This window comes from Rosa chinensis, chromosome 6 (assembly GCF_002994745.2).
Source record: "Rosa chinensis cultivar Old Blush chromosome 6, RchiOBHm-V2, whole genome shotgun sequence".
Classification (NCBI taxonomy): Eukaryota; Viridiplantae; Streptophyta; class Magnoliopsida; order Rosales; family Rosaceae; genus Rosa; species Rosa chinensis.
In genome coordinates this window covers 10,474,761-10,546,849 of record NC_037093.1, presented here as the reverse complement: position 1 = coordinate 10,546,849, position 72,089 = coordinate 10,474,761, and the positions used below count along the sequence as shown (strand labels likewise).

Below are 72,089 nucleotides of genomic sequence, written 5' to 3'. Positions count from 1 at the left end.
GGCTTTTAACATGAGAACACAATCTCTCAACAAATAGTAATAACCCATATGTCCATAATTTCATAAACATACCGATACAAACATAATGCTTAAATTTTTGAGATATTCAGAAATAGTACTAAGCTAAGCAAAACTGTTGTTTAATCACCCACAATCCCCTCTCTTGAGCACCTCCATTGATGGCATCAATTAGCCCTTCTAACCCATAATAAGGATTTGAACACAAACAACTTTAACTGAACAAAAAATTGACAAGAACAGTAACCCCCCAAATCGAAATTAACAGAAAACATTAACACCCCAAATTGAGTTCTATGAAATCCCCAATCCCCAAATGCATTTTAACAAAAAATCAATCAAACCCAAAATCAATCGATGTTAAATCAAAATTCGAGGTAAGAGAAGTACCAATTAACAAAACCAAAGCACTTGAGCTTGTTTATCTTTTGAATTGGATAGCCTCATTGAACTTGTGTTGCTTCTCTTCTCGGCACATTGTTGATTGCAAAAGGTACCCAAATCACTCCATTATGTATTTTTGTTGTTTTGGGATTAATGGGTTCCCAAAAGCTCTAGTCATTCTAGCTTTTGTAAAAGAAATCGAACCGTCGAGGAGAGCGAGGATCGTCGACGGTCGAGGAGAGAGGCTGAGAGAGAGAGAGAGAGAGAGAGAGAGAGAGAGAGAGAGGAGATATAACGACTCCAGTTCAGGTTTTGTCATTTTGACGAGGGCTCCTTCTTCGTTTTGGTTTTGAAATTTGAAAAAGAAGAGAGAGAAAGATTACCTGATAGCCAAATCGGAACTAGAACTGGGCTATCTTTTGGTGGTGACGGTGTCAAAATTACATGGCCGGAAGTCGAGCTTTCCAGCGTGAAAGAGAGGTGTGTGAGAGAGAGAGAGAGAGAGAGAGAGAGAGAGAGAGCCGTGTGCAGCCCGAGAGAGAGAAGAGAAAAAAGGAAAGGCTAGGGTTTTTTTTTTTTTTTTTGATACGGAAAGACTAAAAGATTACAAATGGGAACCCTTGGTACATCTCGAGTTTACAGAATCAAACAATAAAGCTCTAGACCGCTAGTTCTTTTCTTTATATACTACTCCATGTGAAATATAAAATTTAGTCGAATTGAGGGAAGTGAAAATTGAAAATTTTGCCAAGTGTTAAAGTCAATTAACTAGGGTGGCCTATTGAACCCTAAAACTCAGACAACATCAATTTAAGTAAATTGTCTGAAAGAGAGTGGCACAACAGACAACTAAAAACTACGAAAATGTTTACCTGGTCAGTTATTGACTAAGAAAATAATGCTCAATCACCCTTCGATTACAGAGAGAATTATTATTAAGTTGAAGTGTTTTGTTTTTCACCCTTGGATGTAAATCTAAGGGTTGTTGAACATAAATTATTTGGTCAGCAATTGACCAGGTGAACACCACTGCTAAAAACTATTGTGTGAATAAAAACAACCAAACAACATCTTTTTCAACCATTGAATTAATGGTAATTGCACAACAGAGAAGTAATAAATGTTGTGTTTTGAAGGTATTTCTGGACCATGGATTATTGCTGGCCAGACCCTTGTGGTTCAGAAGTGGAGATCGGATTTTGACCCTTTTGAAGAACAGATCAAGAATATGGCTGTCTGGATACGAATCAATGGCTTACCAGTTAAGTATTTCAAACAGTACACCATGGAAAAAATTGGCAGTATGATTGGAAGAGTTATTAAGGTTGATCAACACACACTCGCACAAGCCAAGGGCAAATTCTGTCAAATCTGTGTGGAGATAAACCTCAATGACCCTTTGAAACCTTTTGTGGAGTTAGATGATAAACCTTTTGGCGTTGTGTATGAAGGTATTTCTACAATTTGCTTCAACTGTGGGGTCTATAGTCATGTCAAGGATAAATGACCTTATATAAGTGAGAATGCTACCTCTGCTGCAACTATCCCTGCGCACACCAACTCTAATGAGGAAGTGAGGTATGAGGTTTCAAAGAGTAAATATACTGATGTTGTTATGCACACTAGCTATTCTGGGGGTTCTACAGTTGAAAGGCAAACGGTCACTAATACTGAATCCTCAACCCCTGCAATTACAATGACAAAACCTAATATGGGACCTTGGATGATTATGAATTATAAGAACATGAAGAATACATCTTCTAGCCAAAACCAAACAAAGGGAAAAGGGAGCTCCGGTTCTAGGTTTGCTCCATTACAATTGGAAGAAGATGAGAGCCCTGTTGTTAAGGCAGAGAAGGAGACTATTATGACTAAGCCTATTTTTGGCTATGTGGAAACTGGAAAGCACAAATGAACCTAAAATTGTGAAAGTTTGGAAGAAGGTGTAGGAGAAAGCTGGGAAAATTACAGCAAAGGAGGCCAAACTCAAGGGAAAAAAACACGGTGGAAACTAGCTCTCATGCTAGTGCCAGGAAAAGTAACTCTAAAAGCAGAAACCCTCTGAAGGATATCTCTAATAAGGGAGTAGAGGTGGCAAATGGGCCGCTAAGCACGAGCACGGGACGGGCCCGGCACGCTTAAAAGAGGCCCGGCACGACCCGAGCACGTTAGAATAATGGGCCGGGTTGGGCCTAGGAATATTGGCCCATTGGCCCGGCCCAGCCCGAGCACGACATATTGTGGGCCGGCCCGTTATAAACACAAAATTTCATTTTGTTTTTAAAAATATTTAAAAACCACAATGATGAGATTTGAATATTAGACCTCTTTATTTAAAATCTCATGACAATTCCACCAATGCTATTTCTTTATATTGTCAAAATAGTGAAATAAAACATTATATCCTTGTTTTGACATAAAGTATTTTTTCTAATCTCATAATAATACAACTATAAAATGAAATCAAGAATAATATGATACTAAATCTTCATTATATTAATAAAGATTAATCTCACAATAATATACTACAAGCAATATATTTTGAGTTATTTTTTTTCTTTCTTTCTTTCTTTCTTGTAGTGGAATATAAAAAATATTAGAAAACTTATCTTAAAAAGCTAAGATTAAGAAAAATATTGTAGAACTTAATTTATTTTAATTTTCTAAATAGTTAAATAAAATTAATTTTTATTTATTCAAATTAATATTTTTAAATAGTGTTTTATAGTGGGTAGGCTCGTCACGGCCCGTTTATTAAACGATATGGGCTCGGGCCATGGGCCGGATCGGGCTTGATGTTTAAGTAAATGGGCCGGCACGAGCCCGACACGATAATAAATGGGTCGGCCCAAGCACGGCATGAAGCACGTCTAGGCCCGCTTAAAATGAGTCGGGCCGGCCCGTTTGCCACCTCTATAAGGGAGATGAGTCTACTGGCAAGGCCTCTTCGTCAAGATCAAAGAATATTACTAGAAGGGGTACTAAAACAACTTCACTTGAAACTACTGTGGATATTGCTTCTTTTTCATTCATGAAGGGGGTTTTCAAGGATGGCTCTATTAGTGGTAATATCTCTTCTGATAATATTCTTAATGTCATTCCCAATAATTTTAATGCTTTATGTGGTAACTCTCCTCCTGAGGAGAACATCCATTTAAATGTTTTGAAGGGAGATGATATGGGTGAGAGTGATCACCAGAACCATTTGGGTTCAAATGAAAATATGCAGGATACTGTGGATGTGAGTGATGATGTGCAGCACACTATGTCCTCTCAAAAGGGATAGAGGACATGGTGGTGTCTTGATCATGGGTTTCAACCCTTTCCCCCCTCTCTGTTTGATGGATAATATTCTATTTTGGAATGCTCGTGGGGCTGGAAGTGATAAATTTAGAACTGCTATTCAAGATCTTGTGAAAATGCATAGAGTTGATATTCTATTTATTTGTGAGCCTAGAGTATAGTTTAAAAAAAAAAACACAAAAAATTTCTCCTAAATTTGGGTTTCTCTGACTTTAAAGTTGTCGAATCTGTGGGTTTTTCTGGTGGCATTTGGCTCCTATGGAATAAAAATAAAGTTAGTATTAGCACTGTTGACTCTACATTTCAATCAATCACTGTGAAAGTTACTGATGTTGGGAATCAAAGCTGGCTTTTGTCTGGTATTTATGCTAGTCCTTGCAACACGGCTAGAAGTTCTTTGTGGCCCTATTTGGATGATTTAGCTCGACAAGTTTGCCTACCATGGACTCGTGTAGGTGATTTTAATGAACTTCTTTCTTATGCTGATAAGATTGGTGGGGCTGCTATAAGAAGGTTTGGTGGGTTCAGAGATTGGGTAGGCAGAAGTGGTGTTATTGATATGGTTATCAAGGTGCTGATTACACTTGGGCAACTAGCTGGGTTAAAGAGAGGTTAGATAGAAGCTTTTGCTCTGAGGATTGGCGTCTTCTATTTCCTGATGCTTGTGTTGTTCACCTGGCAAGAATGCAATCGGATCACTGTCCTATTCTCATTAGATTGAAGCCTGATAATAGAAACTCTAGAATTAACACTCCTTTTCGTTTCCAGGTTATGTGGATCCAACATGATGACTATTGCAAGGTTGTTTCTAACGCTAGGAATGGTATCAATGGGACTGCCATGGAGAAAATGAATGCCCTTGCTTCCTCCTTATCTTACTGGAATAAGAATATTTATGGTAACATTTTTAGGAGAAAGAGAAGACTTTTGGCAAGGATATGCGGGATTCAAAGAAATGTGGGTAGAGGATCAAATATTTTTCTACAAAACGTTGAGAAGGATCTAATATCTCAATATGAGCAAATAAGGGATGCTGAGGCGATGTTCTGGAGACAAAAGTCGAGGGATAAATGGCTTCAAGATGGAGATTGAAACACAAAATTTTTTCATCTAACAACCATGATTAGAAGGAGAAGGAACAAAATTGATGGATTATTCAATGCTGATGGCCGGAGTTTGGTCTAATGATCCCTCTACTATGAAACTAATTGCTAGGGAATTTTTTCTTAATCTTTTTGCAGCTGAAGATAGACCTGATCTGAGGTTCCGCATTCCCTATCTTTTCCCTACCGTTAGTCCTCATGACCTGCTTTCGATGGACAAATCTGTAACTATTGCTGATGTGCAGACTGCTCTATTCAAGTGTGATGCCTCGGAAATTCGTATTTATTTTCCGAGGATTTTCTGGAATTAATTTTATGTTTATTGGACGGTTTCGTGGCTCGTGGACGGAGCGGAAGTGTTTCGGATGAATTTTTATTTGAAAAGTATGGTTTTAGGGCGGTTGCAAAGGTTGACTTTTTATACGTTGGTTTTCTCTGAAAACTTCCTTCATGAAAGTTGTAGAGCGCATCTATACGAGTTCGTGGACATGTGGAACGCGAAAATCAGAGTTCGTATGAAGAAGTTATGGCCATTGGAAAAAGTTTCCATTTTGGTTAAATAGCAAAAAAATCCGAAAATATCAGAAAAATCAGAAGTTTCCAAAAAGGGAAACTTTTTCTCTCTCTTCGGTCCCGAGCTCAGTTTCGCCTTCTCACCTTCGCCGGCCGATTTCTTCCTCGTCTGGCCACCTTTTGCTTCGATTCCAAAGGGAATCCTGCTCTCCTCAGTCCCCTATACATGTCTGTGGTGGTGATTCATCGTGGGAAGCACCGTAGACGAGCTACAAGGCCGAGAAGTTGCACGGTGGAGCTGCAAATCGCCTCAAATCGCCGGCCTTGGTTCTCCCAGCTCCAGCCACTATAGCTCGAGTTCTTTGGGGGCTTTTCTAGCCCAGAGGAAGTAGAAGCTACACCCAAGAAGGCTTGCAGCGATTTGATCTGTGGTGATCGAATTTTGAAGATTGGGAATCTAGGGTTCATCGGTTTTCAAAACTTGCGAGGTAAATTCCGGCCAAATGGCTTTGATTCTGACTTTGTGCTAGTTATGAATGTTTCAATTGGAGTTGAGATGAAGAACTTTGGTGCTGGAAGTTTTGCCAAATTTCGACTTTGGGCCGGTGGCAGTGCCGCTACTGTGGTGGTGTTTTCCGGAGGTTTCCGGCCACCTCAGGGACAGTTTCTGTTCCTGATTTCGATCTACTCGTCGATACGAGCATTTCGATATATAGTTTGTAATTTTTGGAGATCGTATGAGCATGTTAGGGTTTTAGGGTTTTCGATTCGTTTCGGTTTTCGATCCGTGAGGATTCGGTCGTTCGATCGACTTGTAGTTTTGATTTATCGATTGTAGAAGTGTTCCGAGGTAGTTCGATGGTCTCGGATGACGATCCGACTGTTGGATCGTCGTATAATTGTGTTTTGTGAATTGTGTGATTTGTGTTGTATTGAATGTGACCTTGATGTGATTAGGTGATTGACGAAATTGTGTGAGCGGAGTATGGATGATTTTGTGCTTGTCTTGGTTTGTGTGAAGACGCAGCAGGATTTGGAGGTGAGTAAATCTCACGGTGTTTCGATCGATAGTTTAGTTATGTTTAATTTAGTAGATTTAATTGTTAATATGCAAAATCGTATTTATCAAAATAAATTATTTGGTTTAAAATATATGAACTTGATCGACAACGGTTCATGGGTAGGTTAAAACAATGTTTTGATATAAAATGATTTTTGAGAAGTATAATTTATAAAACTATAGTTGGTATTAGTGGTTATCCCTGCGTGAATGACTACGTATATATATTTACGTGGAATATATATATTGGATGGTGTGACATTGGTGAAGTAATGATTGAGAGTTGATTGAATTGTTATTACGAGCATACAATTATCATGATGTGTTGATTATTGTGTAAAATTGTGTTTTCCTTGAGGAAGGTATTTGAGAAATGGGGGATTTGTTTTAAGTGTTTTCTGATCTTCGGATCTGGTGTCACGGTGGTGACAGTTTCTGATCTTCGGATCTAGTGTCACAGTGGTGACAGTTTTCTGATCTTCGGATCTGGTGTTTATTGGGAGTTGATGGGTGATCATCTACTCTAGTCGAAGTTGATGGGTGATCATCGACTATCGACTTTAATTTGGAGTTTATGGGTGATGATTGACTTTAGTGTGAGTTGTTTGACTTCTTCATTTATTTTCCTTTTCTTTCTAGTTGTTGAATTTTAAGTAATCTCCTGAACTAAGTTATATGCAGGGATTACTGCCTTTTGTATTATTTGTTTTAATGTAATCTCCTGAACTAAGTTATATGCAGGGATTACTGCCTTTTGTATTGTTTGTTTTAATGTAATCTCCTGAACTAAGTTATATGCAGGGATTACTGCCTTTTGTATTGTTTGTTTTAATGTGATCTCCTGAACTAAGTTTCTATGCAGGGATTACTGATTTTACTTAATTCTTATTGTGGGTACAGTTGTGGGTTGTGATCTATAGTGATTGGAAAATGAATTGAGAGACGGAGCATGTGGGTTTTTAGTTGGGTTAAAAAGTATCGAGCATGTTATTGTTTAATTTGAACTTGACGTTTTTGTTGTGATAATTGCATGTTGTTTTGTTAAGCTAAGATGGTGAAAGCATGTATTTTGTGGAATTAAATGTTGTTGCTTTAATTATCTCACGAGCTGAGAAATTATAAGCATGAGTGACGTGAGTCACTTTAATTGAGTTTACTCATACGGGCTGAAAAGCTTACCGGGATTGTTTTGTTCAACCCGATGCACTATTCTATGGTGTAGGGTTTCTTGTGCAGGTTAGAATATCAATTAATCGTTGTCGATGCTGAGGGGTACATTCGGTAGCGTGGATGTCGAAGAGTAATCTTAGTTTTAAGTCTTCCGCTGTGTAGTGAGTTGTGGTGGGTGTGTTTACTTATTGAATTGTCATTCAATTTAATTTGTAACTATCTGTAATGTAATATGTGACTCTAAAGAACGAGTCGGTATTGACATTGTGAGCTCAGTTTTTTTAGTTGCTTAATTTTTTTTTTTTGGTGCTTGTTAAGTTATCGCGTTTTGGATTTGAATTTAACTATTTAAAAATTCGGGGCGTGACATCAAGATTGGTGGATTGAAAGCTCCAGATCTGATGGTTTTCATGCTCTTTTCTTCCAGAAACACTGGGATCTGTGTGCCAGTGATATCTTCAATGTGGTTAGCAATGCTTTCATTACTGGTGAGATCCCTAATGGCTTGAATCATACTCTTATTACGCTTGTACCAAAAACTCAAGGGCCCCAACATATGCATCTTTTTAGACCAATTAGCCTTTGTCGCACCTGTTTGAACCCAAAATGAATATTTTTCCCGACGAATGGGACTCGAAGAGAACCGGGCCAATATCTGTGGCCCAAGCCATATATTTTCTATAAGTTCGGAATATATATTTAGAGGCTAAATAGGGCCTACTTGAAGACCAAGCAATTTCGAGGCAAATTATTAATTATCAAATATTTGATAATTAAATATGAGGATTTGCTTGATTACCAAGTATTGTGCAAGAGAGGAAAGATGGCAGCTACATATATGGAGTAGGTTACATTTCCTAGCCATGCAAGGGATTACCATGCAATTAATGTGCAATGGCATATATGGAAGCATGCAATCATGTTTGATTGTGGTCAACAAAGAAAATAAATATAAATATAAATATAAATATAAATATATATATATATATATATATATATATATAGACACACACACACGGTGGCTCATGCATGGTTCAATTAAGGAAATTTCCCATGCAATTAAACATGGCAACGTGCTGTCATTCTCCACCTATATTCAAGAGTACTCATGCAATTAAATAGCATGGTGGGTCATCATTCGCTACCAATTATGTGCAAGCAATCAAGTCTCCCATGCAATTAATGATTGTTGGACAGATGAGTCCCTGCAAAGAGTCCTCGCGAAGATATATATGAACATATATATGTGCATATCTTACTGTTTGCATCCGAGAAGATTACGTCTAGGACTCCAAAAAGTAATTAACATTGCCTAGAAAATTGCTACGATAGAGTTAATCTCTTATTGCATACGATAGTTATCAAAACTATTAAGAGTTTTGATTCGATTCAAGGCCAATAACTGTGGCCTAAAATATAACATTGCATTCATATTAGGAAGGAGAATCTACAGCAAGTAGCCTATATATAGAGGCTAAAGACGCAACAACAAAAAACAACTCTTCAATCAACTAATCTCTACGATTATCCAAGTCTCCCCGGAGCAACCTCTCTTACCGGTGACCACACTTCAGTCCCAGTCTCCTTAAGAGCCGACTGTCAGTGCCACCAAACCAACCCAGAGACCGTACTTCCAGCCCCAGTCTCCCCAGGAGCCGACTGCCAGTACCACTGCCACTGATACTATCTCAACCAGCGAAGCAAGGGTAACGCCCTACCAACCCAGCGAACCTAAAGTCACGCTTTAGCAAACCCGTGCTTTCTCCTACTTCCCAGTGATTGCTTTGCTTAACCTACAACATTAAGTATCGATTCGGTGAACGCAAGAGACCACACCAAAGCCCTTGCTTGTAAGGCAAGAAGTCCTTTTCCGAAAGGCATAGAAAAGAGCCTTGTGACGAGGTTGGTGCTCTCCTCGTCCACAATGCTTGATTCAGAAGTCAGGTCAAGGGATTCCCCGACGACTGCACCCCAAGGTGTTGGCACGCCCGCGTAATTACAGCAGCAAAAGAGACTGTTTGCATCCGGACTGGTTTTTGGAGCCAAACAGCACCATTTATAAAATTATTTCTAAAATTATTGTGCATAGAATCAGACCTTTGATGCACAAATGGATAAGTCCTAACCAGGTGAGCTTTGTGCCGGGTAGGCAAATTGCTGATAATATTGTGATTGCACAAGAATTAATTCATAAATGCAGGAATACTAGGAGAAAGAAAGGTTTTCTGGCTTGGAAAATCGATTTATCCAAAGCATATGATAAGCTGAATTGGCAATTTATTGAACAAGTTTTGCATGAAGTACAAATTCCTCAGAAGCTAATTAAGTTGATCATGAATTGTATTACTTCTGCCAGCTATCAAATCATTGTCAACGGAGAGTTAACTGATCCTTTTGTGGGTGGAAGAGGTATTAGGCAAGGAGATCCGTTATCCCCTTACATTTTTGTATTATGCATGGAGAAGCTGTCACATCTCATCAACTATGCTATTGAAGTAAATCAATGGAAACCTTTTCCTTCTTCTACAACTGGGCCTTGTGTTTCCCACCTTTTTTTTGCTGATGATCTTATCTTATTCTCTGAGGCTAGTTTTCAGCAAGCTCATGTTCTAAAGCAATGTGTGGATCTGTTCTGCAGTTTATCTGGCCAAACAGTCAATTTTGAAAAGTCTATGGTCTATTGTTCTCCTAATGTTGCGAATGATTTTGCCAAGGATATTAGCACTATTTGTGGCTCCCCTCTGACCAAGGATTTGGGGAAGTACCTTGGAATGCCTTTGATTCACTCTAGAATAACAAAGAACACCTATGCTTCAGTTCTTGATAAAGTCCAAGCTAGATTGGCTAGCTAGAAAAGTAAAACCCTCACTATGGTTGGCAGATTAACTCTTATCCAAGCTGTCATTGCTGCTATACCACTTTATGCGATGCAAACAGCAAAACTCCCCGCTCACATTCTAAATAGTTTGGATAAACTCAATAGGGATTTCCTTTGGGGAGACACTGCCCAGAATAGAAAAGTTCATTTCACTAACTAGGATGTTGTGTGCAAGTCAAAAGATTGTGGTGGACTAGGAATCAAGAAGGCTGCATATATGAATAAGGCTTTACTTGCTAAGGCAAGCTAGAGATTGACTCAAGGTGATAATGGCCTCTGATGTAGATTATTAAGAGAAAAATATATTGGAGCTAACTCTATTCTGAAGCAAGACTACCAAAAACCAAAGAATTGCTCTAGCACTTGGTCTGGAATTTGTCATGGTGCTGATCTCCTAAGACATGGGCTATATTTGAGAATTGGGAATGGTGCTACTGCAAAATTTTGGCATGATGATTGGTCTCAGTGTGGCATTATTAGTCAATATGTTAATATCCCCACTCATATGGATGACAATGTTGTTGTCCAAGACTTCTGGAGTAACGGTGAATGGAATTTGAGTTTGCTTCAAAGTTGTCTTCCTGCTGATCTTATTAATAAAATCACTTGTATGCCCATCTCTCTTTCTAATGCTCCTGACAAACTCATTGGGGAGGAACATCATCGGGCAATTTCTCAATCAAGTCAGCCCACCAATTACTATGTGATGATCATGATCATATTGCTAGGGGGTGGAAAGCAATCTGGAAGTTCAATGTGCCTCCTAAAATTATAATCTTTCTTTGGTTGGTTTTGCAGGGAAGAATCTTAATTAATGAGCAACGATACAAAAGATACATTGCAGGAAATCCCTTCAGTCATTATTGTGCTAACCAAGAAGAAACTCTTGTGCATATGTTTAGAGATTGTGTGATAGCTAAACAAGTTTGGAATTCTATCGATATCCCTATGTCAATAAGACATACTTTTTCCCTGGACTGGAATGGATGGCTTTATGCGAACTTATTTCAAAAGAATGCAAGATTGCAAGATTTTCAATGGAATTTATCTTCATTTTCTGCTGCTGGTACATTTGGAAATGGAGATGTAAAGGTATATTCGAGCAAGATTTTTGTGTTCCTCACAATATTTCTGAAGTAATTGTTGATTATGCTTCTGAGTATTATAAAGCTACTTGTAAACCGAGGCCGCAAAGACCTCTGCAGGTTGAGATGTTATCATGGTGCAGGCCTATGGATAATATCTTCAAACTAAATGTGGATGGTTCTAAATCTAGTGCTGGTAGTATTGGCTCAGGAGGTCTCATTAGGGACTCTTGTGGGAATTGGATAAGTGGTTTTATGTGCGACATTAGCTTTGGAGAAGTGCTGCAGGCAGAGGCTTGGGACTTATTTTATGGTCTGAAATTTGCACTTAATGCTTCTGTTACTCATCTTGAAGTGGAATCTGACTCTTCTGTGCTTGTACAACTCGTCAAACATGATGACATTAATCTTCACCCCTTGGGAACTCTACTGAGAAATTTTCAACAATTGTTGCAGTTGTCACGCTCCTGATTTTTAACACAATAAAAATCGATATATAATCTCATACTTATATATGCGCGATCGTTTAGCCATCAATACAAAAATACATGGAAACTTTTTCCTTTTAACTAAAGTATACATTGATGCCCTGAACCCACAATAATAACATATACTCGCCTTCCACAGAGTTATGTAATACAACAGCTTACAAATTAAATTGCCACAACAAAATAAAACGTAAATGCTCCTCAGAGCTCACTACAAGCGAAAGTCTTAATAACGGTAAAGTCACATAAATGGCTTCGTACCGTTAAGCTGCAAGCACGCTACCTCAGCATCAGCCACGATTATCCTGACCTGCAGAAATAACCCCTACACCATTTGAATGGTGCACTGGGTTGCCACACAACAAACTCGGTAAGCTTTTGCAAGCCCGTATGAGTAACTCAAAACACCCACGAACAACTCACCCAACGAGGAAACCCATCAACTCATAAAAAGGGACACACACCCTGTTTTCCCAAAACAACACATTCTTTTCCCAAAAGAAACAAATACAAGTCACCCCGTGACAGAATCATATTAATTGAAACTCTGACAATTTAAATATGATACACAAGTTCTCCCCAGACATTTAAAAGAAAGCATCCCCGAAACTCCCTTTTAAAAACACGTACTCATGAGCATCAGATAGCTCCCCGCTACCCCCATGATGTACCAACAACAAATCAGTCCAATCTAGACACACAACACATCAACACACTAATAAGCTATTTCTATCCACCTAAATAGATGCACAAAAATGCCTATAACTTAACCCTACAAGAATGTCGAAAATAGTATAGGTAAGTAGGGATCGTTCCCGCAAGAGATTGTGGTCTAATCACTAATCTAAAGACTCAAAACAAAATAAACCTAAACTGTCCAGTTATAAAGATCTGACTGGCAGACGACTCTAAACTATTCTAAATGTCACGAAAATTTACAAACAGACTTTAGACATGATAAACTGACTACTGACAAAGTTTGATAATTTTTGGGGAAAATTTTGCAAACAATACACAAAGTAAAGGCCACTAATAATTTTCATACACAAAGTTCCAAACCGAGCATTTTGGTACATGAACTCTCGATCCCGACCCACTATGTAGACACGACGTTAATGACACCGTTAATTTGAGGGGTAATATAGTCATTTCAATTTGCTCAGACCCAGCTCTCTCTCTAGGCACCCAGCGTGTTCTCTCTCTCTCTCTCTCTCTCTCTCATACTATGGCCATGGGCACCCATCTCTCTTCCCCTCTCCCAATCCCAATCACCTCTGCAATTCCAACCATTACCATCAATCCACAGCATGTCACCTCTGCTGAATCAACACCCATTACCATAATCCCAAACCCTAAGAGAGAGAGAGAGCAACAACCATGGCGGCTCCCCCGATCAAATCGATCCAGTGCTTTGGCCGCAAGAAGACGGCGGTGGCCATCACCTACTGCAAGGAAGGCCACGGCTTGATCAAGATCAACGACTACCCAATCAAGCTCGTGGAGCCGGAGATCCTCCGCTTCAAGGCCTACGAGACCATCCTTCTGCTCGGACGACACTGTTTCGCCAGCGTCGACATGATGATCCGTGTCAAGGGAGGAGGTCACACTTCTCAGATCTACTCCATCCGTCATAGCATCGCCAAGGCCTTGGTCGTTTATTACCATAAGTTCGTGGATGAGCAGAGCAAGAAGGAAATCAAGGACATTCTCGTCATGTATGACCGTACTCTTCTAGTCGCTGATCCAAGGCGCTGTGAGCCAGAGCTAGGTTTCGAGTGGCTGGTGTTGTCAGTTTTGAATCACGCCTTTCGGAGACAGACTGATTCAGACCAGATTTGTATGAGGAGGTGGAGGGTGCGGTTGGGCATGAAGTCCCCAGATGAGGTGGTGGAGGGTGCGATGAATGATAAGGAACATAATGATGGGGATGGGGTTGGGATTAGAATAGGGTTTCGTTGGGATTAGAAGTGGGGTTGAGTTTGATGGGTATGGATTTGGAAGGTGGAGGAGATGGGGTGGTCGCTCGGTTGAGGTTTCTGGGTGTGGAGAGAGTCAGAGGAGATACATTTTTTTTTACCAAAAAAATGAGCCAGAGTGTGAAAGTACTAAATTATCCTTCGACAAATGAATAATGACATTAAAGTTAACAGCGTCATTGACGTCGTGTCTACATAGTGGGTCGGGCTTGAGAGTCCGTGTACCAAAATGCTAGGTTTGGAACTTTATGTATGAAAATTATTAGTGGCCTTTACTTGGTGTACTGTTTGTGAAATTTTCCCTAATTTTTGAAGGTGTTTTGGTTGACGAACTAATTAAATAAAGACGAAACACTAAATGACTCCGAAAATAAAAAGAATTGATTCAGGGTTTTGAAAATTAAAGATAAAACAAGTTAGAGTAATTGCATCCACCACCAATCAATCAAGTAAACGAATCATGTTCAACCTAATTTCATTATCTATGGATGAAGATGCTCAAGTTAACCCAACGCCTGAATTAACCTATTTTTCTTCCTTACTTGTATGCTAGGTGAGAGACGCTCTACACCTAACCTATTTCCTAAAATGCAACCTAGGTTGACGCAACTCTAGATTTAACACATGGAAATCATTAAGATTAAGAAAAACAAGACATCACAAGACATCATGAGTACGACGCGTCTCAATTAATCTAGGAACCTAATCACTCGCCTTATAGACGATTTACTACTCTAGAACTCTCAACGAAACCCTCGAAGCAAGGCACAGGCAATGATTATTCATAGCAATAGAATCCTAAACATGCAATTTAAGTTGCACACCAAAGAAAACATGCAAAGCAATCATCAATGTAAAGATAGAAATTAGGTTCTCATCCAATAGATAAACAAAACTAATTGAAAGTCATAACAAGTTTACAATCATGATTTGGGGCTTCAACAACCCCTAACTAAAGAGTTAGTTAAACATAGAAGAAAACAAAACAAAAAAGGGGAACCAGAGAGAGAGCTACTGCAGATTGATCTTCTTTTATATGCTTAGAGGTTGCCTTCGTCTTTCTTGTTGTGTAGGAAATCCAAAACCTAAAAGAATTAGGGTTCACGTGCTTAGGTGGAGTTTTCCTATTGGCCCTTGAACTTGATGGCTTATTCCAAACATTCACATCATGCCAATTGTCCATCATAAGTCGGAATATGAAGCAAAAAATCGTCCTTGGGCTTCTCAGTGTGATTTGGGCTTCGAAACATAAATTCCCGTCAAACCTCAGATTCACGGGCAGCCTGACCTTCTTGTACAAAATTGGCCATAACTTCCTCTAGAAAATTGATATTGATGAGCCGTAAAAAGATCTGGAAACTAGACATCCAAGGCTTTCCATCAATATAAAGATCATCCTCTGAATCGTTCTGAGATGGTCTCAGTGATCTGTCGAACTTGACTGATTTGCACAGGCAGATTTGCCGATTTTGCCTTTCAATCCCTCTTTTACTTCTTTTCTCCTTCTTTGCTCAAAATACCTATAAAATAAGTAAACAACGTAAATAATGAGAAAATACACTAAACTAACAAAGAAAGTATGGAGATTAACGTTATTAATATCGCATAATTATGCTCCTATCAAATACCCCCACACTTAAACTTTGCTAGTCCCTAGCAAACAAAGAACAACTTGAACAAAGACACAGACCTAATATCTTCCAAGCATCTTAGAGAACTTTTAAGCCTACACATATGGTCAACAAGATTCAAGCTTGAATGAAATGAAATCCATAATCAGACTTAAGAGCTAATTTACTTTGATAACCATCATGCTAGGAATCTGATGCAAAGATAATCAAAACCAATGCAACAAAAGAAAACTCAACATCTTCATGTTTCAAACAAGCTTCAACTTAATTTCTCACAAGGATGCTCTCAATTTCTTTTCTCTCATGATTTTCTAACTCGATGCCTAAGCATAAATATTCACTCAAGTTATATGTGAGAGGAATGATGTAATAAGGCAAACAAATAGCTCACCTATGATAACAAGAAAGAAAAGCTTTTTCTGATATTTTTTTTTATTATGATCCCATGATTGGAATGCCAAAACTCGGATAAAGGCCAGTGACACCATATGCTCACCCCTCTGCACAAGTCTCCACAAATCGAATGCACAACTTCAAAGATCAGAAGGTCTTTATTCAAGGTTGTAATGGGGCCAAGGGTTGAGGTTTAATGAAAGAAAGGATAGGAAATAACAAAGATTCTAAAAACCTAGTGGAACGAGTAATGAAGTAAGAGATGAAAAATCTTTAAAGTTCTCAAGGTATAACGTCTACAACATTCGTGAAGTAGGACAAAGGCCAAATTTTTCATGTTGGGCCTTCACTTCTAATCAATCTCCTTTTTCACACAGAGAATCAGATCCAAACTTTGTATTATTTTTTTCTTTCAATGCCGAATAATTTTTTTCTTTTTTTTCACGGCAATAAATAATTTTTCTTTGGATCATGAATGTGATTCCCCCACACTTGTTTTGTACAACAATCACCTTGAACGGAAATATCTCATGAATATAGCTCCACTAAATCTTAAGAATAAGGGTGAAGGAAAAACTACACTAGGCTCAAGGTTTAAGGATTATGTGGGTGATGAAAGAAAAAGCTAAATGTAGGCTCAAAGGGGTTAACTAGGGGGTTGCACATCTTGTGTGCATAAAGGGACACCGGTTAGTTTGGCTTTGGTGGTAATCGTAGTGCCTTCATCCCTTCCCATCCATCTTGCAATTCAACCATACGCTTCAAGAGGCTTTGGAGCAAGTTCTAGCATTTGTCCTTATATAAATATGCATGTCGAATCCGATTCTCAACCAAGGTGAATAAAAATGAGATCAAGCAAAATCCTCGTCAAGAAAATAAGATGATCTATACTAAGCACTCAGAAAAGAAATAGCACATATAAAGGCTCAATAACTCACAAGGGACTAAATCAAGTTTAACTTGTTCTAACCTGCTTCCATCAAGTTTTAGTCATCACATAAGCCCTAACCATCTATTGCACCATAAATCAAGCATAATAATCATAAAAGTCTATTAGCAATTACTTAAGATTATGAATCCAAAATCATGCTTGCAATCATCTTGTAACCATATAATTCAAATCGATAGTTCATGCTCATCATAGTGTTGGAAGACTCCTAAAGACTCAACAAAAACAAAAACAAAACCTAAAAATATTTTTTTCTTGGTTGATTTTTCAGTTTTTTTTTCTTTTTTTTTTCCTGACGACCGGTCGGCAGATTTCGCCGACTGGTCGGTGAGCTTCTGACCTTGAAATAGACAAACAACGACCGGTCGGCGAAGTTCGCTGTCGGTGGATTTCGAAAAAAATATGAAATTAAAGCCAAAACTCCTAAAACAAAGACTCTAAGCAAAACAACAAATTGTTTAACCTCCCCCCCACACTTGATCTAAACATTGCCCTCAATGTTTGACTATAAAGCACAACAATGAACAAATCAAGCATATAAAAAAAAAGATCAAACACAACCAAAAACACACAATGGAGCAAATAAAATCAAAGGACATAAATAAAAGAGAAGAGATAGAGAGATCAAATCTGTGTGGCGAGCAATCCGTGCTGCTTCCAACTCCTCCATCATTGGGTTGCCTCCCAAGTAGCGCTTGGTTTAACGTCCTCAGCCTGACACACCTACTCTCCATCAAGAGTAATCAGGAGGTTTTGGTCTTGGATCCCTCAAATGCTTAACCCTTTTAAGTGAAGTTTCATGATCTCTTGATAACAACTTGGGTAGCTTGGGAGTAATGGAAACATGGGATTGGATGATCCTCTTTTTCTTTCTCTTCTTCCATTGTCTCCATCTCCTATGAGATCCACCAAGCATGGATAGAAGGATCTCCTTATCAGATGTCAGATGCTTGCAAATTACCATATCCACATGATCGACAAAATCAATGATTTCTTGGATGGAAGAAACATGTGTAGAGCTCGAATATGGCAAGGAAGAATCAGGTGGTGTATCGTGTGCTAGAGATAGAGGCCCGATGATATGTGATTTGATGGTATCCTCTTCTACAAAATCACCCATATCATCATTGAAACACTCTTGATCTTCATGGGGTATTGTGATTGCTTCCGGCACATTGAACTCATTGTCATAAAGCTCCTCCTTACTTTCTTCATTATAAAACCCCTCATCATCAAAATGATCTTCCTCCTCCAATGCTTCAAGCTCGGTCATGTAGTGAACGGTATAGTCTTCATCCTCATCTAAGAATGAGTCATGTGATGTATCATGAGATTGAAGCAACACAGTGGCTGTAGGGGGCTCCCATAGAGTTGTCATAGGTGTAAGAGAGTTCTCTTGAGGTAATGCGCTCTCCCAAATCTCATTAACTGCCGGCCAATCATCCTCCTCAATTGTTGAAAGCTCTTGAATTGGTTCTGGCTCTCTTGACTCTTGATTCAAGCAGGCCAAAATTATCTCCACATATTGCCCAATCTTCTCAACAGATTCTTCAATATTTTGTGTATAAGATTTCAAGCTCTGTATGCAAGAAGAAGCAGTATTAGTCATAGAAGCAACCAAATCTTCAAGAGAGTTACCTTCAGGTGTTGGCGACTGATGATCATGGTATGAAGACGAAGAAGCATCAAACGCATTGAAGGATCCTTGTTGGGAGTTTAGATAGCCATTCCAAGCAAAATAGGGATGATTATCCCATGCCGGATTGTACGCAGGCACATATTGATCATTCCAATGCCCTTGGTTTGCTTGATATCCTCCAAACATGTTATTTTGATCGAAGTAAGCTTGATATTGCATGTTTGGACATGTCTCCATTGAATGACCAACCAAGGAGCATATGGAACACATCTCGTATGAAGGATGCCACATTGCAAAACAAAAATAAAAAGAAAAGAAAGTTAGAATAGATACAGATCAAGAACAAAAACAAACCAAAAAAAAAATAGACTAGCAATTAAAAACAACAATCCCCGGGGACTGGCGCCAAAAATTGATAAGCTATTTCTATTCACCTAAATAGATGCACAAAAATGCCTATAACATAACCCTACAAGAATGTCGAAAATAGTATAGGTAAGTAGGGATCGTTCCTGCAAGAGATTGTGGTCTAATCACTAATCTAAAGACTCAAAACAAAATAAACCTAAACTGTCCAGTTATAAAGATCTGACTGGCAGACGACTCTAAACTATTCTAAATGTCACGAAAATTTACAAACAGACTTTAGACATGATAAACTAATTACTGACAAAGTTTGATAACTTTTGAAGGTGTTTTGGTTGACGAACTAATTAAATAAAGACGAAACACTAAATGACTCCGAAAATAAAAAGAATTGATTCAGGGTTTTGAAAATCAAAGATAAAACAAGTTAGAGGAATTGCATCCACCACCAATCAATCAAGTAAACGAATCATGTTCAACCTAATTTCATTTATCTATGGATGAAGATGCTCAAGTTAACTCAACGCCTGAATTAACCTATTGTTCTTCCTTACTTGTATGCTAGGTCAGAGACGCTCTACACCTAACCTATTTCCTCAAATGCAACCTAGGTTGATGCAACTCTAGATTTAACACATAGAAATCATTAAGATTAAGAAAAACGAGACATCACAAGACATCATGAGTACGACGCGTCTCAATTAATCTAGGAACCTAATCACTCGCCTTATAGACGATTTACTACTCTAGAACTCTTAACAGAACCCTCGAAGCAAGGCACAGGCAATGATCATTCATAGCAATAGAATCCTAAACATACAATCTAAGTTGCGCACCAAAGAAAACATGCAAAGCAATCATCAATGTAAAGATAGAAATTAGGTTCTTATCCAATAGATAAATAAAACTAATTGAAAGTCATATCAAGTTTACAATCATGATTTGGGGCTTCAACAACCCCTAACTAAAGAGTTAGTTCAACATAGAAGAAAACAAAACAAAAAAGGGAACCAGAGAGAGAGCTGCTGCAGATTGATCTCATTTTATATGCTTAGAGGTTGCCTTCGTCTTTCTTGTTGTGTAGGAAATCCAAAACCTAAAAGAATTAGGGTTCACATGCTTAGGTGGAGTTTTCCTATTGGCCCTTGAACTTGATGACTTATTCCAACCATTCACATCATGCCAATTGTCCATCATAAGTCGGAATATGAAGCACAAAATCGTCCTTGGGCTTCTCAGTGTGATTTGGGCTTCGAAACATAAATTCCAGTCAAACCTCAGATTCACGGGCAGCCTGACCTTCTTGTACAAAGTTAGCCATAACTTCCTCTAGAAAATTGATATTGATGAGCCGTAAAAAGATCTGGAAACTAGACATCCAAGGCTTTCCATCAATATAAAGATCATCCTCTGAATCGTTCTGAGATGGTCTCAGTGATCTGTCGAACTTGACTGATCTGCACAGGTAGATTTGCCGATTTTGCCTTTCAATCCCTCTTTTACTTCTTTTCTCCTTCTTTGCTCAAAATACCTATAAAACAAGTAAACAACTTAAATAACGAGAAAATACACTAAACTAACAAAGAAAGTATGGAGATTAACGTTATTAATATCGCATAATTATGCTACTATCACACACCCTCAATCATAGCTACAGTTAACCTAACAAATAGAATATGATTCACAAGTCCTCCCAGGACATTTAAAAGAAAGAATCCCCAAAACTCTCTTTTAAAAACACGTACTCATGAGCATCAGATAGCTCCCCGCCACCCTCCATGATGTACCAACAACGGACTAGAGCTCTAACTGATCGTATCCACTCACCCGGCCAAAGGCGTGAACTCCAGATCGTCAGACAGATCACCACACAGATCATCACATATCATCACACAGATCATCACACGGATCACTCCCAGCAACCCCGAATCCTCAGACCTCCCCAAGTCGTCAGATCAAAACATTAAACAACCCACACAAATCTTGACACTTCCCAAACAATAGGAATTCCCAATTCCTAACACATTGTCTCCCGAGAAGTCAAGCCTCAAGCAATAGAATGAAACCCATCAATCCCTATTACATAAATCACCCATCAACCCACAAGAATATACATATTTCACGTAAATATATATACACACACGTGGTCATTCACTCAGGAATGCCACTAATACCAATAATAATTTGCAGTTAACTAAATAACTCTCAAAACAATAAGAGTATTCCGTTCATTAATGAACCTTGTGAGATTACTCACCTTGAAACTCTCACTGCATCTTCAATACAGAACAAGGCAGCCACACCACAAAACAACCGTCCAAAGATACCTCGTCAAGTACCTAATCACATATGGTTTCAACTTAGCAACAATCCACAAACGATTTAAGTCCGAAACCCCTGTTTTGAACTAAAATCCCCAAAATGATGCCAATCGAGGCCAAACCACATCCGAGACCACCCAATGTCTCCGGAATACTTCTACGATCGATATGCCAGAACCACAAGTCGATCGGAAGCTTGAATCCTCACGGATCGAATAAATCGACCGGTATGAAACTGTAAAAATCATAACAAATCCATACGAACTCCAAAATTTGCATACGATATATCAAAACGCTTGTATCAACGAGTAGAACATATATAATACCAAAAACAGTTCCCTACAAGGTCGGAAAGCCACCAGAACGCCGCCACAGGAGATGGCGCACCGCCGCCGGTCAAAACTCAATATTTCACAAAACTCCCAACATCAAAGATGTTCATCTAAGCATGCTTGTGAATTTTCATAACTAACTCGAAGTCAGAAAACAAGCATAAATAGTCGAAAACTACCTCACAAGCTTTGGAATTTTGCTCAATCCGAGTTGAACCGATTTCCACGTAAATCGATCCAAACAAACACCATAGATCGATCAGGGGGCCTTCTCTGAACTCAACCAAGGAAGCATGAAGCCACGAAGTCGCCGGAGCTGCATTTTCCGGTCGGGTCCGAAAACACCAACTGCGCCGCCTTGCTGCGCCGTACACGGTGGATATCGCCGCTAGAGGATGCCACAGAGACTACTAGACGGAGGAGACGAACCAGCTGACCAAGTTTCACTGCCAGAAATCGCTGAAAAAGTAGGGTCGGGTCGGGTCAGGCGGAAAACTTTGATTCTGAAGGTGTCGACCGAGAGAGAAGATATTTCCAGAAATGGAAATATGAAATTATGAATGAATTTTCTGATTTTCTCTATTTATACTAATAGTCATAACTTCCTCATACAAACTCCGATTTCTGCGTTCCACATATCCACGAACTCGTATCGATGCGCTCTACAACTTTCATGAAGGAAGTTTTTGGAGAATCCCAATGAATAAAAAGTCAACCCTTGCACCCCTCCTAAAATGACGCTTCCTGAATAATTATTCGCCCGAAACACTTCCGCTCCATCCACGAGCCACGAAACCGTCCGATACTCACAATTTAAATTCTGAAAAATCCTCGGAAAATAAATATGAATTTCCGGGGCATCACAGCAGCTCTTCTCTTATGTCCAGGCCAATCACGTTCATAGAGAGAGGAATATGGCAGCTGATGCTATGGCCAAAGCTAGTGTCTCAAACTCACCCGGGATTTGCATCGTTCAAAGTCCCCCAGCCTGTGTGCTTAATATTCTCCTTGATGATATTGCTGGTGTTGCTCGCTCTAGAGTGACCACTAGCACTATGTGCTAGTTTCTTCTTTGTCTCTTTGCTTGGGCCTCTGGCCCCCATTGTACCAAAAAAAAAAATGTTGTGTGATTAAAAACAATCAGACAACATCTTTTCTCAACCATTATGTTAATCAACCTTGGACAACACCCATGTAATAACTGTTGTCTGAATTGATTGACTCAGACAACATAAAAAAAAACAACCGTTGTCTGAATTACAATTACACAACAGCAATATAACAACTGTTGTCTGATTTGAAAATTAGAACGACATAAAAATTCTTGCCGTCGTCTGATGATTTGGGACGACAGTAAAAATGTTTGCTGTCGTCTGACATGTGTTGTCTGATTGAATTATTGGCCTAGTGAATCCAAAAAACACAACTTGTTCTCCTTAGCTTGATTTCCAAATTTGTTCCTTGGTTTGATATACATACTAATAATTGAGTTAATACTATACTAAATTGATTCTGCTCAAATATTTGTATACTCTGATGCTATATGAAAGTTTGGTACTTTAATCTCATGGAATTGGTTTCTAATAGTTTGATACTTTAATTTCATGGACTATGGTATTGGTTTCATAGTAGTCTAAGTTCACAGAGATATATTTGAATAATTTTATTCATATAAGAAATTTTTTTGTCTTTGATGCTATGTGGAAGTGTAATACTTTAATTTCATTGATTGTGACTATGTTGGTAGAAGTACTCTAGTAATCAGTATATGTGATAAATGAATAATTATGTGTTTGTGCATAATTGAAACAATAATTGAGTTTTGTTGTAGAGAATTGGATAATTGTATTTTATTCATCTCACCATGAGGTTTATATAGGGTTACATCATGTATACAAAAGGCAATACATAATAGCTATACTAATCAATCGCACATTACGAGTCTGTCAATCGCATACATTAAGCAATACCTATTGCATGAATAGTCATTATCATTTACAACACTCCCCCTTGGATATTCCATGTCAATACTGTTGCCTCTGCTATGCGCTTCTAAGTTGCCTCGTCAAAAACCTTGCCAAGTAATAAAAACCTTGTGGGGAAAAAACAACCTTGGTCGAAGGAGAAAAAGAGCACAACGCGCGTGAATGTGGAGTAGTCGACATCCTTCCACACTCCCCCTTGTATTGCTCAAACTCAGTGAAGACGCTTTGATCGTTGCCTCACTAAAAACCTTTCCAGGTAACAAAAACCCTGTGAAATAAAAATAACCTTGGTCGAAGGGCAAAAAGAGCACAACACGTCCTTCACTCTTCGAGATCGAACATGTAGACATCATACCTCCCCCTGATGTCAAGGTCTCCCCCTGATTTCTACAATTATGGGAGTTCGGATAACTTTCTTAATCCGATGCTCTTCACATGTTTCTCGAAGGTGGATTTAGGTAATGACTTGGTAAACAAATCCGCTACATTATCCTCTGAACGGATTTGATTCACTTCAATATTTAGAAGCGTTTGTTGTTCCTGATTGTAAAAGAACTTAGGCGATGTATGCTTGGTGTTGTCGCCCTTGATGAAACCTAACTTCATTTGCTTAATACAAGCTGCATTATCTTCATAAATGCATGTAGGTTCATCTGTGGTAGACTTCAAACCACAAGTTTCTCGAATGTGTCTAACAACAGACCTTAGCCATATGCATTCTCGCACGGCTTCATGTAGAGCGATAATCTCTGCATGATTTGAGGAAGTAGCGACAAGGGTCTGCTTTGTAGACCTCCAAGATATCGCAGTGCTTCCTATGGTAAAGACATAACCCGTTTGGGAACGACCTTTGTGAGGGTCAGAGAGATACCCTGCATCAGCAAAACCCATCAAGACATCGTTGTCATTTTGATGGAAGGGAGGAGGAGCACGGAAGGTGGTGTTTTGCCTTGTGGAGTCCGATCCCACACTTCCATTATTTCTTTTCTCTCTGTAGGGATAGAACAAACCCATATCAATCGTACCTCTCAAGTATCGAAAGATTGTCTTTATGCCAATCCAATGGTGGCGTGTTGGCACAGAACTGTGTCGAGCTAACAAGTTCACTGTGAATGAGATGTCCGGTCTTGTGAATTGAGCTAAGTACAATAATGCGCCTATTGCACTTAGATAGGGCACTTCAGGGTCTAATAAGTCTTCGTCCTCATCCCTTGGACGAAACGGATCTTTTTCAGGCTCAAGACTACGACCGATCATGGGAGTACTCACAGGCTTTGCTTTATCTTCATTAAAGCACCTTAATAATTTTTGAGAATATGCTGATTGATGGATCATAATCCCATCACTACGGTGCTCGAGTTCTAGTCCGAGGCAAAATTGTGTTTTCCCAAGATCTTTCATCTCAAATTGGAATTTCAAGTACTTAGCTCTTTCCTTTAACTCATCTAGAGTTCCAATTAGGTTCATGTCATCTACGTAAATTGCTACAATTGCAAATCCGGAACTTGTCCTCTTTATAAATACGCATGGGCATATTTCATTGTTGACATATCCCTTACCAATCAAGTAGTCACTTAGACGGTTATACCACATCCGTCCTGATTGTTTCAATCCATATAGTGAGCGTCTCAATCTTATTGAAAACGCGCTCCGTGGTTTAAAGCCACTTGACTTGGGTAATTGAAGTCCATCTGGAACCTTCATATATATATATATATATATATATATATATATATATATATATGAATCTAAATCCCCATAGAGATATGCTGTAACCACATCCATAAGCTGCATGTCAAATTTTTCGGAAACTACCAAACTGACAAGGTAGCGAAACGTTATAACGTCCATTACGGGAGAATATGTCTCCTCGTAGTCGATTCCAGGGCGTTGTGAGAAACCTTGAGCCATAAGGAGGGCTTTGTATCTAACAACCTTATTTTTCTCATTAAGCTTTCTAACAAAGACCCATTTATGGCCAACAGGCTTTATACTTGGGGTTGTTAGATACAAAGCCACATTGCCATCACTATTAGTGGTGGCGGTGCCATGTCCAATACCCCTAGGGGTGGCACCATGTCCATGATTTTTAGGGACATCAATCCTTGTAGGCACGTTTGCAGCAGGTATATGTGATCTTGTCACTTTAGCGATATCAGAAAATGCATCAGGCATAGAGTCTGCTACGTTCTGAAGATCTAGAATTCTCTGCACTTCAATTTCGGACTGTGAGGTTTGGGGATCAAGATGAGACAAAGTGGGGACAGACCACGACAATTCATGTCGTTCCTGTTGAACATTATTTTTCCTATCTCTCCCTAACGACGGGAAAACTGTCTCATCAAAGTGATAATCCGCAAATCTAGCTGTAAATAGATCGCCTGTCAAGGGTTCTAAGTAGCGGATAATGGTTGGAGAGTCATATCCAACATAAATGCCTAATCGTCTTTGAGGACCCATTTTGGTGCGCTGTGGCAGCGCAATAGGCACATAAACTGTACACCCAAATATGCTTAAATGTGAGACATCAGGCTCATATCCAGTAACCATCTTGGACGCAGAAAAGGGTTGAGTGGCAGTAGGCCTCAGACGAATGAGCACAGTTGCATGCAATATTGCATAGCCCCAAGCAGAAACAGAGAGATTGGTGCGCATAACCAATGCTCTAGCGACCATTTGAAGTCTTTTAATGGCAGCTTCTGCTAGACTATTTTGGCTGTGAACATGAGGAACAGGGTGTTCAACCTCAATCCCAATGGACATGCAATAGTCATCAAATGTTTTTGATGTAAACTCTCCAGCATTTTCAAGACGAATTGACTTAATGCGATGATCAGGGTGGTGAGCCCTTAATTTAATGATTTGTGCTAGGAGTTTAGCAAATGCAGCATTTCTTGTGGACAATAGCATGACATGTGACCATCATGTCGATGCATCAACCAACACCATAAAATATCTAAATGGTCCGCAAGTTGGTTGAATAGGTCCACAAATATCACCTTGGATTCTTTGTAAGAATGGAATATTTTCTTTAGTGTCCTTTGCATAGGATGGTCTCGATCCTAATTTTGCTAAAGAGCAGGCTTTGTAAAACGAAAGATGGGCTTTAGAAGCAACCGGGGAAGTATCCAGTTGAGCCACGAAGTCACAATTAACTTTAGAAGTAGAAAAATGAACTAAGGTATTGGTGGCGTTAATACCACTTTTGGGTCGCAGGGGTTAGGCGGCGCCAGCCCTACCTTGGATCGAATTTTGGTTCTGACTTCTTTTCGTTTTGAAAAATGGATGTCCGTGTAAAGCCTTTAATATACGGATCATCATATCACGACCTGGGTGTCACAAACGGTCATGCCAAAGCCTATATGTGTCATAATCCCATAAGTCATTTCTCATGACATGGTTGGATTCAATAATTCGAATAGTGGTTGCATACAACCCACTAGATCGACACATAAGTTTCTATAATACTCATTTATGTCTGCAGTCATTATAGGTGATGCAAAGGAACTCTTTCCCATTCTCACAATGTGTTTCCACATGAAAACTATTGGCTTTTATATCTTTAAAACTCAATAGGGTCCTTCCAGCCCTAGGAGCATATAGAGCTTCGGTGACATTAATACTTGTGCTATTTGGCAACATAAATTGAGCTAGTCCTCGACCATGAATCAATTGTGATGGTCCAACCATCGTAGTCACAGAAGATCGAGTAGACGTCATCCATAGAAATAGTTGCCTATGTCGCAATATAGTATGTGTGGTGTCACTATCAACAAGGCATTCCAACTCTCCAGGAAACATACTGAAAAATAATAAAGTTCGGAATTAAAATATGTCCATGACATCGAATAATAATACGATACTTTATTAATAAAGATAGACAATGATTACATCAAAGGTCCCAAAAAGTCTAATCCAAAATAAAATCAAACTAAGACACATTGTAGTCACTCTATCCGTTTGGTAACTTCAATCAAATATGACCAGGAAAGTAGAGAGAGATGTTGGTGGAGCGAGGCTCTCTTAAGTACCATTAATCTCAATGACTTTCCTAGACATCATATTTCATTGGGTGCACCACATAAGAAAGAGTTTAATACAATTGTCATTTATTGACTAAGGCATATTGCCATTACAAAAATTCTTGAAAAATAAAAGGACTAAGCTAATCAAAGTCTGCGGCATCCTTGTGCACTTCATCGTCAGCTTTGAAGTCCTCTATGGTGAGATGGACGTCTCCACCATTTTCTTCTTCTTCTGCAAGGTACACTTCTTGCTCCCTCAGGTCCCTGTATGCCCTGTATCTTGAAGCTAGTTGCTCGCTTGATCCACATCGATGACACATGTCATTGTGGTTGCCTCCCTTTAATTGAGGTGCACGTTGTGGGCGTTCCCTAGGAGGGTTGGTGCCACCACCACGAGCCATGGCGCCTCCACCACTAGCCATGGCCCCACCACCACAACCAGGGATACCACGACCACCTCTCTCACGTGTGGCATTGCCACCACGTGTATCCGCACCAAACCTGCGGTTTCCTTCCTTGTTAGGGCGGTTATATGGACCCATACGTCCCTCATATCCCTTATTCTTAGGGTTCCGATCCTTGCGCCCTCTTTTGGGTGCATTATAATTCGCCTCATGAACGCTTTTAGTTCCAATAGGCCTTGAATTATAATTCCTCACGAGTATGTTATCATGTTTCTCAACTACAGATATGAGATTAATAAGCTGATGAAACCTCGTGATCCGCCCAACATTGACTTCAGTGCGGTATTGCTTTGATACCACAATGGTTGAAACGGGGAAGGTGGAGAGAGTTTTCTCAATTAGCTCTTGCTCTGTGACAGGTTGTCCACAAAACCTCAACATGGACTGTAGGCGAAGAGATTCTGAATTATATTCAGCAATAGACTTGAAATCAGCAAAGCGCAGATTGTTCTATTGAACCTTCAAGTCAGGGAGGAGGGAATTTTGGACATTGCCAAAGCGCTCTTCTAGCACTACCCATAGCTCTCTTGCATCCTTGATCGACATATACTCCAATATGAGTGCCTTGTCCATATGGCGTCGCATCAAGATAACTACTTGGGCATGCTTTGTAGGTGTTGGCACGAACAGACGATCCGGGTTAGGTGCCTGGATTATGGGTAATATTCCCTTTTAAGTGAGGTGGTTCTCAACATCGGTTACCCAACTGTGGTAATCCGAGCCTGTTGAGTCAAGCATGGGAAAGTCGAGTCTAGGTTCATTCGACATCCTGAAAATAAGAAGAGAAGATATATTAGTTTCGGAGCTAAACTTCCACGAAAACTAAAATAATAAGATTTCCGAGCTATGCTACCAAGAAAACAATTTCCAAGAATCTCTTTTGGATTAGACCAAACAATAATGTTTTAATATGGTCACAATTTGATGCTTACGGACGCTCTTAGTCCGAGCATTATGAACACTCTTAGTTCGTTAAGCGTGAATCCCCACAATTCCACTTTATTAAATAATCGAACCCATGTTCGTATATTGAAAATCCAGAAGAAAATAAAGGAATTTAAAAGACAAGAATGCAAGAACTTTAATCTTTAAAACTGTACTTACATAGGCATTTGCAAGCATAATTAGCTATAATGAGCCACGCTCATGCTACCCCCAGCGGTACCGACTCCCGCCAAAGGAGTGACCTACGGGAACACAGCCAAGCAGGTTACCGCCTGAGCCCCGGCTCCCCCCCAGATCACCGCTGACGCGCCGCGCCAAGACAGCATCAGAAGCTCTAGAAGCTGGGGACTGAAGCACATCAGTCCCACATCGAAAACATGGAGAAGATCAGTTCCCTCCTCACCTATAAAAGGTTCTCTCCTCTCTCTTCATTAATTATGCATTCCAATACTTACCTACTGTTACTTTGTTAACATAAATACATTGACTAACTTAGGCATCGGAGAAGAGAAGACCGCCTAACGCGGTCTCCCTTCGACGCCCTTTGTATTTCATTTGACAGGTAGCGGAAGCTCTGAGAATATCATAGGTAACGGTCCACTCATCAGACCAGCATTAACAAGGGTTTAGCTACCGCTGGACTTTAAATATTAACATTGGCGCCGTTTGTGGGAATCCTTGAACAAAGGCCATCCCACCACATCCACCATGACTAACAGTAGCGGGGGAAACGCTGAGGAGCAGGCGGATCAGTCTGCCAGCCCCCATCCCACCAACCAAATGATCAACGTCAATCCAGCAGTTAACGTTAACCGTGCACTATTCAGCACGTCGATCAACCCCAGCGGGGAACCCCTGGCTAGTTCCCAGATCCCACCAACCCAAACTACAGCGGAGGCTCAACCTAGCGGCAGCCGCCCTCTGGTGCAGGACCTCACCGCTATGTATGAGCTAGCACTAGCGGACCTTCACAAAGCAAATAGAGAACGCGAGCAGGAGCGCAGAGAAAACGCTGAGGCCCAAAAGCAGGTGGCCACACTGATGTCAAGATTTGACGAGCTTAAGAGGGGGCTGGAGGTAAGAGTCAACCCAGCACAAAGCGAACAATCACGGAGCACCAGGCGCAGTCAGCCCAACACCGGCGGGTTGGTACCCGGACCAATCATATAGATGCAAGTACCGCTGAACCCACCAGAGCTACGGGGAATGGGACTACCACCTCCGCCCCGACTAATGTTGGAACAGGAGGCGGAGTCACAACTGCTCGATAAGCAGGGCTAGAACCGAGGGTAATATACCTGCCCCAAGGCTAGAGCTGGTTCAGCAGAACACCCAGGCGGGACCCTATGGAGACACAACCGCCCTAATACTAGAGCGGATGCAACAACTAGAGCAAAGGCTAATCCGAGCTGAGGCAGGCGCCCCAGCGCCAATACCAAATCCACTCTTTGCGTCCAGACCAGGACCGTTCACCGCCAGGATCCTGTATGCCATCCGCCCAGCGCAAGCAAAGACACCAAAGATGTCACAATACAGCGGTATGGCTGACCCCTTTGTCCATATGGACATCTTCAAAAAAGTCACCAATAACAAAGGGTTCAATGACGCCACCCTCTGCCACTTGTTCAGCGAAACGCTGGATAGTGAGGCAATGAGTTGGTTTTTTGAGTGTCCGCCAGGGTCCATTGACTCATTCCATGCACTATCAAATGCTTTCCTTTCTTGGTTCATCCTGTTGGCGGTTGGACACCGCAGTACAACTCAGCTATTCAACCTCAAGCAGGGGGGGGAGGAAACATTGATGGCGTTCGTCACCAGGTGGCGAGTGGCAAAGTCCCAATGCCGCGATCTTGATAAGACAATGGCGCTGGCAGCTTTCAAGCAGGGACTCCTCAAGGGGCCATTCCTCTATCACCTCAATTATAATCATCCAAACGCCGCTTACGACCATGTCATGAGCGAGGCTGTCATCCACGCATAGGCAGAATTCATCACATATGGAGAACCCCCCCCCCCACCACCACCAACGCTTGCAAAGTCCACCCAACCCTCCGCCAGCCATCAGGAAACCTCTAGTAAAACCTCTGCTGCACCACCAACTGATAAAAAGAGATAATGGCAACAGGGAAACCACTAGAGCAAGCAGCAGAAGGACCAACATTACAATTAGGGCAGCCGCTCATTTCATGGGGATAACTGTAATAAACAGACGGAGTCATCCCAGCGGTACGCAGTGTTTACAGTCCTCACTGCCTCATACGAGGAAATATACGATCAGTGCAAGGACCAGGTCCCGCCACCACCCCCAAGAAAATACCCAAGGGTGGGAAAACCCAGAAACACTGGCAAGTGGTGCAAATATCATGAGGACAGCAGCCACAACACCAACAATTGCAACGCCCTCAAAACAACCATTGAGACTTTATACCGAGACGGTAAGATGGAACAATTCAAGGTACACCAACACCACCCGTGATCGCCAACATTGAGCCCTTGGGCTGCATCAACACCATCGACGGTGGTGCTCCAATCACCAATATGTCTCACAGAGCAAAAAAGCGCTATGCGCGTGCTAACCACCCCAAGGAGGTGTGCAATATCCGCTATGAGAGGTCTGCTAAACTCCCAAAATCTGGTTTGGAGCCCATTACCTTCTCAGAAGAGGAGGAACGCGATGTACATCTGCCCCACGACGATCCATTCTTGATCAACGTTGTACTCGATAAATGGTCAGTGGGAAGGATCCTTGTCGACAGCAGATCCGCTGTAAATGTCATCTTCAACAGGTGCTACGACAAACTTCGGCGGAACAGAAAACTACTGCAGGATCACAGCCATTGGGTTCCAGCTACATGCGACTAATTATCGGTGCCAGTCCACATACGGTGGAAATCCATACAGAGTTCATCATTGTGGACTGCTTTAGTTCATATAATGCCATCATTGGTCAACCGGAACTTAACAAACTCAAGTGCATCATCGCTGGGTACATGCTCCTCATGAAGTTCCCCACTCCCAATAGAACAGGCTGTGTAAAGGGAAGTCAACAACTGGCATGAGAGTGCTATTCCACAATTGTGGCATGAACAGCGCGCCGCCATGAAATCCTAACAGTGGGAAATTATGCAGCGACACCAGATATCTTTGAGGACCCTAGGGATGACGAGAAGAAGTATGTCAAAAAAGAGCCTGTCAACCCAGAAACATCCTTAAGGATTATCAGCATATCCGACGAAAACCCTGAGTGGACAGTCCGCATCGGCACTCAGCTAGACCCAGAGGTAGCGGCTGAACTCACCCAGTTTCTACGTGACAACGCCGCCATCTTTGCATGGTCCTACGCTGACATGCCAGGCATCTCCCTCGAGATCATCACACACAAATTGAGTATCAAACCATCCGCCTACCCTATCAAGCAGCGACGAAAGGCCTTTGATAAGGAGAGATACCGTGCAATAGGGGAAGAGGTTACCAAGCTCCATAGCGTTGGATTCATCCGCCAAGTAAATTACCCTCAGTGGATTTCCAACTTGGTCATGGTCAAAAAACCCAGTGGAAAGTGGCGAATATGTGTCGATTTCAAGGGCCTCAACAAGGCATGCCCCAAGGACAGTTTCCCGCTACCTCGCATAGACCAACTGGTCAATGCAACCGCTGGCCACGAGCTACTCAACATGATGGATGCCTTCTCCGGCTACAATCAGATCAAGATGCACCCTGGTGGCCAAGAGTGCACCTCCTTCACCACCGACAAGGGCCTATACTGCTACAATGTCATGCCTTTCGGTTTGAAGAACGCCGGTGCAACTTACCAGCGGCTGATGAATGCAATGTTCGCTGAGCATCTGGGAAAAATCATCGAGGTCTACGTGGACGATATGTTGGTAAAAAGCATAAAGGCCAGCGGACACGTGGCAAACCTCATAATTATATTCGCCATTCTCTTGGCCTACGGTATGCGCCTTAACCCAGAAAAATGCTTCTTCGGCATCACCGCTAGCAAATTTCTAGGTTACATAGTCAGTGAGTGGGGCATAGAGGCCAACCCTGACAAGGTACAAGCCATCCCCAACATGAAAGCTCCAGAGTGGAAGAAGCACGTTCAAAGCCTCCAGGGAAAACTAACCGCCCTTTCTCGGTTTATCTCAAGACTCACTGACAGATGTCTCCCATTTTTCAAAGTCCTGAAGACAACCCACAAGAAGTTCATCGACTGGAACCTAGACTGTGAGGCAGCGTTCTAAAGCTTGAAGGAGTACTTGGCAGCAGTTCTGCTCCTCTCTATCCCTGTGTAGGGAGAAACATTGTACATATACCTAGCGGTATCCCAGTCAGCGGTAAGCTGCGCCATTGTCCTGCGGGATGGCCAGGATGAGCTCCCTGTTTTGTACGCCGGCAGAGGCATGATCGGGGCTGAAACAAGATATCCCCCCTGGAGCAGCTAGCTCTCGCACTCATCGTCGCCGCTAGACGCCTCCGCCAGTATTTTCAGGCCCACACAATTCATGTCTTAACAAATCAACCGTTGAGGCAGGTAATGCAAAACCATGAGCACTCGGGATGCCTCAGCAAGTGGGCCATCAAGCTCAGCGAGTTTGACATTGATTACAAACCAAGAACCGCCATGAAAGGCCAGGCGGTGGCAGACTTCATTGCTGAGCTCACCGAGCGACATAATGAACCCAGCACAGAAATTGTAACCGCTGAAAAACCAGCTCCCCAACAGTCAGACTAGAACCAACACATGGACGGCTCCGCTTACGCCAAGGCCAGCGGCGCCAGAGTAATCCTAATAGGGCCAGGGGGACTAAACGTGGAATACGCATTAAAATTCAACTTCAAGGCCTCAAACAACATGGATGAGTACGAAGCACTCATCGTCGGCCTACTCCTTGCCATCGACTCAGGAGCTGATAGTGTCAACATATTCAGCGACTCCCAGTTAGTTGTCAACCAGGTCAACGACAGTTTCCAGGCCAAGGATCAACAGTTGGCGGCATACTTAGGTTACATCTAGACGCTCCTAAAAAAATTCAAATTTCACACCATCACGCAGATCCCCAGGGAAAAGAACGCCAAAGCCGATTCACTGGCCAGACTAGCAACTACTCAGCCACACCAAAGTCCGACGGACACAAGGGTGGAGTGTCTTGATCAACCAAGCATCACAAAAATCCTAGCGGAGATCTTCAACATTGAGGTAAATCCCAGTTGGAAGGATGAGATCATCGAATACAATCGCAATTGGACATTACCAGAGGACAAGGTCGGAGCACGACAGCTCAAGAGAAGAGCAACCAGTTACAACATCCAGAATGGCAAGCTTTACCGCTAGGGGTTCACCCACCCCAACCTCCGGTGTCTAACCCTAGAGGAGGGGAAGGTCGTCCTGGCAGCGACACACGGCGGGGAATGTAGAAACCACTCGGGCGCTAGATCCTTGGCCAATCGCACAATGCAACAAGGCTACTTCTGGCCTACGCTCGGCGACGACACTAGGAGGATATCAAGAACTTGCCACAAATGTCAACAATATGCTTATCTCCCACACGCCCCGGCAGAACCATTGTCAATCATCATTGGTCCATGGATTCACTTTACGTGGGGCCTGGACTTGATAGGAAAATTCCAAACCGCCAAAGGCCAGTTCAAGTACATCATTGTCGCCAGTGACTACAACAGCAAGTGGATAGAGGCAGAGCCACTGACGGCAATAACTACCGTCAATGTAACTCACTTCCTCTAGAAGAACATTTATTACCGCTATGGTGTCCCCCACACAATCATCACAGTTCAACAATAAGGAACTTATATCTTTCACTGCTAACCTAGGCACCAAGATGAGTTTTGCATCTGTCGCTCACCCCCAAACCAACGGCCAGGTCGAAGCAGCAAACAAGATAATCAAGAAGCTGCTAAAAAAGAAGCTCGACGACACCAAGGGTTTGTGGGCGGAGAAGCTTCCGGAAGTTCTGTGGGCCATCAGGACTACCCCAACCTCCGCCACTGGTGAAACGCCATTTTGTATGATGTTCGGAATTGAAGCCGTCCTACCTATGGAGATAACTCAACCTACCGCTAGGGTCGAGGGCTACTGCCCCGAGACCAACGGCGATGGCGTCAATCTCGACATGGACCTCCTAGAGGAGAAACGACACAAGGCCCATCTGCACAATTTGCAAAATAAGCAACGGGTATCGCGTTTCTACATCGCCAGGGTCAAAGCCCGAAACCTCCAAATGGGGGACTGGGTAATGAAGGAAGTCATTCCACCGCCAACGGCACTCCGCCCAACATGGGAAGGTCCATACAAAATTGTGGAAGTCGCTAGCCCCGGCACCTTCTACTTAATGGACAAGGATGGCGCCACCACGACCCACCCTTGGAATACCGAACACCTTCGGTATTACTACAAATAGTCAGGCTGCTACCCTAGAGCATCTTGGCTTAGTTAAATTTTTGACTCAATATTTAGCTAAGAGAAGCTACCCAACGGGTACAACCCCGCTTTTTGTAAACACCGAAATATCAGTTATCAATGAAACGAGGAATTATTCAAACCATTGTTGCCAAGTTCAAGCACAAGAATTAAAGGGCAACGCCAACAAAGTTCGGCGGACTACGTCCGCTACATCGTGCACTTGGAACAATTTTAGTCCCTTTAATGTTTCATTGAGTCACAAACCAGCAGTCAACTCTAGCGGTAAAAGCAACATTCAGACAACAAATAATCAAAAGGCATACGACACTGAAAATACACTTCCATCCATACTGGGGCGGGACTACCCGCCCAAAAATAGTCAATTACAAAAAAAAAAAAAAGACCAAAGGTACAAATGTAGGCCTCAGCGGCATTACAATACAGATATTGAGGACAGCATCTTCAACGATTTTCAGCTCCGCCCTGCTCATCCTCGACTGGCGGTTGCTCCTCACCCTCGGCCAGCGGCTGCCACTCGACCATGCGACTGGTTTGGTCGGAACCATGCGCAATCGGGCTAGGGGTTATGATGGTCCCATTCGGCCGGGTACGATCCGCCACAACATTGGCCCTGGACACCTCGGACTGGGTAGGCACCGGGGTCCGCTGGGAGGCTTCCGCCTAGTCATCATCACTCTCCCCACTGCCGGAGCGCAGGCCTGGATGAATCGCCAAGGACCCGCCCCCTGGGGCTGACGGCTTGCTGGGTGTGCTGGCGGACCCAGACGCCTTCGACCAGTCAATGGTGCCCCTTTTTGTCAAAAGCTCCACCTTGGCAGCAGCACCGGCCTTCGCCGCATCCATCAAGGCTTGCTTGTACGCTGCAGACTGCTTGAAGGCATCCACAGCGACGGCCTCAGCACCGCTCCTCTCCGCCTCCAGCCGGGCAGCCACACCCTCTAATCATTTCACCTCGGCGGATTTGGCGGCAAAGTCTTTGTGAAGAATGTCAATCCTATTCACCTTTGCCACCATCTGCTCTTTCAGCTGAACTATGTCCTGCTGAAGCCGGTTGATGTGATCGTTCCACTCAAGATTTTGCTCGATGGCAATCTTCAGCTTTCCTCGAGCATCCGAGGCATCGCTTTCCGCCTTGGTCAACTGCTGTTCCTTATTGGCCAGTCTGGCCTGAGAATCCTCCAGCTCCCCCCGCAGGACTTCGAGCTCCTCCTGCAATTGCCGCTCGATCTTGGGCTGCTTCGAGACCGCCAGGAAAAATTCATGCAACCCGATAGACAAGTGGCCAAAGGCCGAGCTGAACTGACACCGCTGCAGCACCGTTGGACGGACGATCCCCTCCAATCAGCCGAACCCCAACCTCTCGCAGAGATGGAACAAAAACTCCCGCTCAGGGTCAGTCAGGAACTCAGCATACACGGCAAACAAGTCTAGACCGCTCGTCTGCGCCACCCCACTGGCCGCCACTGTCACCGTGGGCGGAGCATGCCTCGTTTTTTTTCTGATGGCGGGCCCCGATGGTCTCCGCGTCGGCAGCATCATCCTCCTCATCAATATCATTGTACTGCCGCTTCTTTTGCAGTCCGACCCGGGTGACACCAGCGGCAGCAGATTGCGATCTTGTCTGCTGCTCCAGCCCCGCAATGGTTACCTTCTCTATTGAGGACACCACCTTCTCCCGCTTGGGCCCACGTCTGATGGCGGGCACCCTCTTCTTCAGCTGCACAGGCGCAACAAGTACTTTGCTTCCGCTAGCTGCTCCCTAATTAGCACCAGTCCCCGGCTAAACCACAGGCGAACCATCGGTGCCAAGATGGGAGTGGTGTGGCATCGGCAACATCACCGGCACATCAGATGGGCTCACCGCTAGGGTCCCAGGATCAACGGTGGTTTGCTGGGCCTCCAGTCCAACGGCGTACATAGTCTCCAAGAAATTGTCGATCTCTGCACAATCCATAGCCTTCTCGAACGCCTCGCGACTAGCCATGTTTCCCTGCGGTGATTCTGCAACCATAGCGCAAGTCAAAAAAAAAAAAACGGCGGTGACAAGTAACAGGTCGGCGAGAACTGCTTACCAACAGTGCGTGTCAGTTTCAAATCAAACAACAATTCCCACCCAAAAAGCAAGCGGAGGTCGAGCAGGTTACGATTCTGCCAACAGCCTCTTATCCTCGCTAGGCGATATTGCTTCTCACGCGTCAAGTTGTAGCGAAGACCCGCTACAGCAGAAGTGAAGCAAGGGTTAGAAAAAAAAAATAACACAACATTGTACAAGCACATCGTATGAACGGTATCCGCCAAAATGTAATCACAAGTGACCGTCGACAACCTCGAAGGGGGTGGAACTCTGACTTAATCGGGGCCCCTTCATTTGCACCGGCATCGTACTCCCACCCCGAGACCGCCACGCAATAGGTTGCCCGCCAGGGAGACATTGAATCTTTCAGATTCTCTATCAACTTGGGTGCCCCCTGGCAGCGGGTAAGGTTCACCTGCCTGTTACACCCTTGCCGCCGCACATAGGTAAGCTCGTAAAAGTGAAGTACCTCCACGACGGTCGGCCCTTCACACCCTGATAGGCGCCACAATGAGTTCAACGCCAGTAGTAACCGCCACATGTTGGGGCAGATCTGCCCAAAGGCGAGACCAAACTTGCATACCAAGATTTGAAGATTGGGAAGTAGCGGGAAGGTCACACCTTGACGAAAGATGGCCTCGTGAATGGTGGCATGTCCTATTGGCAAGATGAAGACCATATTATCGGCGTTCGGCGGCCGCAACTTCACCACGCAAGGGAGACGAAAGACTCGCTTCACGCGGTTTATGACAGCCACCGACATCGGTCCTCCCGCCTCGTCAATAGCGGTGCCGTCAGGTAGAACCCAAGCTGATTCAACCTCCTCCCCGCCAGTCTCTCTCACCACGCCAGTGGAACCGCTAGCGGCGCTATTGCTCGCTAACCGCTCCTCCCGCCTCTTGCTAGCGGAAACTTCCTCTCTTGCCCTAGAACTCGAAGGACGACCAGCACGACCCATGGCAACCTCTCAGGGTATGGTCTGTAGCTGCACAATGTCTAGTGGTTGGGACGGTGAGGTTCCTGCAGGGGCAGACGGACGCAACGAGTCAATAAACACCCTATCCGCCACGTTGAGCGACTCGTCAGACCCGGAATCCTCACTGCTCGAGATATATACGACGCTAGCTATCCCACAACCCTAAAACCCAAACCAGTCAGTTTGCACAAGATCTAAGATATCCCTTTATCAGCTACATCCAAGAACATCAAGAACAATTACCCAGAAAATGCCAAAACAAGAACAAAGAGCACCCGTGTACTCAACCCAGATTCGACCATCTAACAAATCCCTAGACCCCAACTTTATCCAACACCAAAACCCATCCCCAAAAATCGCTTTACACCCTCAGCAATCACCGGGGAAGCACAAATCACCCCAAATCGAAAACCCAGAAACCGACAGAAACAAACACATAGAAATCCAATATAACAGGGATGAGATTCAGAGTACCAACCTCAAAGGTGAAAACTTTGGTGCAATCAAAGGCGCTTCTCTTCACTGTAGAAGATCTTCGCGCTTCAAAAGTCGATACCTTCATGAAATAGTAGAAATCTTCTTCTCGGAACGCAGGGCGAAGCTTGAAGACGACGACACTAGGTAAAAAGTACGAAGTGTCAAACATCCAAGTTTCCCTCTCTTTTATGTCAACATCAAACTAATCTAGGCCGTTCGCCGAAAAACGACATCGCACCATAACCGTACACGTGCCCCACAAACGCACTTACTCTCCGGAGTAACCGAGGTGACGCCTCGGTTACAAAATCAACAATTACTCGCATTAATGGAGAAGAGACGAGCGTGCTGAAAAAAAATTATCACACACACTAACCCAATCTGTGACGGCCACGTGTCGAGCATTGTCAAACGAAGCGTATATCCGAAGTAACCACTGATGAGGAAGACTACGAATCGACGGAGTCTCCGCTAAGCGCAACTCCGCTAGCGGCACTTCTCCCTTTCCATTTGCAAGCGAGATAGTCTCCGCTAAGCGCAACTCTGCTAGCAGAACTTCTCTCTTTCCATCTTGCAAGCGAGATAGTGCCCGCTAAGCGCAACTCCGCTAGCGGAACTTCTCTCTTTCCATCTTGCAAGCGAGATAGTGACAGGACCCGCCCCGGATTTCACCCTGAAATCCGAAGAGGCCCTGCGGGCCCACCTTAGAAGAAATTCTACCAAAAATTTGACAGAACTTCCCCTAAAAATGGACAACCCAAAACCTGTAGAAAAACAATTACACTTCTAAATCATCCATCCTTATTCTCCTGGAGCCACCCTGCTCCCTATATCACAACATCTCACATCTCTCATTTCATAAACCATTCTGAATTTAAGAATATTAATCTCATAGGTTATCAGAGCAATCTAATGTACAAGCGAACAAGAGAATAGAAAGCAAGATAAATGACCGATGCTTTTATAATGCGGAAGCTATGACAGCTATGCCTCAACCCCAAGTACGCTCGACCTCAAGCTAAACTGACCTGCAAACTGGGCATTTAAAACCGAATGGCCCAGGGGAAAACATTTAAAATCCGTTAGAGTGAGTGGACGAAAAATAAGTACTTTCAAATGTATAAGTAAAACTTAATGCTTTCCCAAGTTATTCTCTAAAATATCGCATGCAGTAACAATCTTGAAAACACTCTTAATCATCCTCTTTACTGAAATCTCAAACACGTAACAAGAACATCTTGAAACCTCTTAAAATCTCATCCTCAATCCTTATAAAAACATCATTTTCATGAGGCTCGTTTGATGACTAGAAAGGACTGCTGTCTAGTCATCTCATGCCATCTAGGAGGGACTGCCACCCAGATGACGCATCGGAAGGGACTGCCAACCGAAATAGGAGGCGGTGGATAGAAGGGACTGCCAACTAGCCACAAGTAGTAGACGGGACTGCCGACTAACCACAGGTAGTAGACGGGACTGCCGACTAACTACCTCATGTCATCTGGAAGGGACTGCCAACCAGGTGACGCATCGGATGGGACTGCCAACCGAGCTGTAGTCTGGAAGGGACTGCCAACCAGACTATTACCTAGAAGGGACTGCCAACTAGGTAAGATACGCATGCGCCAAAACTGGCCTCCTTAATAAACTGAATAGCCTCCTCAAGAAACTGAAAATAACCTCTTTCAATCACTTGCTTTCGGAAAGAAACTCGATATTACCTCAATAAATCAATAATAATTCACCGAAAGCATAACTCAGTAATAACTCGCTAACTCAAACCTCGATATCTCAATAAATCCTTGAAAGCATAATCACATACTCTATAATTCAATAATTGCTTTCGGAAAGAAAGCTCCATCTAACCCAAGTCTGATAAGTGCGGAATTCAAAACCCAATAAATCTCGATAAATCAATCATGCTCAAATATTTGCTAAATCCCTCGCACTCGTATATCTTCATAAAAACTGATATTCAAAAACAATAATTCTCATAATATTTTTCCGAATCAGTTACTTCCCGAAAATCATTTCCCAACTCAATAACTCATGAATGACTATCTCAAAAATCTACTAAAAGCCCTCGGGAAGGAATTTCAATACTAATCTCGTAATCCATAAATAAATCTCGATAAACTAAATCTCAAATATTCAAAACATAATTAAATCTCATTTGGAAGAAAATAATAATAATACTGCATGCGGAATTAATTTAAAAACAAAAGTCCACTCACAGTACTATTTAGGCGACCACGCTACCGGTTTCCTACGTCGAGCAGTGGCTCGGCACGTCGCCCTGTACACAATTATAATTCGCGAATAACAATCCGGAAATTAAATACAATTCCCACATCAAATCCTCATAAATCAACATTTTCATTTCTTCTCCAATTTAACCCAAACTTCACCATTAGTACCAATTCATTAATTGAAGGTTTCTAGGGCAAAACTGAGAGATATCCGATAGTGGAATTTCTCATAAACCAATAACCAAACTATTGAACTTCGGAAATTCTGATTAATATCCAAACCTCCTCCAATTTCCACCAAACACATATCCATAAATTCATAACAATATGTACTAGTCAATAGACCAAAACAACTCACCAGGATCGGCCGGACGCGCCCTCACGCGCCACCACAGGCAGCTGTGCCTGGCCCACGCGCCGCCGGTCAACCACCATATCTGGCTACCAAATTTTACCAGCATCAACAACTCAATATTCTAAGAATCTTTCATAACTGTGGCCAAGTCAGAAAATACCTCTAAGTGGCCGAACAATTAAGCAAACCGAAGTAGAGTAAAATTTTCTAATTATGCTTTCTTCCTCCACGCTGCAAATCGCTTCAAGATATTTGGGGAGCTTCAAGTACGCCTCAAGACGCTTCTAAAAAGCCTGTCTTTGTCGCCGGAGGTGGCCGGAATTCGGGTCAACGGTCACCTGCTACAGTAAACTTCAAGGACCCGATACGTCGTTTTCCGGCCAAGCCGCCGTGAGCCACCACCGTAGGGGCCAAGAGGAGGTCAAGACGAGTCCGTAGCCACCGATTTGACGCTTTTTGGTGGTCGGAAAGAGAAAGCAACCGGAGTTGCAGAGGAGAGAGAGAAAATGCGCAGAGGAGAAAGAGAGAGCGTGCGGGAGGAGAGAGAAGGAGAAAAGAAAGTTACCTGCCCCAACAGTAAAAATTTCAAATATATACTACTTACTGTGAACAGTAACTTTCACATTTTCGCGTATAATTTTCGCATATGAGCTCCGATTTTTACGTACCACATATGCACGTGCTCGGTTTAACATCCACTACAACTTTCATGAAGGAAATTTTCTCAAATTTTGACCCGAACAAAAAGTCAACTTTTAGGGCCCCCTAAAATGTCGAAACGGAGCCAAAAAGTAAATGTAAATGTCGTTTACCCATCGAAAGACTTGTAAACTGGTAAATTCGGGTTCGGGACGTCACAGATAGTCCCCGCTAAGCGCAACTCCGCTAGTGGAACTTCTCTCTTTCCATCTTACAAGCAATAGTCTCCGCTAGCGGAACTTCTCTCTTTCCATCTTACAAGCGATTATCTCTGCTAAGCGCAACTCCGCTAGTGGAACTTATCTCTTTCCATCTTCCAAGAGAGCTAGTCTCCGCTAAGCGCAATGCCGCTAGCGAGACTTCTCCCTCGGCACCTTGGAAGAAACACCACTGACTGTAACGCTATTCACCAGGCCGCCGCCAGTTAGGTCCTCGCAACATTGCCGGCCACTTATGGTCAGCGGAGGGACTCCCTCCAACGGCGATTCCAGAGGCAATACCTCACTTTCACAAAGACCGCAACGCGGCATTGCAGTCAAAACATGGTCCTCCGGGACAGGCAAGGAAACGTCTCAACAGAGTCTTCGACAGCCTTGATCAGGCATGTTGACCCCCACCACTTGGGTATCAAAGAGTGGGTTCGCTACCTAACACCCTCTGCTCAGCGCAGCTCCCCTCAACAAACAATACACCGGCCAAACGGAGGTCTATCTTAGCCTGGTATTGGGGGACTCCCTAGGGGGCCTAGCAGGGGCCCACCCGAAAGGGTATAAAGCATTTGTTCAGTAAGTCGATGGTTGACAACGCACTGACGCTAATTATGCTTTTGCAAGACTGGCGGAAGCAACGCTTCGAACCGCTAGGCAACTCCCCAACCAAGATTGCCCTCTTTGACTGGGGACTTGGGGGACTTGTACTTACATAGGCATTTGCAAGCATAATTAGCTATAATGAGCCACGCATATGCTACCCAGAGCGGTACCGACTCCCGCCAAATGAGTGACCTATGGGAACACAGCCAAGCAGGCTACCGCCTGAGCCCCTGCTCGCCCCCAGATCACCGCTGATGCGCCGCGCCAAGACAGCATCAGAAGCTCCAGAAGCTGGGGATTGAAGCACATCAGTCCCACATCCAAAACATGGAGAAGATCAGTTCCCTCCTCACCTATAAAAGGTTCTCTCCTCTCTCTTCATTAATTACGCATTCCAATACTTACCTACTGTTACTTGTCAACATAAATACATTGACTAACTTAGGCATCGGAGAAGAGAAGACCGCCCAACGCGGTCTCCCTCTGACGCCCTTTGTATTTCATTTGACAGGTAGCGGAAGCTCTGAGAATATCATAGGTAACGGTCTGCTCATCGGACCAGCGTTAACAAGGGTTTAGCTACCACTGAACTTTAAACATTAACAAAAACTTGTTGAAATTCGGAGCAGATTCGCTTCTGAACAGCTCCCACTTCGAATGGTGTACGAATCTGAAAATGATTCCAATAGGGCTGAAATTTGGAGGTCAAATAGAAGAGGCAGAGAAAAATAACTTTGATGGAGGAAGGATTTTTGGATTTTGCAGAACAACATTGTGGAGACAGACTATGAACTCTATGAAGTCTTTGAGTGTCTGAACACAACATCGTAAGTAGCTCAAACCACACTTTTTGACATTGTAAATGTGAAACATGATGATATGGACTTGATTTCTAAATGCCGCAAGACAATCTATCTGTTTATTGCCCCCCAATAACATTAACATAAATTCATTACTAATTTTGCAGTGTTGATTGCGGACCATTTATGCTCCATTTCATGGAATGCATAGTAAATGGCGAAGATCCTACCAAGGAAGGCGGGGACAACATAAGGAAAAGAATGCTTGAGAGGTTCATGCACCTTTTATTGGGCAGAAAGTGAGGAGCGACATTAGAGATAACATATGTAGAAATTTGGTTTCAGTATTTGAAGATTAGGGATTGTAAAGTTCTCGTACTATCCTTAATTTCAAACTATGGTGAAATGGGCTGCAATATTGAATGATATAATGTACTCTTGCTGACTTCAATTAATAGCAGGTCCTTTACAAAAATTAGGGTGACATTACATGCAGTATTTGATTCAGGCTCCATAATAGACATGTTTATTGCCCCCCAATAATATTCGTTATTTTGGTCATAATAGTCTTCGGGCTCACTAACAATATGGCCAGAAGTATCTCAGTTGGTAATGAAAAGATTAAAATTGTTGGCAACATTTGAGATGGGTTTCAAATCACAAGAAGGACTATAGACCTTGAATGGATGACATTATTGGGAGGCAATAGACAATTTATTGCCTCCCCAGAAACCACCTGTAAGCAATAAAAGCAACTGAAACCTGTTCGAAATTTAACTTCAGCTATCTAAAAGCAATTTCAATCAAACCAAAAGTAAAAATCTGCCATCTGAAAAGAATAATGATTGTTTGAGCCTGAATATAAACAATTACTGGCCCCCAATAAACCCATTACTGCCCCCCAATAGAAAAAAGTAAAACCTATCAACTCTTTACTAAAACATATACTATTGCTGAACGAGAGGTTCAGTGCAGCTCAACTTGTTATGAGTGCCCATTTTGCCACAACGGCCACAACGAATAAGTTTCTTTTCAACCTCTCCAACTGACTTGAACCGCTTCACTCTAGGCCTCCCGGGTGGCCTCTTCGCAAGGGGAGGTAATATACATTCAGTAGCAGAATCAAAAGAAGACATATCAACATTGGTTATCGGCCAGATAGGAAAACTGTAGCTCTTCTTGAACATATCAACACGAAAGTACTTATCAATATAATCATAGACATTTTCAGAGGCAGCTTGTATTGCAGCAAGGCCGTGAGGACAAGGAAAACAATTGATCTGCCATTTCACACATGAACATGAATGATTAGAAATGTTGACTACATAGGAAAAGTCAGATCGAACCTCGTAAACTCCAGGGCTAGAATAATGGACACTGAAATGACGAGATTTCTCCATCTGCACCTTCAACCTTTCCTCCATTTTGGGAGTTAGTTTTGTGGTCCAACGTTGTGCCTCTTCCCTCCTCTCCCCCATCTGCTCCATTTGTTTTATTCTTGTCTGGTCCAGCATACAATAGACCGGCATCAAACGCTCAATTGCAATCCAAGAGTTAAATGATTTAGCAATCCCATTAGCCATAATTCCATATCAGCAGCTAGTATAAAATGCACGGCACCAATTTTCCACAGGGATTTCAGCAAGAAAAGGGTCAATAATATCGGCACCACCAACTGCTCTAAGCAACCGCAAATTGAAACGGTATTCCTTCTCAGAGGAGGAATATGCAACCTTAAAAAACTTCTGCTTAACATCTTCTATCAAGACAGAATTACCTTTACCCCTATATTTACCGGCAAGGTTCGCCACCAAATGCTTGTAACAAAATAGATGAGGATTACCAGCTAATACCTTATCGAAAGCACTCAACAAACCAGTACCCCGATCACTAATAAATGTGATGACTCTTCCTTGAGGTTCAAGCAAAATCTTCAAATGCTTGAAAAAGAATGTCCAATTTGCATCTGTCTCAGAATCACAAAAACATATGGCTAGAGGGTAGAAACCTGCATAAACCAGATCACAGAAAAATCAGTCTATTGGGGGCCAATAATGTTTTTATTGCGGAGCAATAAACTATCGCAGTGTGGCATTGCACAGAAAAAATGATATCAAAAGCAATGAAAGAAACTAAAACAAGAAATATTAATCACACAGATGAAGAAACTATAACAAAAGCCAATATTACTGGGGGCCAATAATAAAATTGGGGGGGGGGGGGGGGGGGGGGGGGGGGGGCAATAAACTATACCGCTACCTTGATTTCCATTCCTTCCAGTTGCAGAAAGAATCTGACCCTTGTAAATGCTTTTACCAAACGTTCCATCAACATACAACACAGGCAAACAGAATTGGAAGCCTTCAACACAACCTCAGTAAGCTACGAAAAGCCTCTGAAAACGATTAGTAGATGGGTCAACTTCCAACACAAAAGAAGAGCTCGGGTTACTCTGCAAAACAGCTTCCTTATACCAAGATAACTTTTAGAACGAGTCTGCATCGGAACCATAAATCACTTCCTTAGCCCTATGCTTTGCTTTCAAGGCAACCTTGTAGGAAATATCAAACCCATATGTTGATTTGAACTTGCTCATAATCTCCCTTGGCTTCAATGAAAGATTATAGCTAACATCAGCAGCAATGCAAGTCTTGACAACCTTGGATCCCAAAAGCTTGTGCTTTTGAGTCCTAACTACACCCTTGCAAATGTGAATATTATTCAACTCTGTTATATAAAGGCAACCATTGGCAGATGATGAAAGAGCGCGAAGATGCCAATCACAACCTTCGGTTCCAACATTTGCACAGACTGCAAGAATACAAACTCGAAACCAACTGCAACTGCATACTTCCTGAGCTTCTCACGGAGCTCGGCAGCACCATGAAACTTATCCCCAACATGATGAATATAAGAACTCCGCTCATCAGACAAATACGTCTTGTGAGCTTCAGTCCTAAATGCATCACCTAAATAATCATCTTCATCAGTAACTTCTGAACAACTATCCACTGACCAAGTTCTGCTGCAACTTCCCCCAATCTTTACAACCGAAATATCTACACACTCCAACCTATGAATTCTAACAGAGCAAAACAGCATCTGGAAATCACGATCGTTACAAAGAAAACAAACTTCACAACCAGGAACTGAATACTGAAGCTCAATAACATCACTCAGCAAAAACTAGAATGTACGGAAAATGTCTTCATACAACTCAGAGTGGCTCATACGTTGATTCAAAGGAACCATATAACCTTTACTAGAGTAAAGGCACCTAGCAACCAAAGGATCAACCATAATCCTGCGAAAAAAACACAGGAGAACGAATCTATTATTAACCCTAAAACACATATTACTGCACCCCAATAAACCGATTAGTGCCCCCCAATGATTTAATCAAAACTATCAAAACACATTAGAAGTAGTACCAAATTACTTTTAATATAATGAAAAGGATAACTAGACAACAATTACAGCGACTTAATAACACATAAAAAACATTACTGCCCCCCAATACACAGACTATTGGTCCCCAACAATATAGTCAAAACTACAAAAACACTTCGGAAAATGTAATAAATTGCTATGCACCCAAATAAAAAGATCAGTAAACAACAATTATAGAGACTACATATCATTTAACACACATTATTGGCCCCCAATAGAAATATTATTGCCTCCCAATAATATAATCAGAACTACAACACTTCGGAAACTGCTCAAACCCAAATCCAAGCATGAATTCACCAAAAAAACACGAAGTTAATACAGAAATTCAAAACTAACACAATGCACTCAAAAACACCTGGAAATTCAAACCAAAACTGCAAAAACAATTCAAAACCAAAACAAACATAACACAAAGCTCTGATTCAGAAAAATCGGTTTGAAAATAACACAACAATTCGTACACAAAAAAACCTAAAATCAAACATATTAAATCGAGCTAAAGTCAAACAGATTAGATAGAGCTAAAGAAAAAAAAGCAAACCGCAATGGAGGAACACAAAGAGCATCTCGATCTCGCTCCATGTGAAAATCGCAGCAGATCTTCTCTCTCTAGGAATCGCAAGTCTTCTACCACCAGCTCTAAATACAAATCGCAGAGCTTCACACACTGGAACCAGGGAGCTTCTCTCTCTCTCTAAAATGGTAGAGCTCCACTCTCAAAAACCAGGGAGCTTCTCTCTCTACAATTCCAGCTGATCCTCTCTCTCTCTAAAATCGGAGAGCTTCGCTCCCTAAATCACGTTTCTGTTATAATTTGAAAGCGTTTCAGTTATAGAGGGGCAAAAGGGTCAGAAATAATGGATAAAACAGGCACGTGTTGAAAAGGTTGGGTAATTGGGTTTTGAAAATGAAAACTGTTGATTAAGTGGGCAATCTCTTAGAGTGTTTGAGTAAGTGGGGTTAAATAACCCAAAAATTGGGTAAATGATTATTTCCCCTTTCAAAATTATGCAAAGATGTCATTATGAGCTACAAGGACCATATTGGATCAAGGGAGATGTTCGGGTCAAAGGTCAACTAACTTATTGGCTAGGTTCACTAGCATACCCGTCTGTTGGGTGTCCAGAGTAAATTTTGGACTCTAACCTTATGCTATTCTTAGGCCCAAGGCCTAAGCCCAAACTATTTCCAAAAGTCTTTGGCCAAACAAAGGTCACGAAAAATTATCCCGTCAAAAAGTGATGTTCGGAATTTCACGGAGTCTACATATCATACATTTAAGGAACATTAATTTTTCTATATACATGTGATATTTATAATGTTACTAAATATTAAAATTATATCCTTGTAAAGATCTTGTTGAGATCTTCAATATGAGATTATGAGTCCAATATTTGATATGTTTATAATTTTTAAAATAAACGTGTAATCATTAATTTTTATGATATACTTTTTTCTCTTAAAGTAAATCGACTAGTTTTATTGATAGTCTCATCAAAATCATACTCAGAAATATAATCCGAGCTGGAAAAAAGATATATTTCAAATTATAGCCGTGTGATATGATGATATTTGATTTTTAGCTTATGCAATTTGGCCTAAGGTGGCAACATTGTTTTTTGTTGACAGGCTAAATAGACATATTTAAGAGAATATTCTATTTTTGGTAGGCTAAAAATATTTGGCTTTTGGCCATCCACGGGAGATGCTCTAAACAATTAGTCATATATTTAAATCTGAAGACTAATTCCTTTCTTTCTTTTTTTGCATAATTGTTATTTAGAGATTTATACTCGAGCCTTCTTTGTAGGTTATTTGTACTCTCACTTCTCTGTATATTTCAAATTTGATTATTATATAATTATGGGTGGTTTATGAATTATTATAATATGCCCCGAATTGAATTGGGAATCTAGGGTACCGAAATTTCATTAAAACATAACATAATATACACATCCAAAAGGCAATATATAAGATATAGTAAACTGGTTGGATGTGAACATAATAGAGGCTGGATGGCCATCCAATTACTACTTAACTACCTAGTCAGTTAACTCCATACCAAAATAGTAAGCCTCGGTGTAACACTTGCAAGGAGAGCTTCCACGGTAGACGCCAGAAGATAACGACGGCGAAAAAAGTCAACACAACAATTGTTACAAAAGCATGATTCCAGCTCGGGGGGGGGGGGGGCCAAGGTTTACCACCCCTGAATCCATCATTTTAAAAACTCGCTCCCTTAGGGACCGTAGATTTATATACTCTAGATGTGATGCCTGTGAAATTCTTATAACCATCCATCGTACAACATAACTTTGAACATCCAGCAAATGAGAGGAAGAACACAACATAAACATTGAATTCATGTACATAGACTCCGGATGCCCATGAAAATACGCATTCCAAAAACAATAACTTGCAGCATTCACATTAAAATGATGAGAGAGATGTTCCACACCGATCCTAAATTGAGTCTCTGACCAACCAGCATGCCTGCAAGCTTCCATAAAACTGCATTCAGCATCCAGCATGACGTTCGCAGATATTCACATTACACAAATTTTGGGGTCCTTGGAAAGGTTTGCCAAATTCCTACATGTTGCACCTGCATGCACAAAATTGATTGCAAAATCCTTCCCTACTTTAGATGTAATCTCATCCAACAGGATCTCAGGTAGTTGAGAAAAATCTGATTGAGCCATTTGAGGAATGTTTGGTTGCTGGAAGATGAGGAGCAAACAAAGGTGTATGGTTGTTTATGAAGATGAAGTGGTTTTATATAATTTCATAGGTAAATTATGTTTAGTGGCGTGGTTGTTTATAGTTATCAGGTCTTTCAATAAGCAAGCCAAACTTCTTCTTTTTTTGGTCAGAAACAGGAGCTAATCTGTCAGTCTATACTTCACATATAACCTTGCTGGTTTTCAAATCCCAATTTTGAGCCAAAGTTTCTGGTTGAATGCTAGCTGAAATTAAAAGAAATTATATACAGTTTAATGACAAGATTCAGGGGTGGTAAACCTTTTAAATTAAAAGGTTTACCACCCCTGAATCCATCATTTTAAAAACTCGCTCCCTCAGGGACCGTAGATTTATATACTCTAGATGTGATGCCTATGAAATTAAAAGAAATTATATATAGTTTAATGACAAGATTTTAAATTTCGCTTTCGGTTTCGATTTCGATACTTCAAATTTAAGGAAATTTCGGAGAAAATTTGGACTTCGGTGGAAATTTTCGGTACTTCAAATGGGAGGATCACTGTTCAATGAATAGTGAGATACCCATTTTGTCCTCAATTTTCTTCACTTTTGAAGCTTTTGTCCCTAATTGCAACTTTTTGAATTTTTTTTTTTTTTAATTCTGAGCTCATCGCACCCTTATATATGACAGTGAGAATCGAACTCATGAAACAAATTTGGTTGCAATACTTTTTTATGCTTTTATCCCTGATTGCAATATTTTTAAAACTGTAAAAAAATAAAGACACTTGGTTAAAATAGTCACTCCTGCTCAAAACTTCTATTTAATGAAATGTGTCTATATGCCAGAATCCACTATTCAACTATGTATCAGAATGAAAATGGAAATTGCGTATGGACGAACGAAATATGATGGTTTGAGTTTTCATGAATAACGTTTTTTTGTCACAATTCTACAAAATGTAATATGTAAAACAATAACATTTTTTTTCACAAAAAAAAAAAATAGCATCTTTGGTTAACATTTACTACATATAAAAACTCATTCCCGCAGCATCGTGCGGATTTATTACCTAGTATTATTAAGATCCTTTGCTCCTTATTTTTCATGTGTCGATTTTTCTATTTGATTAAGCATTTATTATAGTGTATGTCTAAGAAGCACCGATACAGGTACGAGTATCCGGATACGATGCGATCGGATACGTGGATACGGCAAATCTTAAATGTAATTGGATACGGATACGCGAAGGATACGTCAATTAAATATATATATATATATTTAAAATATAAATAAAATATGTATAATATAGAATTATAGAGAAAGAAATTAACCACGGTCGCTAATAGTAATCCCTCATAACTAGACTAACAGTATGCCATATATAGAGGTCAGTTTTCCTCATCATCAGTTAATAGTTTAATACTTTAATACACACCAAGCTAGCCACCAAGAATACATATCTCTTTGGTTTTCCTCCATATAAAAAATAAATAAAAAAATACATTTAAAAGTCCAGATATAGGTGGAGCATCTAACTAAACGTCATTAAATGGATAAGGTCAATTGATATTCAATTTAGGGATGAGATGATGGCCTCTGAGAAAGGAGATTTGGCCTTCCTCCCGTTCTATTTTGCAAGCTGCAATCATGGATTCCTCAAGGTCAATTGATATTCAATACTGCAAGTCTGCAATCATGGATTCCTCAAGGTCTTTGACGACCAGGCTCTTTCTCTCCCTCTCCAAGAAGAGGAACAGAAGCTCCAAACGAAGGAGGAGAAGAAGAGAAGAGAGGAGAAGAGAAGGGGAGAGAAGAGAAGAGAAGCACGTACTTGAAGAGAAGAGAAGCGGCTGCTGCAGATAGTTTGGGTAGGTCTTTATCTTCTGTTTTTTTTTTTTTTTTTTTTTTAAGGAAAATGTCAGTTGTACCCCCGCGTATCCAATTTAATTACAAAAATCCGTATCCTATTCAGATACGACGTATCCAGACAGTATCCAAATCAGGATCCGCGTATCCATGCGTATCCGAGCGTATCCAAGCCGTATCGTATCCGTATCCCGGATCGGTACGGGATACGAGGCCAAAATGCCGTATCCGTGCTTCATAGGTGTATGTCTTTTCATGCAGCACTAGGCAACTCGATGGTTAAATTAGGTCCTGTTGGGTTTACATACCACTATGTCTAACTCAAGTTCACATACTAGACCGAGTCAGGTTCACATAGACGAATCAGGGGCAACCCAAATTGTGGATGCTTCAAGTACTTACTGGGCTAATACTGAAACTAGCATAAAATTACTAGAGGAGTTGTAGCTAGGTTTTGATGCGCTGTTACCGTAACACACCGTTACTACTTGATTATTTAATTGTTTAAAAGCACGTAAGGTGTTGATGACAATGGACTAGTAGATTGTCTTTGGTCGTAGGTAAAGTAATCATATATCTAAATAGTGAAAGGGTCATGTTGTTCAAAATGATTTATCATTTCATTCGCCGCAAGAAAGCATGAGTTTGAAAAAGACATTTTCATTGCAATTCCTGTGATGATATGATTAATTTCATCAGTATTGCAATTCTTTATAAATCAGTGAATCATATATTTTGTCTATGAGTTGTAAATAGAGATGGCTAGAAAAGAACAATTAAGTTATATTAGCAATTGATAGTAGTTTACATGGATACCACACATATACCAAACTATATAGCAGTTTTCTCCACCAGACCCAACAATGGGTTAAACTTGGTAGGGAGACTGAAATTGAATGTGTTTTCTGAAATTAGCAATTAGAAACTTTTCTATTTTCACCAATATTGGGATGCGGAGGCTTGTAGGGCTGGAGTTCTGTTGGCAATTCACCAATATTGGGATGCTTTTGACCTTGAGAGTGATTGCTCACTCGTGGTGGCTGCATTACAACAAAATGTGGCAGACCGATCTGAAATAGGGCGTATTATCGATGATTGTAAGTCATATTTGACATATTTTCACTCTATTCAGATTAGGCATATTTTCCGTGAAGCAAATGGTGTAGCCCATAGATTGGCTCATCTTGTTAGTCTTAATTATCTAGGTGATATTTGGTTAGAGGAGGCTCCTGTGATTATCCAGGATGTACTCTATGAGGATTTCTGTACAAGTGCTAGAGGTCAAGGTGTTATATCCCCCTCTTTGCACAATTCTACTTTTAATATAATAAGTCAGGCGTGGGGATGAGCCTCCCAGCTTGGCTGGGTTCCAAACCCCTTTAAAAAATAATAATAATAAATAAAGATACTATTATAATATAAATATAAATATAAATGTCAGGTATCAACACAATTCAAACTAAAAGAAAATAACATAATATGAAAATTTGTAATTTACTTTCTACCCATTTTGCTAAAGATCTTTTTGTTATCTTCCACTGAAAAGTATAGAAAGAGAGATGAATGGAGCAATACTTTTGGAAATATATTAATAATTTATTATATTTTTATAGGAACAGGCACGACACCTTTAGATCATAGAGAGCGTGCACGTGCTAGCCATCAAAAATGGCGACAATCGATAAGTTCTACACAACATCAAGCCTATTTGGCACGGCAGCAAGCACATGCTTAGGGAAAGCAACTAACCATGGAAAATGTAAAGTGACCATGGACAAGAGGCGGGCCCAAGTAATAGGAATAGGCTAGCTCCAGGTACTTTTATATTGCTTAACTATGCCACTGTTACGAGTTTTTTTTTTTTCGTCTTTCTCTTTCTCTCTCAACACTTACTCTGCTACTGTTACAAGTTTTTTTTTTTTTCTTTCCTCTCTCTCTCTTAACACTTACAAGCTAAATCGCTAAAATGTACACTTTTTTTTTTTTTTTGAATAGAGGGTGGTGCATCTCAAGCCTTGATTAATGAAACTGTCGAATACAAGGGGGGGGATATTAAGCCAAAACCCCTGATTACAATACGCACTTAGAGAACATCCTGAAATACTATCATGAGTCTCAACTAAACAACTGCATTCAACTAAGCACCAACTAGCAAAGAGCACTGTACTAGCGACTCTATCTGCTTTAACACAGGTCACACAGTGGTGACTCAACAAAAAGATAACTCGGTCTGCAACTCGATTACAGCAAAGCATAATTTTCATACACACAGCTTTCCCATCATGTTGCCACTAGAAAATACATCCAGTGACACTAAGTTTCACCCTGCCACTAGGAAGCAGCGACCATTTGACCAAGTAAGGAACTCGCCGCCTACCAAGAGCAGATACGTTACTGCCACTTGGAGGTTGCGACCATTTGCTAATTGATACGCTAAAAACAAGCGCTCAACTTAACCCTGCAAGATGTAGTCGTTAGCAATATAGAGTAAGCAAGGATCGTTCGATGCCAAGGATTGAGGGTAACCAATTAATCACAAAGAAAAATAAACTAAGCTAAACTAACAAAGAACACAAAACAAAGAAACTAACTAAAAGAAAGGAAAACAAACGTAGAATAGGGAAAAGGAGAGAGGAAGCAACGAAATAAAAGAAGAAAGGAAAAAAGTAAATGTTTTGGGGGTTTTTAAGTTTTACGAAAATTAAAGGAAAACAAAGAAAGCAATTTCGAATTTTAAGTTGAAAAACAATATGGAGAAGACGTTAGAGACTCGGAAATCCACCACCAATTACTTTCGAACAATGTTAAGTTAACCTAGTTTCAATTACTAAGGTGTGAACAGAAATCAACCAAGAAACAAGTCGGAGCAGATCATGTCCCTTATTAATGTTTCCCTAATTACTTAGTCTACGTGAACGCACAATAGCTAAGCCTATCAAACATGCAATCAAGGTATAGAACGCTATCCTATCAACAACACATATAGTGTCAACATATTTGAAGCATTAAGATCTCATGGAAACGATTGATTATAGAGTTGCAGTCTAGTGTGGAACGCCTACCTAGCATGCTCTTCTAGTTGTTTAAAACATCAACTTTTGTTCAAAGCCTTGCATACTTGTGGATTAGAAAACAAAACGATTAGGTGAATTATTTTCTAAACCTAGCTCCAATTACATGCATAAATCCTATGTTCGCGACCATAAAACATACACATGCAAAAGTTTTCAATCAATCAGAGATAAACAACCAACCCACACCATAGATCAAGAAACTAAGTTTAATCAAACATATGTTCTGCATAATTGGGGCTTCAAACCTCGCCCCTAACAAAAATAACTAGCCACACATGGTCTTAAATTCAACAATTAAAAGCATGAGTATTCGATTACAAGAGGATAAAAACCGTAAAGAGCAGAGTATGAGAGCCACGAATTCACTTTTAGGCAGCCTTAGATGCAGGCAATCCTTCAAGATGGGGCACGGCAGGAGCTTGATGGAGATGGATGGTGATGTGCACGGTTTTTCCTTCTTGAAGACTTGGGAATTTTTGAGACTTTGTGTGCTAGGGTTAGGAGCTTAAGAGGCGCTGTAGGATGGTGTGTCTCAACGTGTTATACTGCTCTATATATATAGAATACACAGCCCTAGTTTCCTTTCCCAATTCTGCTTTGAAAGCCTCTCCTAATTGCTTGAGGATCACTCTACTTGGTGCATAATTAAATGATTTTCAAGCCTTAGTAATCTTCCCAAAATCTTGAGGAATCATTCTAGGACTCTCCTTCATGTTTGCAGCAGCAATAACCTTCCAAAAATGCCCCCAAAATTCGTCCACAAAAGATTTCTGCCAAACAGTCCTGTTTCGACTAGGTTTCGATTTCTTACTCTGAAGCTTCCTTCTTGGACAAGGAACGACTTCGTCTTGACAAGTTTCTGGATGGTTCTTGACTCCCACGTGTTCTATGACATCATATCATCTAGAATGATCGATAACCTTCTGGAAAAACTCCAAGAAAATCGCCGGAAAAGATCTCTCAAAAAGCTTCGTGAAAAGCTGACAGTTTCTGCCTTATCGGGAAGCATACTTCGACTTTGATTTCCTACTGCCTCGTTGATGATTTTGACCTGTTCTTTGGCTGTAGTTGAAGTATAACATCATGTCTTCAAGGATCGCTGGTCCTTTCTTCAAATGTGAAGCTGTAATGATGCAATAATTTCTCCTCAAAACCGTTCCCAGAAAGCTGATTCTGAAACTGCAGTTTTCTGCTTTGCAGCAACTGTTTTGCACAATGAATTCCGTGGACTTTCCTTGTAATTTCTGGCCAAATGGTTGATCAAACTTGGTCCTCTGCATCAGTACTTCATGTTTCATGGCTTCGTTGCTCCCTTTCAGCTCTTATTTCTCTTGAATCACTTCACGAACTACCTAAAAAGAAAACAAAGTTAAAACTGACTTTTTAAAGGAAATAGCTAAGAAAAGTGTAAGGGATTTCACACTATATTCGTCGCATTTATGCTCCTATCAAATTCCCCCACACTTAGCTTTTGCTAGTCCCTTAGTAAAATCAAAACAAAGAAAATAAAACAAGGACTCAAAACACAAAACAAACTATGCCTTCAACATTGTTGTCTCAGTAATCTCTTACTTTCATAGCATCAAGATTAGCATGCAACCAAGAATCAATCATAAGTAATTCAAGAGTTAATTAAAACATATATTCCACATATAAGCATGTAAGACACGGATGTGACAATGGTGATGGGTGGAGCTTAGCATGTATCCAACAAGTATGATTCAAACCTCACAGGATTCACCACTCTTTCTTCTCTCAGATCAAGGCTAATGCTTAAAAGCTTTTTCACTCAAATATATGTGAGAGATAATAATATTTTCGACAAACAAAAAGCTCACATATAAAGGAAGAAAGGCTATGTCGAAATATATGCATTTTTTTTTTTTTCTTTTACGATCTCATGAAGGATACCAACTACTTGCCGGACGGACCGAACCATATGCTCAACTCTTGTAACCAATCTCCACAGATCAAAGGCTGCCCATCTTAAGGATCAAAGAGGTCTTACTTCAAGGTTGTAATGGGGCCAAGGTTTAGGGGTTTAAAGAAACGAAAGGGTAAGGAAAAACCACAAAGTGTTCTAAAAACCTAGCGGAGCTTTCATTGAAGCATTGAGACGTCTTCTTCTAGTCACCAAGGCATCTTGCAACGTTGAAGCTTCTTGTGTGTCATTATTGAGAGCCGGATGTCATTGTGTTGGACCCTTGCTTCATTCTAACATTCCTTCAAACACTTGTGAAATAGGACAAAGACCAAATTCATCGAACTTAGGCCTTCACTTCAAAACAAACTCCTTATCCACAATGGGGGGACTAAAATCCACACATACTTGCACTCTTTTTTTCTTTTCTTTTTTTCTTTCGTTGCCATACATACTTTTTTTTTTTTTTTTTTTTCGGCATACATATATTTTTCTTCTTCTTTCTCATGGACAAGTCTTTCCCCCACACTTATTCTTTCTCATCATCTCTTTTGTAGTGCCTTCAAAATCATGTCTGTCTCATGAATTAGCTCCACTAAATCTTTAGAACAAGGGTGGGGATATAACTATACTAAGGTTTAAAGGTTATGATTTTGAGGGTGACGAAAGAAAATGGTTTAAATGTAGGCTCAAAGGGGTTAAACTATGGGAGTCCCACGACGGGCACAAATATGGACACAGGCTATTTTTGGCTTTGGTGGAATTTCCTAGGTGCCTTTATCCTTTCCAGAATCAGAGACATGTATTGATAAAAGTTTCGACCAGTACAAGAGCAAGTTCTAGTAATCTCTAGAGTCCGTCAAACTTAATCTGTGGCAAGCAGTCAATCAAGGAGAAAGATAATGAGATCACTAAGCATCGTCAAAAAAAATAAGAGTATAATTTTTCAATAAACACTCACAAAGAATGGAAAATAGGCTCAAGTTCTCACAAGGGTTATTATGAATCACACTCATCATCAACATGCTCATAATTCTGTACCAAGGTCAACAAAAACCACATCTACTACACATTCATATGCTTTGTATATATCATAATTAACCAAAGAATTATTTTAACATCATCTCAATATTGTGATCCTCTTTTATCCATAATTTCAGAGATTAAGTTCATCCTAGACAGTTGAAAGCAACCTAAGACTCGAAAAACAAAACAAAAACAAGAACTAAAAATACTAAAAGAAGGAACATAACTAACGAAATTTTTTTTTTTTTTTTTTTTTTCAAGTAAGACTCAAATTCCCTTCCCCCACACTTGAATCATACATTGCCCTCAATGTATGGAAAACTAAATCAAACAATGCATAATAGAAGTGTAAAGAAGGGAAATCAAAAAGAAGAAAGGTGAGAAGGTTGATAGAAAAGCTCCCCCTTGTAGACCTCCCAATGCTCACGACCTTTGGAGAGGACAACAAAAGACCCCAACCTCAAGACCATAAGGTCTTGACTTCCTAACGTAAGCTCCGTGCGAAGTCTTGTTGCATCTTAGGAAACCAGAAGTTTGTGCCGGCAGCCCATGGTCCAGGTTCCATAATGTTTTTATGCAGCTTCAGATGACGATTATACCACTTGGGGGTGAAAGTGGACATTGCGAGCTTTCTGTGCATATGTGGAACACTTCCTAACTCCAAGCGGTTTGAAAGTTATAGCCCTATAAAGTTAGAGAAAAAACAGAAATTGGAACAGAAATCCGGGCAAAGTGACCTTTACCCACTCAAACCTTTATTCCGGGAGCATCACTGGGTCAATGGACGAGATTTTTGGTCTGAAGGTAGTATACATATAGAGCTTTGAGTCCATGTAAAGAACTCCTCATTTCATCCACGGAAATATGCCCAGTTTTTCTTTTTCTGTGACACAACTGCGCAGTTTTCTGTTTTCCTGGGCTGACCTTGCTGCATTCAAACTGGAACTGGGAACACATATAAACTCCGAATCCAGTTCTGTAAAAACTTACAGAAACTAGACTCAAATATCTTTCGATTCATATATGGCACGTCGTCTGGTCCCTTCTGAGCTAAAAACGGTAGTTGTCTAAAGTAGACGGACTGTACGGTCAGTACTCTGTTTTACAGAAGGAACACTTTTCACACCTCTCTACAACTCTATGACCTGCACACAAACGAAAAACATAAAAAGGAACTAAATAGAAAACAAAGAAAGCAAAGAAAACATCCCTTGGGTTGCCTCCCAAGAAGCGCTTGGTTTAAAGTCTTCAGCCAGACGTAGTGAATGCTTTTAATCTATGAGAGGAGGTGTGTCATGAAGGTCTTCTTCCTCTACGTTGCTCTCCTTAAAGGCTGCGTAGTATGGCTTCAATCGATGGCCATTCACCTTGAACTCATGGCCTGTTTGCTCACTTCGAATTTGCACAGCTCCGTGGGGAAAAACGTAAGTAACAACAAAAGGACCAACCCATCGTGAGCGAAGCTTACCGGGAAAGAGTTTGAGACGAGAGTGAAACAATAAAACTTTTTGGCCTGCTATGAATGTTTTCCCACGAATCATCTTGTCATGAAAGGCCTTAGTTTTCTCTTTATAAATCCGGGAACTCTCGTACGCATCATTACGTAGTTCTTCCAACTCATTCACTTGAAGCTTTCTATGAATCCCAGCGTCATCTAAATCCATATTAAAGCTCTTCACAGCCCACCAAGCTCGATGTTCCAATTCCACGGGTAGATGGCAAGCTTTTCCATACACCAACCTAAAGGGACTCATTCCTATTGGCGTCTTATACGCTGTCCGGTACGCCCACAAGGCATCATCTAGCCTTTGACTCCAATCCTTGCGACTGGGGCTAACTGTTTTCTCCAAAATCTTCTTGATTTCACGATTTGACACTTCTGCTTGTCCACTAGTTTGTGGATGATATGGCGTTGACACCTTGTGCGTCACATTATACTTTCTAAGCAAGGCTTCAATTGATCTATTGCAGAAGTGCGATCCTCCATCACTTATGATTGCTCGAGGCATTCCAAACCTAGAGAAAATATTAGATCGAAGAAAATCTGCAACAACTTTGGAATCATTAGTCCGGGTGGCTTGTGCTTCCACCCATTTTGAGACATAATCCACAGCGAGAAGAATATAAAGAAAACCTTGAGATGAAGGAAAAGGTCCCATAAAATCGATACCCCAAACATCAAAAATTTCAACAACCAAAACATTAGTTAAAGGCATTTGATTTTTAGGTCCTATGTTTCCGGTTCTTTGGCATCTATCACATGTCATACGAAAAGCATAAGCATCCTTAAATAAACTAGGCCAATAAAAACCAGATTCCAACACCTTAAGAGCAGTTTTCTTAGAACCAAAATGACCCCCACAATTTTCAGAATGGCAAAATGTCAAGATATGAGTAAACTCCCTTTCAGGCACGCAACGTCGAATTATACCATCCGCACAAAATTTCCAAAGATAAGGATCATCCCAAACATATTGCCTAGCATTCTTTTTAAGTTTTGCATGCATAGAGCTTGACAGCGTGTTTGGAATTTTTTTAGTGACTAAGAAATTGACTATGTCTGCATACCAAGGTTCACTTACCTCAATTCCGAAGAGTTGTTCATCCGGAAAAGTTTCCATAAGAGGTATGGCGTCCTCACCATGTACAAGGCGGCTCAAATGATCTGCAACAACATTTTCACTCCCCTTTTTGTCCTTAATTTCGACATCAAATTCTTGTAGAAGAAGAATCCATCGAATTAGCCTCGGTTTCGCTTCCTTCTTTGAGAGTAAATACTTCAAAGCTGCATGATCAGTATAAATAACAACTTTAGTTTGAAGTAAATAAGATCTAAATTTATCCAAAGCAAAAACAACAGCTAATAATTCTTTTTCTGTAGTCGAATAATTCAATTGAGCATCATTCAAAGTCCGAGAGGCGTAGTAGATGGCATAAGGCTTTTTCTCTTTTCTTTGGCCAAGCACTGCGCCTACTGCATAATCAGAAGCATCACACATGAGCTCAAATGGTAAGGACCAATCCGGAGGAAGCATGATAGGAGCAGAGGTCAAAAGCTCCTTTAATTGTTCAAACGCAACTTGGCAGTCCGCATTCCATTCAAACGTCACCTCCTTTTGCAAAAGTCGACATAGGGGTCTTGCAATTTTGGAGAAGTCCTTGATAAAGCGTCTGTAAAATCCTGCATGTCCAAGAAAAGAACGAACCTCTCTCACAGAAGTGGGGGAGGGTAAGTAGCGAACAAGATCAACTTTAGCTTTATCTACTTCTATTCCCCTAGAAGAAACAATATGCCCTAGAACAATACCTTGAGCAACCATGAAGTGACATTTTTCCCAATTTAAAACAAGGTTAGTTTCAATGCAACGTTTCAAGATTAATTCTAGGTTTCCTAAGCAATTTTCGAAGCTATCACCAAAAACACTAAAATCATCCATGAAAACTTCAATTATTTTCTCAATATAATCAGAAAAAATACTGAGCATGCATCTTTGAAACGTACCTGGGGCATTGCAAAGTCCAAATGGCATTCGACGGTAAGCAAAAGTGCCAAAAGGACAAGTGAAAGTTGTTTTCTCTTGATCCTCTTGAGCTATGCATATTTGATTATAACCAGAATAACCATCAAGGAAACAATAAAAAGAATGACCAGCTAACCTTTCAAGCATTTGATCGATGAAGGGTAAAGGGAAGTGGTCTTTCCTGGTGGTGGCGTTAAGCTTCCTATAATCGATGCAGACTCTATGGCCAGTCACGGTTCTTTGGGGCACAAGTTCATTCTCTTCATTCTTCACGACCGTAATTCCGGATTTCTTTGGCACAACTTGGACTGGTGAGACCCATTTACTGTCTGAAATAGGGTATATGACGCCACAATCGAGCAATTTGATGACTTCCTTTTTCACAACTTCCATCATTGGAGGGTTAAGACGACGTTGAGCCTCTCTAGTTGGTTTGGCACCCTCCTCAAGAAGAATTCGATGCACACAAGTGGTGGGGCTTATTCCCTTGATGTCAGCTAATGTCCATCCAATTGCAGTCTTGTGTTTCTTTAGCACTTTAACAAGTTCTTCTTCTTGAGATGGCGTCAACTTGGATGAGACTATGACAGGCAATGTTTTGTCATCTCCCAAATAAACATACTTCAAATGATCCGGTAATGGTTTGAGTTCAAGTGTAGGGGCCTGAATCACTGAAGGAAGAGGTTTATTAGTAGATAACTGAATTGACAAAGGGGAAGGAGGTTTACCTTCATAACGTAGATGAGTTTCAACGGAAGAAACGTCCTCAAATATTTGAGGGTCCAACGTTTCCTGAAGTTTCTTCATGGGAATTATGACGCCATCATGGGTGTAACCAACGCCTTGCTCAATGGTTGTGATCAACGTATCTTCTCTTATTGCTTCCAAAACCTTCTGTGCAAGAGTATCAAGTATGTCAATAGAAAAACATGAATCAAATTCAATTGGATACCTCATAGCCTCAAAGATGTTGAATCCTATCACATCTCCATCAAATTCCATGGTTAGAGAGCCAGCATAGACGTCAATTTTTGTCCTAACAGTCCGCATGAAAGGTCTACCCAACAAAAGTGGCGTTGGGTTTATGGTGGATTCCTCCATGTCCAAGATATAAAAATCCGCGGGAAAGATCAAGTGATTAACCTGCACAAGCACATCTTCCAACAATCCTTTCGGAAAGGCCTTAGATCTATCCGCCAATTGAATAATTACGTTATCAGTTTTAAGTGTACCTAGACCTAAAGATGCATAAACAGAATAAGGCATAACATTTATAGATGCACCTAGATCTAACATGGCATTCTCAAATCTAGTGTTACCAATAACGCAAGGAATGGTGAAGCTTCCAGGATCTTTGCATTTTGGGGGAAGTTTCCTTTGAATAACAGCTGAGACATTCTCATTCACCTTCACAACCTCCTTTTCTCGAATTCTCCTTCTTGTTGTACAAAGTTCCTTCAAAAATTTTGCATATTTGGGCACTTGCTTTATAGCTTCAAGAAGGGGAATGTTGACTTGCACCTTTTTAAAGGTATCCAAAACAGCCATGTCGCTTTCTTCTTGTTTGGACTTAGCAAATCTGCGAGGAAAAGGCATAGGAGAAAGGAAAGCATTAGTATTAACCGGAATTGAAGAGTTAGACACTTTACCTTTGGTTTCTGGTTTTGTTGGGGATTGCAATGAGCCTTCAATCCTGGACGTAGCAGGGTCTGGGATTGCTAAGTCAGTTTCAATCCTGGAAGTCGCTGGGCCATTGTTTTCCTTCCTCTTCGAAATTGGTGTTTCCTGTTCTTCATCAATGTGCACGGTGGTGTGCATTTGTGCCTTGGGGACGTCATTGATGATCCTTCCACTTCTAGTGGTGATGGCATTGGCAGATTCAAAGCCCCCCTTTGGATTTGGAATAGTATTACTTGGCAGCTTACCACCTTCAGGGCCTTTTGTCATAAAATCAACCACGTGACCAAGCTGTTTCTCCATTGCGTCCATCCTCTTTTGCATGAGATTCTGACCTTGCATCAAATTGTTGGTTTGATTTTGCATTTGATTTTGGTTCTGCAACAAAGTCTGAGTAGAAACAGTTAAAGTTTTTATAATCTCATCATAGTTATTAGAAGAAGAAGATGAAGAATTCGAAGGATTAGAGTTTAGAGGAGCCTGTGGCTTTGGGAAGAAGCCTGGAGGACGTTGATTGAAGGCTTGAGAAGCTGGTTGGGCGTTTTCATTGTCCTTCCAACGAAAATTGGGGTGATCCCTCCATCCAGGGTTGTAGGTGTTAGAATATGGGTCATTCCTTGGACGTTGGTACCCTTGTTGGAACCCTAGGGCGTTGACACCTTCAAAGTTTCCTCCTTCCATGAGTTGAGGGCATTGATCAGACATATGCCCTTGCATTGAGCACACTCCACATACCATAACTTGTCCCTTCATTCCCTGAGAAACAATAGAAGTAAGCCTGTTAATTTTATCTTCCAATTGAACCAATGTACTTACCTCATTAACTTTTTCACGTGTATGGGTGGACTTGGAACCGCCATATTGTTGTTGATTCAGGGCCCTATTCTCAATTAAGATCATTCCAGCTGCAGGTTCCTTGTCAACAAATGATCCTCCTGAAGCTGCATCGAGCATATCTCTTTCCAAGTTGGTGAGACCATCATAGAATCAAGTGAGCAAGGTCTCATTCTTCATGCCATGTTGAGGGCATTGAGTGATGAGAGTTTTGAACCTTTCATAATACTCTGCATAGGACTCATCTTGCCCTTGTTGAATTCCACTTATCTTCTTCCTAAGCATGATGATCCGAGATGTAGGGAAATATTTTTCCAAAAATGCTTTCATCATGTCTGCCCAAGATGTGATGCGTCCACTTGGCAACTCATAAAGCCATTGCTTTGCCTTGTCAGCCAACGAAAATGGGAAGGCTTTCAACTTCAAGATTTGCTCATCAGCTCCTTGTGGCTTCATGCTTGTGCAAATGAACTGAAACTCCATTAAATGCTGATTGGGATCTTCCATAGAGTGTCCATGGAATGTAGGAAGACGATGAAGTAGCCCAGACTTCAACTCAAAGTCAGCTGTTGCTCCTTCAACTGCATCAGGGTAGGTTATACAAGTGGGGACACCACCTGGTGGAATCACAGAAGTTGAAAGTTGCCTAATGGTGAGAGCCATTGGTGGAGGTGTTGGCGTTGAAACTTGCTCTTGAAAGAGTGATGAGATGTCGTACACTTCTTCTTCTTCTTTTGGTGAAGACGAGCTTGCTTCCTTCAACTTGTTTTTGCTTCGAATTGTTTTCAGAAGTTCAGGATCAAAAGGAACAAGCTCGCCTTTTGGATTTTTCCTTGTATGCATAAACGAGTTGAAGTGCCTGAGGAACAAACAAGAATGGCGTTAGAACCCTAAGAAAAAAACGAAAAACAAGGGGAAATAAATGTAAGGGACGAAATTATGAAAAACTAACACAAAACAAATTTTATTTCAACTAGAACTCGTAAATCAAGTTAGAAAAGAAATAGAATTCTAATCGTTAACAAAAACTTTCTCTCTACGTCGTTCGGTAACTCCTTTCCAACACGACCAGGTAGGTAAGGAACGATTTTGGTGGAGACAAAGCTCACTTGAAAACACTTCTCGTATCCAGACCAATCCTAGACATCGTGTTGTAATAAGATGCGCCTAGAGGACGTAGAGATAGAGTCAACGTTAAAAACAAGAATTCCAAAACTATTCAAGTATGATTTACAACTTCTAACCGAAACTTGAATTAAACTAAAATTAAAATTGTGAAAAATAAGTATTTTTCAATCCCCGGCGACGCGGCGCCAAAAATTGATACGCTAAAAACAAGCGCTCAACTTAACCCTGCAAGATGTAGTCGTTAGCAATATAGAGTAAGCAAGGATCGTTCGATGCCAAGGATTGAGGGTAACCAATTAATCACAAAGAAAAATAAACTAAGCTAAACTAACAAAGAACACAAAACAAAGAAACTAACTAAAAGAAAGGAAAACAAACGTAGAATAGGGAAAAGGAGAGAGGAAGCAACGAAATAAAAGAAGAAAGGAAAAAAGTAAATGTTTTGGGGGTTTTTAAGTTTTACGAAAATTAAAGGAAAACAAAGAAAGCAATTTCGAATTTTAAGTTGAAAAACAATATGGAGAAGACGTTAGAGACTCGGAAATCCACCACCAATTACTTTCGAACAATGTTAAGTTAACCTAGTTTCAATTACTAAGGTGTGAACAGAAATCAACCAAGAAACAAGTCGGAGCAGATCATGTCCCTTATTAATGTTTCCCTAATTACTTAGTCTACGTGAACGCACAATAGCTAAGCCTATCAAACATGCAATCAAGGTATAGAACGCTATCCTATCAACAACACATATAGTGTCAACATATTTGAAGCATTAAGATCTCATGGAAACGATTGATTATAGAGTTGCAGTCTAGTGTGGAACGCCTACCTAGCATGCTCTTCTAGTTGTTTAAAACATCAACTTTTGTTCAAAGCCTTGCATACTTGTGGATTAGAAAACAAAACGATTAGGTGAATTATTTTCTAAACCTAGCTCCAATTACATGCATAAATCCTATGTTCGCGACCATAAAACATACACATGCAAAAGTTTTCAATCAATCAGAGATAAACAACCAACCCACACCATAGATCAAGAAACTAAGTTTAATCAAACATATGTTCTGCATAATTGGGGCTTCAAACCTCGCCCCTAACAAAAATAACTAGCCACACATGGTCTTAAATTCAACAATTAAAAGCATGAGTATTCGATTACAAGAGGATAAAAACCGTAAAGAGCAGAGTATGAGAGCCACGAATTCACTTTTAGGCAGCCTTAGATGCAGGCAATCCTTCAAGATGGGGCACGGCAGGAGCTTGATGGAGATGGATGGTGATGTGCACGGTTTTTCCTTCTTGAAGACTTGGGAATTTTTGAGACTTTGTGTGCTAGGGTTAGGAGCTTAAGAGGCGCTGTAGGATGGTGTGTCTCAACGTGTTATACTGCTCTATATATATAGAATACACAGCCCTAGTTTCCTTTCCCAATTCTGCTTTGAAAGCCTCTCCTAATTGCTTGAGGATCACTCTACTTGGTGCATAATTAAATGATTTTCAAGCCTTAGTAATCTTCCCAAAATCTTGAGGAATCATTCTAGGACTCTCCTTCATGTTTGCAGCAGCAATAACCTTCCAAAAATGCCCCCAAAATTCGTCCACAAAAGATTTCTGCCAAACAGTCCTGTTTCGACTAGGTTTCGATTTCTTACTCTGAAGCTTCCTTCTTGGACAAGGAACGACTTCGTCTTGACAAGTTTCTGGATGGTTCTTGACTCCCACGTGTTCTATGACATCATATCATCTAGAATGATCGATAACCTTCTGGAAAAACTCCAAGAAAATCGCCGGAAAAGATCTCTCAAAAAGCTTCGTGAAAAGCTGACAGTTTCTGCCTTATCGGGAAGCATACTTCGACTTTGATTTCCTACTGCCTCGTTGATGATTTTGACCTGTTCTTTGGCTGTAGTTGAAGTATAACATCATGTCTTCAAGGATCGCTGGTCCTTTCTTCAAATGTGAAGCTGGAATGATGCAATAATTTCTCCTCAAAACCGTTCCCAGAAAGCTGATTCTGAAACTGCAGTTTTCTGCTTTGCAGCAACTGTTTTGCACAATGAATTCCGTGGACTTTCCTTGTAATTTCTGGCCAAATGGTTGATCAAACTTGGTCCTCTGCATCAGTACTTCATGTTTCATGGCTTCGTTGCTCCCTTTCAGCTCTTATTTCTCTTGAATCACTTCACGAACTACCTAAAAAGAAAACAAAGTTAAAACTGACTTTTTAAAGGAAATAGCTAAGAAAAGTGTAAGGGATTTCACACTATATTCGTCGCATTTATGCTCCTATCACTAATGCAAGGAACTCGCCGCCTACCAAGAGCAGACAAGGCACATAGAGTGCACAAACAGGCACCAAGCCCGACAAGCCCTACACCACTACTGTAGGAACTTATTTTCAACAGAACAACAACTGTAAGCAAATAACTGGAAACAAAACAACTAGAAATTAAAAACCACCAGTAAGGCCCAAAAGAAAAAGCCCTGCCCAACCGCCATCTCCCCCGAGGACCCAACACTGCAGACCACCAAGATTGCAGCCACCGCCTTCCGCCTGCACCAGGCCGCCTCCTTGGAGCACTACGCCGCCGCGCCGCCTCCCTGCGCCCCTGCACCACAGCGACCCAACGCAGGCCACCCAGCAACCCGATGTATGTCCGAAACCAGATCCAAAAGCGAGTTAAGCCCTCACTGGGCTCATCTCGGCCATGAGATCGAGATCTACGCCGCCGCACAGAACCTAGTTGCAAAAGTGACTCCCAGTATCGCCGCCGGCAAGCCGCGCCCCGGAGCTGCACCGCGTCTACCCTCGCCCACGATCCGGGAAGGACAGATCGACATCGATCTTCCCACACCGAGATCGACCCTTCTTTCTCCAGACGTGGACCACGCTTCTGCCAAGGAACCCCGCTGCACTCCCAGACCACATCCACTCCCGGACCGGAACGCAGTGGCAGGAGCGCCGGCGGCGTTCGGCTGGGAGAGATCCTGCGAAACTTTTCTCTTCTCTCTCGCGCGTGGGGCGCGTTCTGTTTTTTACTCCTCGAGGGCTTCGGTTTTTGTTCACTCCGCTAAAATGTACAGTTAGACGATGTATGTATATGTGTCTTTATAACCTGAAACAAAAATTGTAAGCTTAATAATTGGAATTAAAATAATTGACAATTGCTTATTATTATGTTAATAGTACACTTCGACAACAAGAGCGTAAGTTCAAGAGTTTCATCATATTCCCAAAACCATGACCAAGATGCTGCAAGGGTGCGCTTAACCCACATAAGGCAATTAGCCTGTTCGACTATGTCTCGAACAAGCGATGTGGTTATTCAAAGTTATGTGCCTTACGGTAAGCTTACCAAATCTTTATTAATTAAGCCAATTAATGTAAGTAATTTTTTTTAAGGGTTTTAGCTAAAATTGTATATTTTCACTTATAAATAGAGATGCCTAATATCACAATGAATAATCACGACGATGACCATAATAACAACGAGCATATGAATGATCATGAGGATCATAACCACAACATTGAGCTAAAGAATAACGAAGAGTATCAGCGCAGCAGCAGTGTTAGCCCAGTGCAACGTAAAAGAAGAGCAGTAGTAAACCACAACTGTGCTAGAGATTTTAATGAGGGATGGGGTGTCCCATTTTGTCGATTGCCCGCACTAAGAACATGTCCATACTGCAATGCACGGTTATTTCATCGAGAGACCTTCAATTTGTATTGTTCGAAAGAAAATATTGTTCTGCCTCTAATACCCTCTCCGCCCGAAATGATGCAGCTCTTTTTGACCAAACAGAGGTTGACAGAAAATTCAGACAAAATATCCGAGCCTACAATAATGTGTTTGCATTCACTTCAATGGGTGTGCATGTTGATGAATCCATTAATGTTCAAGGTCGTGGGATTTATACTTTTCATGCTTCAAGTTCTATATATCATAAGATTGGTGGGCTTTTACCAAGTGAAGGGGCGAGACCACGATCTCTACAGGCTTACATATATGACACCGAGCATGAACTTGACAATCGATTGTCCAAAAGTGCAGTTTTAGACAGGGAACTGGTTGAAAAGATACAATAGATATTGAATCACTATAATCCATTTGTCCATCAATTTCGAAGTCTAGGACAACGCCAAGACTTGTCCAACTGCAGGCTGATCATATGAGAGCAGTATTCTAATCAACGTCAGTATTGTTTACCATCTGCATCACAAGTTGCTGCTTGACAGGACCCGCCACGGATTTCACCCTGAAATCCGAAAAGGCCCTGCGGGGCCCACCTTAGAAGAAATTCTACCAAAAAATTTGACAGAACTTCCCCTAAAAATGGACAACCCAAAACCTGTAAACAAACAATTACACTTCTAAATCATCCATCCTTATTCTCCTGGAGCCACCCTGCTCCCTATATCACAACATCTCTCATATCACAAAACAATTCTGAAACTTAAGAATATTAATCTCAAGAGATATCAGAGCAATCTATTTCTCAGGCGTACAAGAAGGTAGAATACAAGATAAACTACCAATACTTTTATAATGCGGAAGCTATGACAGCTATGCCTCAACCCCAAGTACGCTCGACCTCAAGCTAAACTGGCCTGCAAACTGGGCATTTAAAACCGAAGGGCCCAGGGGAAAACATTTAAAATCCGTTAGAGTGAGTGGACAAAAAATAAGTCATTTCAAATGAATAAGTAAAACTAAATGCTTTCCCAAGTTATTCTCTAAAACCTCGCATGCAGTAACAATCTTGAACACACTCTTAATCATCCTCTTTACTGAAATCTCAATCACGTAACAAGAACATCTTGAAATCTCTTAAAATCTCATCCTCAATCCTTATAAAAACATCATTTTCATGAGGCTCGTTTGATGACTAGAAAGGACTGCTGTCTAGTCATCTCATGCCATCTAGGAGGGACTGCCACCCAGATGACGCATCGGAAGGGACTGCCAACCGGAATAGGAGGCGGTGAATAGATGGGACTGCCAACTAGCCACATGTGGTAGACGAGACTGCCGACTAACCACAGGTAGTAGACGGGACTGCCGACCAACTACCTCATGTCATCTGGAAGGGACTGCCAACCAGGTGATGCATCGGATGGGACTGCCAACCGAGCTGTAGTCTGGAAGGGACTGCCAACCAGACTATTACCTAGAAGGGACTGCCAACTAGGTAAGATACGCATGCGCCAAAACTGGCCTCCTTAATCAACTGAATAGCCTCCTCAAGAAACTGAAAATAACCTCAAAATCTCAATAAATCCTCGAAAGCATCCTCGAAAGCATAAAATCAAATACTCTGTAAATCAATAAATGCTTTCGGAAAGGAAAACTCAATCTAACTTCAAAGCTGATAAGTACGGAGCTCAAAGCTCAATAAATCTCGATAATCAATCATGCTCAAATATTCGATGAAACATTCGTACTCGTGAATCCTCATAAAAACCGATATTCGAAATCCAAAATTCTCATAATATTTTCTGAATCAGTCACTTCCCGAAAATCATTCCTCAATTCAATAACTCATGAATGACTATCTCAAAAATCTACTAAAAGCCCTCGGGAAGGAATTTCAATACTAATCTCGTAATTCATAAATAAATCTCGATAAACTAAATCTCATAAAGTCATAAAACTCAATAATTCAAATTATAAATTAAATCTCAATTGGAAAAATGCTAATATACTGCATGCACAATTAATTTAAAATAAATGTCCACTCACAATACTATTTAGGCGACCATGCATACGAGTTCCTTCGTCGAGCAATAGCTCGGTACATCGCCCTGTACACAATTATATTCCGTGAATAACTATTCAACAATTAAATACGATTCTCAAAATCAAATCCTCATAATTACATCTCCACTTCTCCTCGGATGCAACCCAAATTATACCACTAATACCATTTCGTTAATTTAAAGGTTCCAAGGCAGAACCGAGAGATATCCGACGGCCGGATTCTCGTAATTCGATAATCGAAACCCTAAACTTCAAAAATTCATAATTAATTCCAAGCTTCTCCAAAATTCACCAAATTTCATATATAAGCTCTACAATATTTATAGGATTTAATGGGCTAAAAACTGAAATTAAAACACAGCCCAACACGCCTCCACGCGCCACCCACAGTGGCGGCGCGTGGGACCCACGCGCAGGCGGCAACCACCTCCGATGGCCACCATATTTTGACAGCAGCACCTACACAACACACTGATCAATTTTCTCAACTACAACACATCCCAATTTTACCTTTAACCAGTCGAATTCAACCGGTGAAGAAAACCCAGAAAATCAAGAACCCTAGATTTTCAATTCTGCCTCTACACTTCAAATCTTGATTCGAGGCTAGGGGCGAAATGATCTCCGTGGAAAACCAAACCTTCGACGGCAAAATGGTGACCAGAGGTGGCCGGAATCGCCGGAAATCGGCAAAAATGGCTAACTGCCACCGTAGCTTCCTCCGCTCCAAATCGAGCTTCTCCGGCCAAATCACCGTAATATACCTCCACAGACGTGATAAGGGGAAGAAACCGAGCTTGGGGGTGGCCGGATTACTTTCTGGGTCGGCCGAAGGAGGAAGAAATCGGAGGGGGAAGAGATCGGGCCGAAAGGGAGGAAGGGTCGGGGAGAGAGAAGAGAAAGTTACCGGGGGCTAGGTAGATTTTCCAAAAATGGAAATCTACCAACAGTAATTTCCATATATATATATACAACTTACCATGAACAGTAAATTCTACATTTTTGGCCATAACTCTCACATACTAAGTCCAATTTTTACGCACCACATATGCACGCGTTCGGTTTAACGTCCTCTACAACTTTCATGAAGGAAATTTTCTCAAATTTTGACCCGAACAAAAAGTCAACTTTTAGGGCCCCCTAAAAGCATTGAAACGACAGTAAAAGTGAAAGTAAAAGTTGTTTGCCGTCCAAATGACTAGTAACCCGGT

General features: G+C 41.2%; 4 protein-coding genes and 1 non-coding gene across 15 annotated transcripts in view; 2 read left to right on the top strand and 3 right to left on the bottom strand.

Annotated features, from left to right (window-relative positions):
• LOC112173594 (peroxisomal fatty acid beta-oxidation multifunctional protein MFP2) overlaps positions 1-1,036 on the bottom strand; it is a 2,674-nt gene extending 1,638 nt beyond the window's left edge. For 8 of the 11 annotated variants that reach the window (XR_005801298.1, XM_024311263.2, XM_040507875.1 and 5 more), the window contains exon 1: positions 409-1,036. The gene's annotated coding sequence lies outside the window, so the exon portion shown is untranslated. The remainder of the gene's footprint in view (positions 1-408) is intronic. The other 3 variants (XM_040507879.1, XM_040507880.1, XM_040507876.1) reach the window with 2 other exon arrangements.
• A 12,343-nt stretch (positions 1,037-13,379) lies between these two features.
• LOC112170794 (40S ribosomal protein S16) lies at positions 13,380-13,967 on the top strand. Its single transcript, XM_024308090.2, has one exon. The coding sequence runs from the start codon at positions 13,380-13,382 to the stop codon at positions 13,965-13,967; it is 588 nt and encodes a 195-aa protein (XP_024163858.1).
• A 30,892-nt stretch (positions 13,968-44,859) lies between these two features.
• On the bottom strand, positions 44,860-45,495 carry LOC112170793. Its single transcript, XM_024308089.1, has 2 exons — positions 45,259-45,495; positions 44,860-45,192 (listed from the first exon to the last, which is right to left on the bottom strand). Exons 1-2 carry the CDS (start codon positions 45,493-45,495, stop codon positions 44,860-44,862), a joined length of 570 nt encoding a protein of 189 aa, XP_024163857.1.
• Positions 45,496-59,230: 13,735 nt separating this feature from the next.
• Positions 59,231-65,138, bottom strand: LOC112170792. Its single transcript, XM_024308088.1, has 10 exons — positions 65,101-65,138; positions 64,542-64,850; positions 64,209-64,448; positions 63,974-64,115; positions 63,893-63,913; positions 61,921-63,535; positions 61,617-61,809; positions 61,166-61,235; positions 60,229-61,072; positions 59,231-60,093 (listed from the first exon to the last, which is right to left on the bottom strand). The coding sequence occupies exons 1-10, from the start codon at positions 65,136-65,138 to the stop codon at positions 59,231-59,233; spliced, it is 4,335 nt and encodes a 1,444-aa protein (XP_024163856.1).
• Positions 64,170-64,276, top strand: LOC112174988. The gene has a single exon (XR_002926288.1). It is a non-coding gene; the product is annotated as a small nucleolar RNA R71 (small nucleolar RNA).
• Positions 65,139-72,089: the final 6,951 nt, after the last annotated feature.

Coding starts and splice junctions, on each gene's coding strand:
- LOC112170793 (XM_024308089.1), bottom strand. CDS start 45,495: ATGGCTAATGGGATTGCTAAATCATTTAACTCTTGGATTGCAATTGAG. Junction 45,193..45,258: donor CTAGCCCTGGAGTTTACGAG/GTTCGATCTGAC, acceptor GTGAAATGGCAG/ATCAATTGTTTTCCTTGTCC.
- LOC112170794 (XM_024308090.2), top strand. CDS start 13,380: ATGGCGGCTCCCCCGATCAAATCGATCCAGTGCTTTGGCCGCAAGAAG.
- LOC112170792 (XM_024308088.1), bottom strand. CDS start 65,138: ATGTCTAGGATTGGTCTGGATACGAGAAGTGTTTTCAA. Junction 63,536..63,892: donor GAATGAAGGGACAAGTTATG/GTATGTGGAGTG, acceptor ACTTTGTTGCAG/AACCAAAATCAAATGCAAAA. Junction 60,094..60,228: donor TAAGGATGCTTATGCTTTTC/GTATGACATGTG, acceptor CTTCATCTCAAG/GTTTTCTTTATATTCTTCTC.